Consider the following 72,089-nt stretch of genomic DNA (forward strand, 5'->3'; position numbering starts at 1 on the left):
GTCTTTTACCTGAGGCCCTGGTCAGAGGTGTTTCCAGGTACCTTTGCTCTGGTCTCCTTACTGGCAGGGCTAGGGGCTAAGGGGAGCCTTGAAAACTTTTCCTCACTCTGACTCAGTCCACTCCTAGCCTTCTGCCTCTCCACCTCACCCCACCTCAGAACCCATAACACTGCTGGAGACTTTTGTCCAGGGCTACATCCATAGTGAGACCTGTCCCATGCCTGTGCTAATCTAGCTGACCCTTTACCTTCCATGGGAGAAAATGGAAAAGAGGTTCAGCACTTTCTCTGGTTTTAGACTCTTGCTTACAGAGACTGTCTCACTTAAGTGATTAAAGTCTTCACTGATTCTTTCATTTTGGCTTATTGTTGCTTGAATCAGCTACTCCAACACCTGACAGTTTCTCTTGTTCTTGTTCTCTCTCCCTCTCTCTCCTACTAGCTCAATGAGCTCTTGACACTCAATAGAAAAATAAAAATGCAATAGGAAAGTATACTTAAAAACTTTTGTTAAGAGAATGGAAAGACAAGCCACATCCTGGGGGAAGATATTTCCGGAACAAATATCTGATGGAGGAATGCTATCCAAAATATACAGAGAATTTTTAAAATGCAGCACTAAGACTACAAACAACTCCATTTTAAAAAATGAGCAAAAAACCTGAACATACATTTCATCAGAGAAGATATACAGATAGCAAATACACAAATGAAAAAATGTCCCATATCATGTCAACAAGGAAATGTAAATTAAAACAACGAGGCACCACCACACACCTATTAGAATGTCCAAAATCAAGAACACTGACAATAGCAAATGCTGGCAGGATATGGACCAAAAAGAGCTCTTATTCATTGCCGCTGGGAATGCAAAATGATATAGTCTTTTTGGAAACCAGTTTGGTAGTTTTTAACAAACTAAGCATATTCTTACCATGTGACCAGTAAACACACTTCTAGGCATTTACCAAAATGAGTTTAAAACTTATGTTCACACAAACATCAGCATGCAAAAGTTTGTGTTTTATGGACGATTGCCAAAACTTGAAAACAGCAAGATGTCCTAAGATAGGTGAATGTGTGAACAAATGGTGGTACATCTGGACAGTGGAACATGATTCAGTGCTAAAAAGAAATGAGCTCTCAAGCCATGAAAAGACATGGAGGAACTTGAAACGCATACTGCTAAGCCAATCTTAAAAATTTACATACTGTGTGATTTCATCCATATGACATTCTAGGAAAAAAAAACTACAGAGACAATGAAAGATCAGTGGTTGCCACGGGTTCAGGGGCAGTGGGGAGGGAGGGGAGGACAGGGAGCACAGGGAATTACTGGCTTATCAAGCATACAAAGGCACCACGCCAATGCAAAATGTTAATAACAGGGAAATTACTGAGAGATTGCATGGGAATACTGAAATACTGAAATACTCTTTGTATTTCAGATCAATTCTTCCATAACCCTGAAACTGCTCAGAAAACAAAAGTCCGATAAAAAAAAAGAGTATTTGATTAACCAAAATAAAACAAGAAAAGAGAAGAAAGACAAGCACACAGTACAAGAGGCAGAAAACAAATAACAAAAATGAGAGGCCTCAACTTGATAAATTCTGATTCCATCAATATGAGTTTCTAGAACAGGCAAAATGAACCCGCTGTGGTAGAAAGCAAAAGGGTGTTTGTCTCTGGGGTAAGAACTGACTGGAAGGGAGTCCAGGAATCGTGCCACATGGTGGCATGTTCTGTGTCTTGAGTGGAAAGGCAGTTATGCTGTATATACGTTTTTCAAGACTCATCAGATTGTATCATTGGCATTGGTACATTGCTCTGTATATAATTTTTTAATTCAATGTGTTTTTTTTAAATTTTTATTTATTTACTTGACAAACAGAGATCACAAATAGGCAGAGAGAGAGAGGAGGAAGCAGTCTCCCTACTGAGCAGAGAGCCCAATGTGGGGCTCAATCTCAGGACCCTGGGATCATGACCTGAGCCAAAGGCAGAGGCTTTAACCCACTGAGCAACCCAGGCACCCCTTAATTCAATGTTTTAAAACAGAAAATAAAAAGGACTGCCGTAGTGGGCCATGCCATACCCATAAGGATGAAACCCACAGGCTGGTGATGAAGGCCCAAAAAGATAGAAAGCCCCTGAGAGCACATTCAGGAGCCCCAGAACCCCCACCTTTGAACTCTGGTGATTGAGAGAAATAAGCATCATGTTAACTAGGCTTTATAACATTCAGGCAAATTCACGGCTAAATATTACAAGTTTCCCTCACATACAAGAAGAACCAGCATCACATGCCCAGAACAGATGTTGATTTGCATTCATGTAAGAATTACTTATATATCGTATCTGTTTTACAAAAATACATATATAAATTGAGATGAGTGCCCCAGGAGATGAATTTTTAGCTGGCTACAGCTGGGAACCTCTCATGAACCTCATTTCTCCAGCAAACCTTTATTTATTTGTTTGTTTGTTTGTTTGTTTTTGGTTTGTTTTCTTGTTTGTTCAGCTAACCCATGAGTTGATTCCAGACCTTGTGATTCTGATTTTGAAAAAACATGGCCTAAATGAATCATCTTTTCCTATGCTCAAAAAAGATAAATGCCTCATGTTGAAGACCTTCAACATGCAGCTGAAGTTACCAAATAACATTTCATTTCAACCACAAACCATTAAACATCAAATCCAGTCTCTGTATTAAAGAAGTCATTCTGGGCATCTGGTCTCCTCTGCAATGGAAAAAGCCTCTTAATGAAAAGCCATGACTTTATTGCTGACACTGGTTTCACTCTCAACTTGGCATCTGCAGTAACTAAGAGATTTTCTAAAGTTGTTTTTATTTGTGAATTTTAATAACATGAAAGGTTGTTCCCTAAAAGTACATGGTTTAAATCAAAAGGGTAGAGTTTGACTTGATGTTGAAGAAGGAAATGTAGTTAGATGTTTTTCAGGAAGATAAGGGGTGGTAAAAGAAATAATCCAACAATGTGAGTTGTAAAAGTCCATACTCTGTGTGAGGGAGAGTCAGGAAACAGACAGGGAGCCCCTTTCTTCATGGTGCTATTGACTATTTGATGGAGATCAGCAAAATGAAGGGGATTAGTAATGCCTGTGCTGCCTTGGAGGAAGATAGAGAGAGGATTGGTTGCCCAAGAGATTCACTCCTTGGCGGAGCAAGAAGATACAGAAAATGGACAAAATTCGCACATTACAAGGCTAACTTCAGTCATTCACTCTTCATTACCTCTGAAATAACGAAGTCCGACTCAGTCATGGTTCCCTGTTCCATAAAAAATACAGATCACAGCTTGTAAACCTTTATTTCATCTATAACATCACTAAGCAAGAGTTTAAAATCAACCTAATGGTGGTTTCCAGAGGGGAAGGGTGGGAATGGATGAAATAGGTGAAGGGGATTAAGAGTACACTTAGCATGATGAGCACTGAGTCATGTCTAGAATTGATGAATCACTATATTGTACACCTGAGATGAATGTAACACTGTGTGTTAACCATATTGGAATTAAAATTTTAAAAATAAATATAAAATACAAAATAAAATCAATTTAATGAGGTGTCATTTACATACAATAAAATGTATCCATTTTATATGTATGGTTTGATGAGTTTTGACAAATATCAACACTCAGTAACCATCACCCAATCAAGACAATTCTTCTCCACAAGGGTCCCTCAAGGTCCTTTGCGGTAAAACCTCACCCCCACTCTCATATAACCATTATTCTACTTTCTCGGACAATAGAATAGTGTTACCCAGTCTAGAATTGTACTCTTATGTGTCTGGTTTACTTTGCAAAACACAATACTTTTGAAATTCACTCATGTCATTGTGTATATCAAAAGATGTCTTAGTCCTCTCCTTTTCTCAAGAAGGCATATTCCACCGGATGGGTAAACCTCAATCTTTACCCATTCACCTGCTGAAGAATATCTGGTTGACACACAAACATGACATCTTGCTCAAGACGGAATAGGGATGACCACTCTGAGTCAATGAGGATGTGATTGTGGGATTTACAGGTGGGGTGCGAATGCCAGTCTCTCTGGGGATGGCAGGCAGCTTTTGAGCAGTTCCAGCCCTAGAACGTGTGTGTGTGTGTGTGTGTGTGTGTGTGTGTATTAGGGGTGTCCATAAGCTTGAGTATGTTCATTTGGACATGAGAAAATATTAAAACCACCCACCATTGCAGAGTGCTCCACCTTCCCTATCTTGAACAGGCTGAGAGGAAAACCAGTCTAACTTGTTGCTGGTTGGCACTATTAGAAATGCACCTCCCTTTCACTTTAATAGGAGTCAGGGAAACCCAGTGATTAAGACTGACACAGCAAGATCCCACCCGTACTTCATCAGCTGGCAGCCATGTGACCATGGGCAAGTTTGTCAACTTCCTTACCTATAAAGTGAGAATATTAATAGTGCCTATTTCTCAATAAATACTACTTCTATATCAGGTAAGTAGTAGAGGTTAAATGATTGGTTTCCCGTATGTGGTTTTAATAACATGTCATATGAAACAACATATTCAGTTGGTCTTTATTTTAAAAAATATTTGCAACTTGGGGCACCTGGGTGGCTTAGTCGGTTAAGTATCCGCATTTGATTTTGACTCAGGTCATGATCTCAAGGTCGTAAGATTGAGCTCCATGTCGGGCTCCTTGCTCAGCAGGGAGTCTGCTGGAGATTCTCTCTCTCCCTCCCCCTCTGCCCCTCCTCTCACATGTACTCTCTCTCTCTCTCTAAAAATAAAATCTATTAAAAATATATTTGCTATTCAGCTATGTGCAAAGCACTGTGTGATGCATGATACAGATTCAGTGCTTGCCCTCCAGCACCTTATCATCTCTTAGGAATACACAGGCATGTGGCCTCTGAGCCAGCACTCAAGAAACTAAGTGATTTGGATTATAGCAATTCAAAAAGAAAAGCCCTTCCTTGGGCCCAGCTTCCTCCTGGGGAAATCGGGCCATGAGCTATAGAGGAAGGAAGGAGTGCCTCGACTTCCTGTAGGGACAGATGAGGATGCTGTTAGTGCTCAATCCACAGCCCTTAGCCTTTTCACCATGGGCAGGGTCAAATTCTACCCACCTGTGTCCTTGTCCCTGTACCTGATGGTTTCCCCAACCCCTCTGCCCACAGGCTGGGTTGTCTGGAAGTGCCAGGAATTACTCATTACCAACGTTGGGAATAGCCCTTAACCAGTTATAGATGGGAGTTGTATAAATATCCTGGTTCCCTTGTCCTGCAGGTGGAATGACTCTGCTGTGTTTTATAACATTTCCTAGAGTTTCCATGGTTACAAGACTCTATCACAATTTCTTGTACTTCTCAATAAAGTATTTGCTTTGAAATCCTTGTCTCCAGCTATGCTTCTGGGAGTTAGAGTGGAAAGAGCTTGGAAGCCAAGCAGACATGATGGTGGCAGTCCAGGGTTGCCATAGTGAAGGCCTGAGTATGGACAGCACCTGAGCCAGACAGGGTCAGGGTGAGCAGACTGTGTGTGTGTGTGGGGGGGGCAGTTGTTGGTCTGTGGCTACTAGGAAAGAGAAGTCACGGACATCAAGGGTGTAAACATGACCACCCAGGGGTGGCGTTGGCTCAACTTGCGTATTATATTGCTGCAATACCTCTGGCCGCCCATGTGCTCAACATTTGTTGAACACCACTGTATGCCAGGCCCTGGTCTAGATGCCTGGGTCATAGCAAAGACCGCTGCCCTTGTGGAGCTTGCATATATAAAGAGACTATAAGTAATGCATCATAATTGTGAAACGAAGTTATAAACTATGCTAGAAGGTACCCAGTGCTTTGGGAAAAAAAGAAAGCAAGGCAGAGCCAGTGTCCCTGGGAGGCTAGAGAGAAGAAAGAGTTCTATAACCCAGTGGAGGAAAAGAATACCATCACAAAATCATTTCCAGAGCAAGAGAATCAACTGAATGGACGAGAGGGAATACTCACAATAGTAAGAGAAGAAAATTACCCAAAACCGAATAAAGCAGAGGTTCTCCAAGCTTGGGTGAGGGGTGGGGGGGATGCAGGTCTCTAGGCTGGTGACAGCAGCAGCTTTACCTGGAAACCCATGGGAAATGTAACTTCTTGGGCTTTATCACAAACTCACTGACTCAGAAACTCTGGGCTGAGGCCCAGCTCTCTGGGTTCCAGCATGCCCTGAGGGGATTCCAGGGGATCCCAACACACACACACACACGTACACACACGTGTGTGTGCATGCATGGACACCAGAATAAAGCACCTTCCTGAGATGGGAGTCACTGCCTACTGCAGGCAGGATGTGAAGAAGGACCACATTGGCACACCTGAAGTGAGAGAAGCATCAGGGAAAGAACAAGAAAGAAAACAAATTGCTTGTGAAGGAAAGTAACTGCTTGGCCATAGTCTTTGCATCCGGAACAGCCCCCGAGAGAAAGCAAGGGCTCCACATCTCGAGCGTTCTGAAGGACAATAGTTTACAGGCAGCCCCCGACTTACCATCATTCAACTTGGGTTTTGGACTTCTTGGCAGTCTGAAAGCAACATGCCCTCAGTGGAAACCACACTCTGAGTTTTGATCTTCTCGCAGGCTAGGGATATGTGGGACGATCCTCTGTCATGATGCTGAGCAGAGGCAGCTCCCAGTCAGCCAAGCCATCACAGGGGCCAACAAATGGTGCGCTAGCGACTCTTCTGTTTTTCACGTTTAGTGCAGGATTCCATTAATCACATGAGATAGTTAACACTATCTCTATTTATAACACTTTATAAAATAAACTTGGAGTCAGATGATTTTGCCCAACTGTAGGCTAATGCCCAAGCATGTTTATGGCAGGCTAGGCTAAGCTGTGTTTAAGGGGTTAAGTGTATTTAATGGATTTTTAACTTAGAGTATTTTCAACTTACAATAGCTTTTGTGGGATGCTACCCCATTGTAAATCAAGAAAGGTCTATATATTACAGAAATCATTATCCAGGTAAACCATCATTCGACAGGGAAAAGAACTATTTCCAATCATGCAAGGATGCAGCAAAAATGTACTCTTTGATGGCACCCGCAGAAAAAGACAAAAGCTAAACAACCAAAACACTTGGTAGTTAACTCCACTCTCATGAAATGCAAGAGTGCTGGGAATTAGGGGAGAGGGAACAGAGAAAAGGATCATGTAAAATTCATAGTATCTAAACAGGCATTGATAAAAAAATAAAAAGTGTAGAAATCGAGCACTAAAATTCAGATGCAATTAAAGTGAGTGATGGTGTTAGGGGTTCGTGTCGTTTGAGAAGAGAAAAGAAATCACAGATTGCTATGGTTCTTATTTTTTTTCGGGGAGAAGGGCATAATTATGAGTTAACATTAGATATTGATGAAGAAGGACAGGTTTGAAGATGGGAGGCAAAAATTAAAATGAAGTGCTTGAAGAATACAAGCAATTCTTACAGAGTTCCATAGTATTAAAGGGAAAAGTAGACAAAGAGGGGCGCCTGGGTGGCTCAGTGGGTTAAAGCCTCTACCTACGGCTCAGGTCATGATCCCAGGGTCTGGGACGGAGGCCTACATCAGGCTTTCTGCTCAGCAGGGGGCCTGCTTCCTCCTCTCTCTCTGCCTACATCTGTGACTATTTGTGATCTCTGTCTGTCAAATAAATAAATAAAATCTTAAAAAAAGAGAGAGAGAAGTAGACAAAGAAATGTCAAGCAAGCCGATAACTGATAGAGAAGAGAAGCACCAAGAAAACATGATAAATAGAATGTACAAAATAAGTCACTGCAAATTCACTAGTCATCTCAGTAATTGTGAATAGGTTAGATCTCCCATTAAAAGACAGACTTTTGATTGAATAAACAATTGGGCGGGGTGATGGGGGGGAAGATAGTGAAATCCAGCTTTGTTTTTGCAAGAGAAAAGCGAGGAGGCACGAGGAAGCTGAAACGTTTTAAATGTTTAAAAATGAAAAAGTATTCATCAAATGCAACTAATAATCAGGTATATCAGTTGTAATAGACAAAATAGGATATGAAACATGTTCAGAAACATGTTCATGTTCACATTCATGCTCAGGTTCAGGTTCATGTTCAGAAAGTTTCATGTTTGTAAAGAATCTGCCAAATACACATCAGTCCCTTAACCATACAATTTTATGTAGAAAACAAAAGCAATAGAAATGTGAGGAGGTCAGCAAAGCCATATCACCGTGAGGTGGGCTAGGATACCTGGGGGTCAGCTCCTGGGGGTGCAGATGACTATTTTGACAAGGAAGTGAAACACCTGATTTGTGATATAATCTTTTGGGGGAAGGAAGACCCTGGGGAAAGAAGGGAAAAGGCACAATTATTTGCTTCTACCTCACATATTTCAGTATTTCCGTGGGATATTTGAATGTAGAAGGATCTCTACAGCACAGAAGACATCGACCCAGTTTAAGACGTTATGCTATGAATTATGTGGACAGGCATAAAACATGAAGAGGAAGAGATAAGCGGTGCTTTGCAGGAAGAGGTGGCAAGAACATGATACAGAGGGTGTCGGTCCTCAGCCAAGCTCAGTGGAAATAGAGCCCTGTCTTCTGCCAAGTGTGGTCCAGGAAGTTAGAGATGGCCCTGAGGACAAGAGGTCCCCGAGCATCTCAGACTAAAGCTGAGATGTATGAATGGTGACCCAGTGACCCAGGCCACATCAGAGTCATCCTCCTCGCCCTCTTTTCTCTCTCTCCTTTCCTTCCTTTGTCTCCTTCTGCTTTTTCTCTTGGTGTTTTTTTCCATTCCTTCTTTCCTTTCTTCCATTCTTCTCTCTCTCTCTCTCTCTCCCTCTCTCCCTCTCTGCCTCTCTTTCCTTCCTGCTTCCCTTCCCTCCTTCCTACCATAGAGTTGAGTTCTGTGGACCAGTTTCAACCACAGGAGAAGATCGACATCCAAGTCAATGGATGGCTTTTCACAGAAGAGCCCAGCACAAAGATTTCAGGGAGGGGAAGTGGCTCACAGTGCGGCAGTTTGGGTGCTGGGAGGCTCAGGTGAGGACCTGTGGTTGTGTGGCCTCGTGAAGAACATTCTGTCGAGTCAGGCTAGTTGCCAGCCTCCTGGGTTATCCTGCTGTTTCGTTTCTTTGCTGCACTTTGCCACCTTTGCACTGCTTACCTGTCGGTTATTTCCTCCACAAAGGATGACATGGGGGTTCTCTGGAAGCTGCGAAGTGTTCATTGAGGCTTTGAGTTTGCGGGTTTATTGTCTGTACCCTGTCTCCTCTTACTGAGTAAATTTAGTCAGCTGAGAACTTGATATGTTCCTTTGGTTCGTGTTAAACTCCACGGCATGCAAGTCTCGCGTTTGAATCTACATGCCATCTCTTGCAAATGGACTTTGTATTGTGCAATAAATAGAACTGTGTATGTATTGAATTTCTTTGTACAAGATTCATATTTGAAAGATGTATCTAATAGTTGTTATTTTAGTTAACAGATAGCAAAAGTCACAAAGAGGAATTTAAATTTGTCATTTTTGTTCATGGGCTTTTCCTGAATTAGGGAACACTGGCCTCAGGTTTTTCAGTATGAAAGAGAAGGATGTAAACATTGTGGTGTGTGTGTGTGGTGGGGAGGTGGGTTGGGGCCGGCCGTGGTTGTTCATATTAAGACAGAATTTCCAAATGTATCTCATTAGTGATCAGACTGCTGAAAGGATCAGCTTTATTTAACCTTAAGCAATGAATGGTTATCAGAAGTGTCTTGTCCCTTAGCATGGCAGCAGAGCACTGTGTCCTACCCAGGCCCTGTTCTCACCAGGCACGCAGTCTGAGAGGCAGGCAGACTCAGATCTGACCACCTGCTGCCCCAACTCTCAGGCACAGTGAGACTCCGCAGCCAAGCAGGAAGGGATCTGGTTTGCCTGTGCAATTAGCTAAACAAACGGAAAAGGCTTTGCTGACAAAGTGGTGGCAAATGCTCCTGTGATAATTACAGAATGGTGTTTCCACATCACATCAACTGGGCATGTTTAATCCCGCACCAGGTGTCCCCCATGCAATTAAAATGATGCAGGAAACTAAACGGGCAGAGAGGCACGAGGGAGTAGACTCGGATCAGAAGACAAACTCTGGAACCATCGAGGCCAGCCTGGCTGGGTTCAGCAGCCAAGACACAGTACACAGTGCAGCCCAGTCTCTCTGAACATCCTTGTCCCTCGCCCCACGCTAGGTGCCCCAGAGTTAGTTTTCATGACCCGTAGGTAAAGATGCAGAAGTGGGGCAGGCAAGGTACTTTTTTAAAGCGACTCTTGAGGAGAGAAACGGATATGTTTAATGACCATGAATTCAAGTTCTGCCATGTAGTTCGAGTTGTTATGAAATGTATTAAAACAAGTTGACAACAAATGCATTCCAGAGTTTATTAGGTTATGCATGTGACATAAAACACAAAGGACAACAAGCAGGCTACTCATTGAGGCGGACCCGAGATGCCCCTGGTTTCTCAGAGTTCTAAGACCGACGCAGCGGCCAAACCTGTCCTCCCCACCCTGGGAAACAGTCGCACCCAGGGCAGAAAGAAGCCCCACAGAAGAAATCCCACAGTGGCAGAATTAGTGCACCGCATTTCGAATACACAGATTTAAAAATACAAACATCTCATCTAGCGTTTGTGCAGCGATGACTGACATTTGCGATCACATCAAGTATCACAGAACAAGGCCTTGTGAACGACGTAATTCAAGCTTCAGCCAAATATGCATGTAAAGAACCCAGCCCAGAAGAACAGAGGGCAAAATCTGTAGAAAGGAAATGCTTGCCCCCTTGCAGATAAGAGGAACAATGTAAGAAAGAATTTACAGTTTCTTCCTAAAATAGATGGGCATGATCAAAACACAATTCTTTTTATTTTATTTTATTTTATTTTTAAAGCACTTCAGCAAGTATTAGTTTCGGGAATCTGGAACGGAATATGGTATTTGATTACAGAACACATGGAGAATTTTGATTATCAGCCTTTTTTTTTTTTTTTTGGTTGACAACCGCCACAAACCCTACAGACATAAGCGGTAGCTTTTGCAGCCAGACAGAAACAGATGTTTTTAGGGATCATATCTCAGATTCCCATGCTAAATCTATTGTTTAAGGTGATGGAAATATGGAGGGGACATTACACCATTTTGCAGCTGCTAGAAAGCCATGCTTTCCTGTTTTCCTGATTCAGACAATGGAGAAGGTAAGGAGAAAAATAATAGGAAAAGGCTGCCCTATATTTGCTTTTAAAAACTGCATTATTTTGAATGTAGTATTTTTGGGGGGGTCAAATCTCACCTCTGTTCTCTTAGTTTTCATAAGAATATCTGTGGGAAATAGGGTTGAAATAAAATGAGCTAATGATCACATCCATATTCTCCAAAAGTTGTTTGGCGATAAAACCCCAGATCCTATCAGGATGTATTCAGACTGGGGCTCCTGAGTGGCATGTAAGAATAGCAACAAGCACGTGTGTGTTTCAGGGAGAAGGTTTATTTCCAACTTAGTTTTTCCTGTACCATCTACATAAACACACCCGCATACGTGTTTAACTTTTGATTCTACCTTTTTGCCTAATCACAGGGAAGATGTTAGCCTGCACCCCTCCTGTCCTTAAGACAGAAGCCTCTTGAGTCACCCACTTTATGCTGCCGGGAAAACACCGTGGGGCTATGCAGTGCCAGATGTCAAGGTTGTGATAATCAGGCATGTGGATGAACCAAAGGGACACCAGCCTCGAGGTCACAATGCTGAGCAGCGGTGGGTGCCCCCTACAAAAGACCCCACCAGGTCCACCATTTCCTAAGGCTTTTTTTTTTTTAAGATTTTATTTATTTATTTGACAGAGAGAGATCACAAGTAGGCAGAGAGGCAGGCAGAGAGAGAGAGAGGAGGAAGCAGGCTCCCTGCTGAGCAGAGAGCCTGATGCGGGACTCGATCCCAGGACCCTGAGATCATGACCTGAGCCGAAGGCAGTGGCTTAACCCACTGAGCCACCCAGGCGCCCTCCCAAGGCTTTTTCAGATAGTTTTCCCACCTTTGCTTTATATAGTCCTCAGATGGAGCTTGTCCTGTACCACATGTGCACAAGGGAAAAAAAAAGAAAAAAGAGGAGGGAGCATCCCTGAAATTCAGGAAGGAACCTAGTGGCCTGCATGTTTAGGGGACCTCCTCCCTTAAATGATCTGCCTTGGGAGACAGAGTGAGGGGAAGGGGTGGGTTTGTTCTGAATATAGTTTCTCCAAGAGCATCCTAGAATTATTGAAGTATGGGGAATTCTATTTGGACAAAAGTCTCCACTATCTTTGAGCTTGTTGCCAAGTAAAGCCATCTCCCTTTTCCCAGTGCCCTGGCCTTTCTGCTGCTCAACAGCTCAGGGACAGAACCGTGCTCCTGCCCAGCCTGGGGACACAGTCGGAGGAGTCTGCACCTGACATAACCTAACTTTCCCATGCTCCATCCTTTCCATTTCTTATTTTTCGTCATGGCCCAGGCACCTGGGAGCTTCTGGATAAAAAGACTGTTAGCCAATGACCAGTAAGTTAATGGCCACATGGACAGTGGGCATTTGTTTATCCACTGCTGTGGGCCCCCACCTCCCCAAGCAGGGATTCACAGCCCTCAGACAAAATGACAGAGGTATCAAATAGGACAAGAGCATTTGTTTGAGGCCATCGGTTTTCATCAGATTCACTGCCTAAGCCCATCTAGTTCCAAGATCTTAGCCACTGGTAGGAGTGGCCAGGAGACAAGGCAGGGCACATCTACAGAGGAAGGGGCAGATTCTGCTGGAGAGGATATTGAGAAATTATTTACCAGCCCATTTCCTCCCTTGCGTGTTTCACGGTGGGGATCTGTGGTCTCCATGTTGTCGGGAATAGATTTTCTTACCCATAGAGGGATTTGAACCTGGAAATCAGAATTGGGGCTGCACCGGAGAAGAAATCCAACTCTAAAAACGAGAGGGGGCAGTTGGGGACCTCAGCCAGTAATTTCCCACAGGTCCAGAAGGGGCTTAGGAGAAGCCTAGAATAGGAATGCCTCCTTCCTTCTAGTGATAAGGTAAAATTGTAAAAGCCTGGAGGTAAAGTTGTTGAATTTGCATTTATTTCACGTAAGTGCAGATATTGTCAGTAACACATCCAGCTAACTCTTTAAAATCATCTGAATAGTGGCATAATTCGTTCCCAAACAGGGTCCTGCGCTCAGTGGATTACAACCTTGGTCTCCTTGGGTGTTAAGCATCAATATTTCAACTGAAATCTAAATAATACTAGATGTCTTTAAAAAGCACAAGTTCCAAATACCTTGTTAAGTCCTCCAAAAGCTTCATCTTTCCTTACACCTACTCCTTTACTTATCCATTTTCTCAAAACAACAACAAAACAAAAAAAAACAAAAATCCTGAAATATAGCACCTACATTTCAAAATTAGCTAAAGGATGTTTTCTCTATTCTGAGGGTCATGCACCTGGCAGCTCTTCCTGCCCCAGGTGTCCGCCTCTGGGACAGATGTGTTTTTAAGGCAAAAATAGAAACAATAGAGCACCCTGGTTCTTAGAGGCAGATTTTGAAATCCCTAGAAGGAAACACAGTCCCGTTCTGCTCTACAAGGCAACAGCAACAAGCCTGCAGGCCACCTGAGGTCTCCCAGTGCTAATCAGGCAGGTTTTAAGAGCTCTGACCACTGGTGAATCCCTGAGGAGCTTTCCAGTGACCCAGGCAAAGCTGCGTGGGGAGGAATTACTCTCCACCACTACACTGGGAAGGGAAATCTTTGCAAGCAAGCATTTAAAAATAAATTAAAACTGGTTTGAGTGGTTTCTGTGGTTGCAAATTTTGAGCTATTCTCTTTTCCTCTATCCCTCCCATCTCCCCTGCTTTTTTAAGAAATAGAGAAAAATGTGTCAGACTTTCTTCAAGCAGAAAGAAGACAGTGTCCTGCCTGCCCAGTCCCTGACATGTAAACTACAGCCACAAGTCAGGATCATGTTCTCAAGAAGCAATACCAGCTGTGAGCTATGTTAAAATGCCTTAAGATGCCACCATTCAAAGCTCAGCATCTCATCCCCCTCACACAGTCTTAGTAATCAGAATGAGAGGCTTCTCAGGGTTTCATCCATCTATGATCAAAGCATTTAAATCCAGAGCAGCATTCAGGGAAGGCAGGTGGCCTGGGAGGTGTCTCGGGGCTACACTGGCCCAGAGACAAGACGTCTCCAGCTTTTCCCCTTGTGCGTAGTCACTTCATCAACGGTAAGTGTGTGTTAGCACAAGTGCATTTAAATGGATTGATTCAAGTACTTGTGAAACAAACCCAGGCTTCTCTCTCAGGCGCTTCGGAGTACTTGCTCTCGAAAACATTTCATACTCCTCGCACACTTTCCAGACTTCACTTGCAAATAAACCCAAGACTATTAGAGACACTAAGAACTAGGAAATACAATTTCAAAACCCTCAGCGTTCTTGCTACCTAAGCAGATCAGTGTACTCTGGTCATTCTGTGGGACTCCAACTATAAAACTCCGCAGGGCTTGTGATAGGAAAATGCATGAACTCAACTGTAAAGAAATGTTTCCAGTTCTGAATATGTTCCTTTTGACAAAAACAAAACAAAACAAAAACAAAAACAAAAAAATACTTCTTATGTACTATGTAATTAAACAATCGATTTAGTTTCTGTTCTACCAAGAAGAACAAATCATTCCAATCCTAATTAGCATTAGCAGACCACCTTTTCTTCTTAGATGATTCCAATGAGCAGAAAAGCAGTTCCAAAGGAGCCCCATTAGCACCTGACTTGTAAACCCCTGATCCAGAATCAGTGGGAGCCATGCCATCAGTCACATTTGAATTTGACAAGATAAGTGAGTAAGAATTGTTAATATTCACAAAATTCCCAAAATGACATCCTAACCCAGTGGTCCCACTTTGGGAACACCACACACATGTAGAAAATACCTGCATATTCCAAGCGGTCAGGCTTTTAAGAATGTTTACAACCGTTTGCTAAGACTCCAGTCCAGTCTTTTGGAAGGATGTGGGTCCCCCACTTCTGACGGGGTGTGTAAAGGTCAGAGGATGGTGGTGGCTGATTGTCAGTGTCTCTGGGGCCATCTCACCTTCAGCAGTCTGTCCCTGGCGTCGGACTACAGAAAACAACCACGACAGCATTGGAAGCTGCTGTGACCTGCCGAGCACATCTAGACCCTGGGAGAGACCCCATACTCCACACCCCAGGCAGGCAACAGCCCTTCAGGATCGCCTCTGGGCCGACAGCCTGGACAATGCCTGTCCCTTGTACTCTGCCTGCTTTCTGTGCCAGTCCTTGCCCGCCCACCTACCCGCACCTGCCCACCCTCCCGCCCCCTCTGGGTGACCTGTGGCCTCCTTTACCTGTACTGATTCTCCAAAGCCCTGCTCTCAGCTCGCTCTGGAGCCCAGGAGTAGCTGTCAGCTGCATTCTGGGGCTTTTTCTCCTTCTCCTCCTCCCTCTTTGCTCTCCGCTTGCGATAGACCAGTAGCCCTAGAGCCAGAGCCAGTAAGAGTAGGATGGCCACCACCGTGCCCAGTATGTAGAACAGCAGCAGCTTTTGTCCGTCCGTGCCCTCTTCGCTTTGTTCTGCCATGAAATCCTCATTTGTATTCTCCCCAAGGCCAGTGGTGGCCATGGGGTGATGGGTGCTGGGCTCCATCCAGACAGCAGGGGGCCTACTGGGAGCCAGCATGTCAGGTGCAGTTGGGGTGACAAAGGTGTTGCGTGGAAGGGAGGGTCCCTTTGTGGTGGGTGCCTCCTTGGAAGTGCCCTCAGGGCCCCCGATGGGCCCGGACATTGTGGGAGAATACACAACTCTCCCCTCTCTATCTCCTGCATCCTCTCCCTGGGGAGGCCCAGGCATTGGTGCCAGGGAGGTGGGTCCCAGCATGCAGGAGACCCCATCAGGGCCCAGCTCCCAGCCTGGCAGGCAGCCGCAGCGGAAAGATCCCTGTGTGTTGAGGCACAAGCTGTCACAGAGGCCATTCTCCGTGTCCGCACACTCATCCACGTCCTGGCACTGGGTGCCATCCTCCCCAGACAGAACATAACCCTTCTTGCAGGAGCAGTAGAAGGAGCCGTCTGTGTTGGTGCAGTGCTGGGCGCAGGGCGTGTGGCCGGTGGCACACTCGTCCACGTCCTGACATCCTGACTCACTGGGCTCATAGCCCACCCAGCACTCACAGCGGAAGCTCCCAGGGGCATTGACACACTCCTGAGGGCAGGGTGAGTCCTGGCACTCGTCCAGGTCCACGCAGTCCCGCTGACTTGAATCCAGCTGGTAGCCTAGGGGGCAGCGGCAGGTGTAGTTCTCCCCTTGGGATGCCGGCACACAGGTGGCTGAGCCTCTGCATGGGTTGGAGCTGCAAGGGTTCCGGGAGGTACAGGTCACCAGGTCGTCGAGCAGCCGGAAGCCCGGCCGGCAGCCGCAGCGGAAGGAGCCGTCGCCCCCCTCGAAGCAGTCCTGCTGGCAGCCCCCGTTGTTGAAGCTGCAGCCATACTGGGTGCTGATGCAGAGGGGGCCCGAGCTGCCCCAGTCAAACACATCAGGGGCCTTCTCCCTGCACACGAAGTAATCCTCCTGACCGTGTTCCCCGGCCCCGCAGACCACGGTAGCTGCGGAGCCAAAGGGCACAGCCTCCAGGGAAGAGCTGGTGGCCTTGAATGGGGTCGTGTAGTCCACCCGGCCTGGACCCCCCAGAGCCAGAGGCTGGCACATGCCTTTGAAACTGAACTTGCACACGAAGCCCTCGACGCTGCTTCCTGGAGAGTTCGGGCTCCCGCAGGGGCCCTCGGACCACTTGGAGAGATGACTGGCATGAGATGGCTGGGACAGTTGCAGCAGCAGGGACACACAGCGCTTGGAAATGCAAGAGCTCCTGACCTCCTTGTTCCAGTTGGTGTAAGACGTGTCCTCCCCGCCACCGAGCCAGCTGAAGCCTTTAAGCGGCAGGCTGGGGTCTAAGCACTTGCCTTTCTCACGCTGGAGCCCTATCCAGAACTTGCCGATCCTAGCTGCCAGGATCGCCTCCGACTCCAGGAGCTGGGTGAGGGCGCGCTGGATGTGCCGGGCCTCCTCCTCACTCCTCACCGTGGCCAGGTTGCCCCCGTTCTTACTGCAGTGAAGCTGGGCCTCCGCTGCACTCAGCTTGCCCCAGTGGGCCGTGTAACAGGCATTCCCCGCACACACCACGGCTTCCCCGGGAGCCTGGGCCCCTGCCTGGGGCTGGCCCAGAAGCAGGAGCAGTGGCAGCAGCAGCAGCAGCGGTGGCAGCCTGGCGGAGGTAGCCATCATGGCCCTGGGTCCCTCTTGGCAGGACGCTGGTGGCCCTGCAGTGACAGCAGCAGGCGCAGCTGAGCTCCAAGGAGAACTGAGGGCTTGGGCGCAGACGCTCTGGCACAGGGAAGAACACAAAGACTGAGGGCTTTTCACATTCCCCTGACCCAAGGCGCATCCTGTACTGTTGTACTTCTTATTTCTTACCGGATACTGGGGCTTCCTGCAGTGAATAGTTTTCTGACTCCTGTTGCCTTCATCACGGTTTTGTTGTTCATAGAAGAGGTCAGACGGCTGCATTGGGTCTCTGGCTAGTCGCTGGGGAAATGCGGCAGTGTCGGGGGAGGGGGGGGCAGGAGGTTCCAGCTCAGGGACGCCTGCTGCTTTATTTGGGCTCCCTTGTCGTTCCCGTCTGCAGGAAGAACTTAAATGGCATGCTACAGAGTGAGTGGAGACTTTTGGAAACTAGGAAGTTGAAAAAGCTCACTTAGTAACCCATAATAAAATTCCACTTTGGTTTGCAAACAACCAGAAGAGAAAAAAAAAAAAAATCTCAGACTTAAGACATGAGGCCATGGATGGTTATAATTTTCAGCCTTTTTTAGAAGCAAACTGGATTTTTCTTCTGCCTATCTCATGTTCCCTTTGGCTTTGGAAGTCTTTTTTCTTTTATCCCCTCATCATGAACTTTAAATAGATGGGCAGTTTTTAAATAGGAACCGGGCCGTGGGAATGACTGATTGTCTCACACAATGCCAAGCTCCTAAAGAACATTAACCCAAATGGGATGAAATTTGGCAGTTTTCAGGGTTTCATAGTGCAAATACTGTGTTGTGAGGTGGCAGTGTCACAAAAAGCAACAGAAAAGCAAGAGGAAAATGTTTCTGGCCTCGTGGCCCTGGACTTGCTTTCCTGCCTCCCCCGGCTCAGGGTTAGTAGGAAGGGCCAGAGTTCTGAGAATCCCGGCCACAGCAGGCCCCTTCCTCCCAGCAGCTTATCAAAGGCCCTTGAAGCAGTTTTCAGGGTTTCATAGTGCAAATACTGTGTTGTGAGGTGGCAGTGTCACAAAAAGCAACAGAAAAGCAAGAGGAAAATGTTTCTGGCCTCGTGGCCCTGGACTTGCTTTCCTGCCTCCCCCGGCTCAGGGTTAGTAGGAAGGGCCAGAGTTCTGAGAATCCCGGCCACAGCAGGCCCCTTCCTCCCAGCAGCTTATCAAAGGCCCTTGAAGCAAAATGTGCTTTTCCTGAAGTCACAGATGTGTTACTCATCGGGGCTGTCTTCCTCCCAGAAGTAGACCCTGAGACAAAGATTTGGGACACGTCATTTATCTGAAAGGAGAAGTCAGACAGGAATGGGGGGTGGGGGAAAGAGAGGATGCCTGAGCATGCAGATGATACTGGGTCTCCTGGAGCATGGTACCTGGGAGCCCCCAGTGACCTCATCAGTTTTCTGAGCCAAGGAGATGGGGCTGTGGCAGCTCTGTTCCAGGTCCCCTCCTCATTGGAAGCAAAAAATTCTTGGCACTCTGGATTGATAGTGAGAACCTCATTCACTAGAAGGAGCACTCAGGAGGGGAATGGCTGGAAGCTACCGAGATGCTCTGGGCACCACACACATGTCAGGGTGTGGTGAGATTTGAGTTAGGGTGTCATGGGGGTTATGAACTCACGGGCTTTCGGCCTCACCAAAGCATAAGGTGCCCATCTCAGACTCTAGTTGGAGACCCTTCAGAGGTGTCCCTTATTTTTTTATTTTAATAAGATATTTGAAATAGTCCAGGAATCCTGTCTCAGACCCTTAGGATCCCCCTGTGTTCTTTGGTGTCATCTATCCACCCACTTACCTAACCATCCATACCTGTATCCATCCATCCATCCATCCATCCATCCATCCATCCACCCATCCGTCTACCCATCGACCCATCCATCTAACCACTCACCTATCCACCCACTCACCTATCTATCCATGCATTTATCCATCCACCCATTCATCCAACCAGTCAATCAGCCAGCCAGCCAGCCAACCAGCCAGCCAACCAGTCAATGTTATTTAAGCCACCACCATTCACTGGGCTAGGCATTGGGATTAAAGGAGGGACTCCTGCTTTCATGACCCTTGAAGTCTGTTAGAGTGGACAGATTTGAACATGTTGGACAGCTGTAGCTATCCAACAAGGAGAAGTTGAAAGTGTCAGCAGAGGTACTGCCCTGTTTGGGATGTAAGCAGTAGGACTGGCTCCTCTGATGGAGAAGGCCAATGAAGTTGGGATCTAAAGGAGGAATAGTTAAGAAGGGGAATGATTTCCATATGCGGGAATAGCACAGACAGAGGCCCTGTCGTGTGAGGGTTGTGACATTTACAAACATATGAAGGATGGGCCATGAGACTGGAACCTGAAAAATGGGAAGGAGCACCCAGGGAAAGAGGAACTCTGTGAGTCCAAACAATGAAGATTTGAGGTTTTGTTCTGAAATCCATGGGGAACACCCAGAGACCAACCTGCTGAGACTGCATGTAGAGAATTGGAAAGTAAGCTAACGGATCCCAGTGGTATGGGGGAGCCACTCAGCAGGCAACTGCAGACTTGCAGGCACAAATGACAGTGACTTGAGCTGGGCTGAACCCCTGGATTAGGGACAGCAGATTCAGGAAATGATACAGGTCCAGAACAGGCTGTTCTCGGCATTGGTGGAGTATGAGCAGAGGACATGGGAAGTATCCAGAAGGACTTCATCGCTCTTTGCTGGTACTACCAAGGGTTGCAGATCCTGGAAGGCTGTGTCTACTGGAGGTGGAGAAATGGGGCCTGGATCAGAGAACAATTGGAGGGAGTCTGCCACTTGGGACCCAGGATCCCCCTGCTTCCTTAGGACTCTGAATTTACCACCTTGGGAAACTTGGGAAGTAGCTAGGTTTAAGGGGGCATGGAAAGGCTGGGTGCAGGCCACTGTAGCTTGGTGAATATTTAGTCTTGGCGAAAGGGTCAGTGTTGACTTCTTCCTGGGCAAAGAAGCTATGTTTCTAAAGTTTTAGTTATAGGCAGGCAACTTCTTATCATTTTATAAAATCAGTCGGATGATGATTGAAGCTTGAGTTGCACTACAGCCTGGCATGCGCTCATAGCAGACTCTTCCTCCTGATTTAGAGTCCTGTCTGTGTAATTCCTCGATTAACTGCTGTGATCGTGCAGGATTCACCCAGCATCCTGCTTGGTTGGTGCTTAATGACATGGGCTGAATGAGTGATTTACAGCTTATGAACCAGTCTGACCCCCAGATCTTTGTCCAGGTATTCTTTCTTTGGCAGTTCTTCATCTTTCACATGGGAACTTCTGAATCAATTCTTCTTCACTTGGCCAAGTGTTGATATCATAAAGAAGAAAGTGAAGCAAGGACATGTGCTCAGTTTATTCATTCATTAACCCAGGGAATATTGTAAAACACTGGCTGTGAGACAGACCACGTACAGTGCAAGAAGCTCCCAGCTCTTAAATTTGTGAGCTCTTAAATTTCCACTCCCTTATCTCTAGTAACCCGGTTAGCTAAGCCTTGCTCTTGCTCCCCCTCATCTGTAAAGAAGGAATGGGAACCAGAGCCTCTGGATGCCTTTCTTAATCTAGTGTCAATAACAGAGAACTCATGTAATTACATATCCTTCTCTCTTCTGAAACTGGGAAGAAGGAGATCAGAGAGAAAGCAGGAACAGAGACCACTGCTGCCCTCACTGTGTGGTACAAGGAACCAAATCATCTGTTTAAACCGCATGGGTGCAGTTGGCCTCATACTGATGCAATGACTGTTAAATACAGTGCAGTGATTATCTCCCCTCCCTTTGTGTCTCACAACTTTTGACTTCCACTCTAATCCTTGATCTTTCAGTTACCGCCTGCTGAGCTTGGCTGAGTTAACTCTCCTGAGACCCCACCGCCAGAGGTCTCTAGCTCCAAGTGTCCTGCTGTCCTCCTTCACCTGTAAGGAAGTGGCACAAGCATTTGGGGGGGAGTGGGGGGGGGTGGAAGCCCGATGCCTTGTGAGCTCAGCAGAAGAAGGAGAGCTTACTTTTACCAGGTGGGATTTAGCTGAGTTCACAAAGTATTGAGGATTGTCTGGATGCTGACTTGAAGAAAATTCTGAGCCTTATGTCCTGAATTCTTCCACAGATGACAAGTTACCACCTTTTACTTAGAATGTAGGTTTTATCGGGACACCTGGGTGGCTCAGTGGGTTAAGCCTCTGCCTTCAGCTCAGATGATGATCTCAGGGTCCTGGGATCGAGCCCCACATCGGGCTTTCTGCTCATCGGGGAGCCTGCTTCCCCCTCCCTCTCTGCCTGTCTATCTGTCTACTTGTGATCTCTGTCTGTCAAATAACTAAATAAAAGTCTTTAAAAAAGAACATAGATTTTTACCAAACCCCTTTGAAGATTGATAGTTAAAAAATAGGAATCTGTAGTGGGGATACCAGAGAGCTTTCCTTGGCAGATTTTTGAGTGCAAGCCACATTAAATGTTCTAGAACAATCATAATCCTATTAGCATGGTGTAGACCCCAAACTGTCTACTTTTATTCTGTACTCATTTATCAATGAGTACTGCGCTCTTTTTAAATTTTCTAAAAACTTACTTCATACAAAAGGACAAATATTGTTAAAATATCTGTACTGCACGAAGCAATCTACACATCTGATATAATCCCTATCAAAATAACACCAGCATTCTTCCCAGAGCTAAAATTTTTATGGAATCGGAAGACATTTCAAATAGGCAAAATAATGTTGAACAAGGAAAGCAAAGTGGAAAGCATCACAATTTCAGACTTCAAGTCATATTATGAAGCTGTAATTGTCAAGACAGTATGGTACTGGCCCAAAAAGAGACACATAGATCAGTGGAACAGAATAGAGAACCTAGAAATGGACCCTCAGCTCTATGATCAATTAATCATCCAAAAAGCAGGATAAAAGAGCTAATGGAAAAAGATAATCTCTTCAACAAATGGTGCTGGGAAAATGACAGCCACATGCAGAAGAATGAAAACAGACCACTTTCTTACACTATACACAAAAGCAAATTCAAAATGGGTGAAAGACCTAAATGTAAGACAGGAATCCATCAAGATGCTGGAGGAGAACTTAGGCAACAGTCTCTTGACTTCAGCCCTAGCAAATTCTTACTAGACATGTCACCAGAGGCAAGGGAAACAAAAGCAAAAATGAACTATTGGAACTTCATCAAGGTAAAAAGCTTCTGCACAGCAAAGGAAACAGCCAACAAACCAAAAATGTAGTCTATGGAATGGGAGAAGGTATTCACAAATGTCTCATCAGATAAAGGGTTAATATCCAAAATCTGTAAATAACTTAACAAACTTGGGCGCCTGGGTGGCTCAGGGGGTTAAGCCGCTGTCTTCGGCTATGGTCATGATCTCAGGGTCCTGGGATCGAGTCCCGCATCGGGCTCTCTGCTCAGTAGGGAGCCTGCTTCCCTTCCTCTCTCTCTGACTGCCTCTCTGCCTACTTGTGATCTCTCTCTGTCAAATAAATAAATAAACTCTTTAAAAAAAAAAAAAAAGAAGAACTTAACACCCAAAAAACAAAACAAAACAAAAAATCCAGTCAAGAAATGGGCAAAAGTCATGAATAGAAGTTTTTCCAAAGAAAACATCCAAATGGCCAACAGACACATGAAAAAATGCTGAACATTGCTTGGTATTAGGAAAATACAAATAAAAACCACAGTGAGAAACCACCCTATCAGAATGGCTAAAATTAACAAGTCAGGAAACAACAGATGTTGGTGAGGATACCGAGAAAGGGGAACCTTCCTACAGTGTTGGTAGAAATGCAAACTGCTGCAGCCACTCTGGAAGACAGCATGGAGATTCCTCAAAAAGTTGAAAATAGAGCTACCCTACAATTCAGCATGCTGCTGCCCCTCAGAACAATTGGTTGCTTAAACTGTAACCCCTGGAGGATTTTACTAGTTGCCAAGCACATTTAGAGATGGCCTTAAAAAATACTGATACTGACAACAGGTCTTTGGGGAGAAGGACGATGTACGACCGTGAAGCTGGGCAGCTGGGGATGCCCGGCTCGCTCAGGGTGGAATGCGGCCCCTTCACAGAAGCTGGGCAGCTGGGGATGCCTGGCCCACCCAGGGCGGAATGCCGCCTGCTTCAGGGAAGCCGAGCACCCGGGAACGCCCGGGTCAGCTCAGGGTGGAACGAAAATCCGCCTGCTTCCCCTTTCCATTATCACTCCTTTCTCTTCCCAGAAGTGCTCGTTGTTAGTTAGATGAGTCCTTTGAATGTGCTTGGTTAACTATAAACCGTACCCTCCTCCTTGCTTGTACGCAAGACAGGATTAACACTTGACCTTCATCAGTCCTTCTGTTGGCTATTGTTTTCTATCTAATAAAAGTGAGACTGTGGAGTTGCTCCTGGCAGCAGTCCTTTTCGACTGTTGTCCCCTGCTCCCAGTCTTTTGCAGCTGACTTGTTTGTGCCTAATTCTTCTCTCGTCGCTGACTAGAAGGGACACAGCAACTGCACTAGTAGGTATTAGTCTAATGGGTACAAAAATGTTGATTCCAAGGGTCACATGCAACCCAATGTTTAAAGCAGCACTATCAATAATAGTCACATTATGCAAAGAGCCCAAATGTCCATCGACTAATAAATGGATAAAGAAGATGTGGTATATACATATATACAATGGCATACTCCTCAATAATCAAAAAGAATGGGGCCACTTGAGTAACTCAGTGGGTTAAGCCTCTGCCTTCGGCTCAGGTCATGATCTCAGGGTCCTGGGATCAAGCCCCACATCAGGCTCTCTGTTCAGCTGGAGCCTGCTTCGGAGCCTACCACTCTCTCTCTGCCTGCCTGTCTGCCTACTTGTGATCTTTCTCCCCTGCCCCCCATGTCAAATAAATAAGTACAAATAAATAAATAAAAATTTTAAAAAGGAATGAAATCTTGCCATTTGCAACAATGTGGGTGGAGTTAAAGTATATTATGCTAAGCAAAGAGAAAGACAAATGCCGTGTGATTTTACTCTTATGTGGGATCTAAGAAACAAAACAGAAGAACATTGGGGAAGGGAAGGGAAGGAAAAATAAGATAAAAACAGAGAGAGAGGCAAACCATAACAGAATCTTCATTAACTGTAGGAAACAAACTGAGGGTTACTGGAGGGGAGGTGGGTGGGGGGATGGGATAACTGGATGATAGGCATTAAGAAGAGCACTTGTTGAGATGAGCAAGGGGGCGGCTTATAGATCATCCAACTTTTTTTGCTTTGAAGAGATAGCACACTTCCACCCTCCGTTCAAATCCCACTCTCACTTAGTAGCTGTGTGACCTTATGCAAGCTGCTGAATCACTCTGTTCCTCATTGTGTAGCAAAAAATCTGTGACTCTTTCCTCAATTGCAGTGGGAGACAAGGCAACTTCTGGTCCCAGGGGGCTTTGTGGAGATGCAGTGAGTTCTTACCTCTAGCAGAGAACAGCGCCTGGCAGGAAGTGAACTACCATCATACTGGGAAGCTGAGGAGCTGAGAAGACCCAGACTCTCCCGCTCTAGCTGGAGTCTAGCTCTGTTTGGGCATTTGCTGGTTTGGGGATTGGATGCACCTAACGTCCAGAGATGTTGGTTTGCTCATCTGTGAAATGGGGAAAATAAGAGTCACAATGCCATCACGTTGTGAGCGTTAAATTTAAGGAGACAATAGCTGTATGCACTTCCTTTGGGGTCTGAGGCAGAGCAGACCCTCAAGAGGTTAAAGTCCCTGTTACTGGAATTGCAAGGAAACAGAAAAGTCAGGCACCACACCTCCACACCCAACCCCACTGAAGAAAAGCTGAAAAGGACAAAAACACCCAATTGCATTTGGCGGAGACTTGGAGATTTTCTTTTTCAAAGACTCCCCTGCCTTCAAGACTTGTTTTGCTCCTTGGCTGATTAAACATTCTTCTTTAGAGCATTATTGATTTTTCCACACTTTGTAAATAGTCTCCTAACGTAATTTATCATGCACAATATTTATAGAAAACTTGACTGGGCTGCATGTTGTTTTTAAGGTTAACTGGTGTTTACCTCCTGGCAACTAGCTTTGAGAAGCAAAGGCCGCTTGTCAGCATTTGGAAAAAGATAAATCACAAAGAGGAATAGTGCTTTTCGGCAGGGTCTTTCTTACATTTTTCATCTCTAGCAACAGCTCTGTGCATGAAATAGAAGGTTGTAAATCATGCTTCCGTGGCTGAGTTGGGTGATTTGCGGGGTCCATTTGGTATTTGCAGCATTCTCGGTGGTTCCAGTAAGCTGTCAGAACAATTTGGCCCTATTTAGACAATACGATTTTATGGAAATACAGATGATCTATTTGGCCTTACTTGCCAAGTTTTGATTCTCCATGAAATGAGAACAGTAACACAACGGTTGTTTGAAAGGAGGTCATGTAGGTTGAATAGATAGAATTTTATTGCCTTCAGGAAGCTGAGTGGGGAATCTTGGGGGTTTCCTAGAAGGACAGACTAGATCTAGAAAAGCAAATGACTCAAGCATCCATTGAGAACTGGACAGGTACCAGGGAGGTCCAGGCCCATGCCCAGGACCTGGCAGATGGGTGCTAGACTGTCCTCTGCAGCTGGGAGCCTGGGCTGCAGAGGAACTGTCTGCCCTGTTCAGGGGGAGAACAAAAAAGTGGGACCCCATCTTCCTAGGTCAGAGCTGCTGCCTGGTTGCCACTGGCATCTTCAAACTCAAGCGATTTAGCACAACTGAGAATAATAATTTCCACCTTTTATCGCTGTGATTGCTAGCAAATGTGACACTTCCTGGATATATGACTTTGCAAGTATCTGTCCTCCCTGGGCCTCGGTTTCCTAATGTGAAAGCATGTGCATTAAATGAGATAATGTAGTAAAGCTTTTGGCAGTCAGTGCTTCAACAACAGTTGCCATTATCAGACATGTGGCTAGCGGCTCCCATTCCCCATGTGACAGGTTTAGGATTATCTCTACTCTAGTTGGTTCTGGGAGTAGCCTCCACACACACGCCAGCGGTAGCGCCGTGCTCCATAGCACCGCACCGGACCCAGAGAAGGCCCCCCGGGGGTGGGGCAGGAGGGGAGCTGCCCCAAGCAGAGATGGTGGAGGGGTGGCTAGAGGTGTCCCTAACCCGGGAACCCGGGGGATGCATGTAGGGCACTGGGGCAGTGTGTGTGCTTCCAAAGGCAGCCCTGTGACCTGAGATCCCAGCGTGTGTCCTGCAGCTCTCCCTTCCTGCCGTGGGATGGCGGCGTCCAGAGGTTTCCGCCCTGCATGATCCAGCAGCGGCGCGCCCTCCACCAATCAATCCATTGTCACCCCTGCCACTGGGATCACAAGCTGCTGTGGGCCCCTGGGCCCTGCCGCCTCCCTAAGTGTGCTGAGGGCTTCTTCTGTGCAATGGCACTCTGGCTTCAAAGGCTCGGGCCCTGCCTGCTGGGGTGGAGAGAGAGGAGGCGGCAGGGGCGCTCTGACGTAGGGGCACTTCGGCATACCGCCCCTCCGCACCCTGGCTTCCGGAGCCAGGAGTAATAATAATTCCTGCACCTCTCTCGGGTAGATGAGCCGGGAGCCTCCCGCCGGCTGTGCTGCATTCAGATCCGCCAGTCTAGCACTGTGTGTTGGACTCTTCAGCCAGGTTTGATGGGGCTCCCTGAACGCCCTGGGGACTTCCTAGAATTTGGTCTTCCCGACTAAATCAGACTATTTCATGGAAGTGTGGTCTCCTCCCCGTCCTTCTCAAGTATGAGGGGAAAGGTCAGAGCCCCATTCTAGTAAAGGTACCTTGTGAATTCTCCTCTGCTGCCTGGTGCAAACTCTGTGACTTCAGGAGACCGACTCAACTCTCCTGTGCCATTAATTTTCCATCTATGCAAAGTCACTCTGCATGACACTCTGACCCTTTCCCACACTGTGGGAGGAGGTGAGGGCAAGAGAGGGCAGACCAGGAGGAGGCAAAGAAGACGTGCCCAACAACTGGTTGACACTTGTCACCTCTGACATGGCATTTACTGGGCAAACAGATGGAGAAGTCTCCTGTTTTCACATCTCATAAAAAACAGCTGAGTGGACTTAGTTCTATTAAGTCATTCCAAAAATAAACCAGAGTTGTTTTTGTTTTTAATATCTCTTTTTAAAAAACATAACAGAAAACTGACCTTTTAACAAACTGCTTTGTTTCCCTCAGTGTCTGCTTGGGAAGGGGATGGGTGTAGGGAGAGGAAAACAGGGAGAACAGGACAGGGTAGTGACATGGCGGTCCTATGGCCCCAGTGGCCAGGGGTTGCCTCCAGGTAACACAGGAAGGTGCTGGTCACTGCAGTTGGTGACATGGTGAGGCTGTGGGTGCCTGTGGGCACCCAGGGCACGATGACAGAGAAAAGTCCCTATTAATCAGGCATTCCATTCATGACTGCGTTGTCCTGGACAAGAAGGCCTGATTGATACCCCAATACCAGCACCAAATCCTGTTAAAACTGACAGGGGTCAAAGTAGAGATGGCCCACAGTGTGCAGAGAGCTCCAGCGTGGCTGCTCATAAAGTAGTAAACCGCCCATGCTTGTGCTCATCTGTCTAATGTCATTTCACTGGTGGCGAAGTTTCATCACCTTGTTGCTTTTCCCATAAATGTTCTGGATTGTGTCTAGTTTCCATCTGAAACTATGAATCACATGGCCCACGCCCTACCTTTCTCCAACACGGCAAGGGTAACTTTCCTGTTGGCAGGCCCCATTGCAGCCTGTTTCCGATGAGCATCCTGGTGTATCGCATCTCCTTTTCCCAGTTCTTTCTAGAAGATAAAAGTTGGGAAGTGGCCGGATCCGCAGGCCCGGGAGAATGTAACAGTGCTGCGCTACTCAGTGTCAGTCATGTCAAAGCTTCATGACAACCTCCGTAGGTGAGCCTCTACCAGAATGAGAACTGTGGGTCCCATGCTAGGTCCAGCTCTCCGACATTTTTTATTACAGCCACAAAGTGTTTTTAAAATTTTGATTTAATGCTCAATATTTAAGAATTGTATGATTTTGCATAAAGATTTGTATTTCTGGCTGCTCCAAAAATATCAAGGTGTGTGGCAATGTCGGCCTCCTGCCGACAGGGCAGTCAGCGGCCACACCAGGCTCACAGATGCTGCTGTGTTGGTTCCGATAGTCCTGGGACCTCAGCTCCACTAAGTACCACCCTGGCAGCCCACCTGCCTTCCACCTAAACCCGGGATCATTCTTCAGCTGAAATTACCTGGGTTCTATTCAGAATTTTGTGTGTCCTTCTCGCTCTGTGGGAAGGCCTTCTACTCATCATATGACTCCTTGATCCCTCTCTAACAGATGTTCTCTCCTACATTAACAGAGAGGAACTCAGTTGTGTATGTTTTGGCAGGAAGCTTCAGAAGATGCTAGGGGATTCCTCTGTCTAGTGAGTAAACCTGGACAGGTCCAAGCTGATGGTGACATGCCCATCCCCCTGTCCAACAAAATCCAGGCAGACATGTGACACGGGCTGCCTGTGCAGTGTGGGGAGCGTTCCAGAAGCTTGCCTCAAACAGAGATGTGAAAACAGTTATCCTGTCCTCTTGAATGATTGTCTCAGTGCTGGTTTACAAAGCTCCTGAGGTTAGAACAAGCAGGCATGCTTAGGAAAGTGGAAAACAAGATACCTCAAAGCCATCACTGAATTGCTGCATGAGCCAACCCTGAAATCACCCCACCTGAGACTTCTTAAATGGAATGATTACCATTTTCGATTGTTTGAACGAATTCTAGATTTTTGAGTCCTAAGGATTTTAGCCTGTGGGACAAGAGCTGACCCGGAAGACTTTCAAGTTCTTCCTGGGTCTGTTTGCCACAGCACATCCCCACACAACAGTTCAAGGGGTCAGGCTATTTCCCCCACCCACACTGGAAGAGAGAAAAGTCTTCTCACTAGGCTATTTCTCAGGGAAAGTAGGCCCTCCCTTGCCAGGGGTGAACAAGGAAGGCGGTGACTATACCCGTAGATAATCCGAATGGTGGCATGGAACTACCAGCAAGGACACGTTTGGAAAGACCGGCTGTGATCTGGTTGTCCATGCTCCAACAGTCTGCCTGTATCTTGGGGTCCAGCGACAACGGGGAGCAGTGGATGGCACAGAGGGGCATGGCACACAGGCCTGAGCTGGCCGGAGTCCTGGTGCCCGTACCTGCTATCACTTTCCGGTTTCACAGGGGAATGAAGTGGGTGGCCGGAGGAAGGTGAGACACCAGGCTGCTGCGGGTTCCAACATGCAGAAGCCGCAGGATTGGAGCCTGTTTGAGATGAAAGAGGATGATGTGACATCACACAAAGCCGGGCCAGTACCTCCTGATTTCCTTAAAAAGTTAAGTCTGGAATGCCTAGGGGCTGCCAGCTCCTCACCTGAGGGGGAATTCAGCAAGTGTGTGCCCTTTCTTTTAGCTCTTGTATTGAAAAAGCAGAAGTGACTTTGGTGTGTTAGCAATTCATCTCGGAAGCCCCCAGACAAATGATAATTTTCAGTGGTGACTGCTTTGCAGGAGTTCAGTTGTCGCATTACAAAACCAACTGCTTCCATAGAATTCAATTAAAAAAAAATGTATTTCCATTCAACTCAACTTTTTTTTTTTTCAAGTTAGGGGTAGTAGGGGTGCAGAATGACGTAATTTGCTTTACTAAGAAACTGCATTATTCAAGAGATCAATGGAGGGTCATAAAGGATGTGGGTAACCTGCTCTGATTGAGGTTGACTATTGATTTCTTCTCCCTGTAATGCTGCAAACTGATTCGTAAAAGCACAGAGCGGTAGCAGACGTCTTAGCTCCACAGAACGCCCTGCTCTGGCTGAAGGCTGAGTCAGCAGCAGTCAAGGCTTGTTTCACCAGGTCCTTGCACCTGCCTGGGACTCGCTGTGAGAATGTGCCTGCAGGACAGGACATCCCCACCCTAGCCAATGCCATTCTTGCCTCCGTCCCCCGCCATGCTCCTCACAGTGGTGCATGTCACCTCTGCCTTCCCACCTCTCTCAGTTCTCTCTGTTCCGCCTCTTTGATGTCCTGAAGTTGCTCTCACAAAGGTCGGGCCTCTGTGGGTGACCACAAACCCATGTCAATCCTCAGTGACTCGACCTTCTGACTCTCTTTCTGGAATCCTCTTGTTGAGGACCCCAGGTAGTCCACATCCCGTAAGATTCTTCCCCTGGTGGTTGTCTTCCTGCGTCCCTATACCTCCCTCTTTCACTGTACCCTACATGACCTCAACCTACCCCAAACATCCCCATTACTAACCCAGCTACCTACTTCTCACCTGGACTGCTCCAAGGCACCAAGACCAGAGTCATGTTCACTTTCTGCCTGTCCCAATACAAGACATGCAGGGAGCATCCTTAACTCCCACCTCCCCCAACTTCTTACAGATGTCATCAAGCCCAAATTGGCCTTCTTCTCCCTGCCCATTCCCTTCCTGTGCTACAGATCCACCACCACTCATGGGGACCTATGCACTGGGTTCCTGGTGGGATGCTGGTTTGGCTCCTGCCTCCCACTCTCATACTAGAAGGTGAAATCACTTTAAAATGTAAACCTGGTCCTTTCTTCCCCTGCCACACAGATATGCCGGAACAAAATGCTGCCCAGGTGTCCCACTGATTTGGGGAGAAAAACCAAACTCCCAACATGGCCTGGTTAGTTCTGATACTTTTCTCCTTTCTGTTCCCATCTCTGCATTTTCTAGATGCAGCCCTATGGGCTGCAGGGTCCTCCTGCAGGGCATTTGCAAGCTGTGTGCACTGACCTGTGTACACACACACACACACACACACCCCTATACATGCTTACACACACACACACACTCTCTCTCTCTCATACATGCACACATACCTATACATACTTAAACACACACACCCTTGTGCACACATATATACATATGCCTGTTCACAATACATGCATGTCTATAAACAAATATGCACACACACTCCTATACACATATATGTACTCTGATACACACACATAATAAAAGTTAACCCTTTTAACCTCTTTAGGTATTGGCGAAGCTGTGCCCATCTTTCCAGAGTAGATCCAAACTCCTTGTTATTTGCTCTTAGTGCAAGCCTCCCCACACTGCACCTCTTCTGAAACTTTGTACATTTGTAGTTTCATGAAGGCATGTGGGACACAGTGCCTCCCTCCAGTATCTATGGACCCGTAAGAGCTGGAAACTTGTCCTTCTTGTCATCACTGGTTCCTGGTGCCTGCTACAAGGAGTAGGTGGTCAGTGACTATTTGCTGAATGAACTGACGAATCCCCAGGGTGAGCATGGAGGGCCTGTTCAGTTGGGAAATCCAATGGACATTTAGGATGCACACGCCAACTTGTCTGAGATAGTTACAGTTCAGAAAGAGGTATGTTCAAATTTAAAAACAAAGGAGGAGGAATTGCTGGGCTGGCCCCTGGTCCCTGCTGCTTGCTTCCTCTGCTCATGAAAAGCAATGGAAGAGAATTCATGCCTGCTTTACAATGGTCTTCCCCATTGTTCATCAAGTCCCTTCTGTTTGTGTCAAGCCCCTTTCTCCATCTCCACCATCCTGTGGGCATGGGCCTGTGAATCCCAGAGGACACACCAAGGATCCCACTGTGCTTTCCTTCTCTTGTTCACAACAGGGTTCTTAGATTTCTCAAGTAGGGTTGACATTGAGATATTAATTTCAAGGCCCTCCACTCAAACTTCCTTCTCTTTTGTGTCTTTGTGTAAAACATTAAACTCCCCTGTCTGAAACACACTATGAAGTGATTTTAAAGGCATAACATCAACACAAAGGTGATGATTAGAACAGGTGCAGAAGAGGGAACAGCAAGAAGAAAGCAATCTGGTCATGCTCAGTTTTCATCATCCTTTAAGCATCCTCATTTGGACCAAAGTCTCTCTGATGTGAAGTGTCCAGCTTGAATATTCTTACCATCAAGAATATTCTTACCATCGATATTCTTACCAATATTCTTACCATCAAGGGCAGGGCAAAAACGAAGTGCATCCCTAAGGTTGCCAGTGAACCTGCACCAGGAGGAAGACCAGGTACTGGAACAGCCAAGCACCACCTCTCCTGGCCCCTATGGGGATACTAGGCACGATGCTCATTTTCAGTGACACATGAGAATCACTGTGGGAGTGTGACAAACTGCAGTGCTAAGCCCCAGGCTGGGCCAAGTAAATCAGACTCACTGGGTGAGGCCTGGGCTGGGAGTTCTCACTCTCTCTCCTTCTTCCTCTCTCTCTCTCCCTTTCACATGCACACACACACGCACACACATACACACACACAGCATTGAGAAACACAAGGCTGGCAGAGTCCAAGTATTCAACAGACATTCACTGAACAGAGCTGTGGTCTCCCCTTCAGAAAAGAAACATAACTGCACTCCAGTGGAAATGTCCTTACTACCAGCTAACATATACCTGGATACGTGTGTGTACACTGGCATGCACAGAGCCTTTAGGCTGAGCCACAAGAAATCTGAGCAGAGCACACACCTATGATAACTGGGAGTTCAAAGGGCTTTCTTATACTTTGTCTCACTAACCCTCTTACTCACCTGCAAGGGAGGTCCTCTCAAGATCACATGTCGAGATGAGTAATAGTGCTCCTCTCTGAGCTGGAATGCTGCACCCAAGACCAACTTGGAGGAGTGATGGAGGGGCCAGGAGTAATGATGGAGGAGCCAGAAACAATGGAGGATCCAAGACTGATGAAGGAGCTAAAAGTGATGACACAGCCAGGTTGTGATGGTGCATCCAAGAGTAACCAAGGAGCCAGGACTGATGGCAGAATCAAAAGTGATAGAGGAACTAAGAATGACAAAGGACCCAGGAATGATGATGGGAGCAGGAGTGATGGTGAGACAGGGGTGATGATGGGACAAGGAGTGATAATGGGATCTGGGGTGATGATGTACCCAGAAATGAAGAAGACCTGGAAGTGATAGTGAGGCCATGAGTCACGGTGGGAGCACAGTTGATTATGAGATGAGGAGTGATGATATGTCCAGAAGTAATGGTGGACTAGGACCTATGATGAATCCAGGAGTGAAAGTGGGACCAAGAGTGATGGTGTGATCAAGGGTAATAGTCCCAAACCAGTAAGAGCCCAAATGTCCTTTGACTAGTACATGGTTAAATAAATCGTGGTCCATCAGTACCATGATACAGCTCATCAATAACAAGGTAAGAACTACTGGCACACATGTCAACTTCTAGAGAATAATGCTGATGGAGAAAAGCCACAAGGTCACATGGAGTATAGCTCCATATATAATAATTTTGAAATGATAAAATTGTAGCAACAAGAGACAAAATTTTGGTTGCCAGGGTTGAGGGAGGGTTGGTGTGGGAGGCAAATGGATATGGTTATAAAAGGACAGGGAGGTGTCTTTGTGGTCATGGAAAAGCTCTGTGTCTTGACTACATCGCTATCAGTTTCCCAGTTGTGATATTGCATTATAGTTCTCCAAGATGTTTCTGTTGGGAAGACTGAGTAAAAAGAACATGGGGCCTCTCCATGCTATTTCTTGCAAACTGTATGTCAATACACAGGGATCTCAAAATAAAATTTTTTTTTTGTTTTTTTGTTTTTTTTTTTTAAGGAGAGGGTCTTGGTCACCAGTTTCTTCACACACGCATAAAACCTGGAGGGTGCAGGGAAGACAAACCCATTCACATAGGCCTATTTGCATCCACCCCTGTCTCTGAAACAAGGCCAGAGTTAGTCCCCTGGTGCCCCAGAGCTACAGGCCTTGGGAAGGAAGGGGACCAGCCCCATGCATGGGAAGTGCAGGAAGCCATCAAACTTGTCTGCGAGGGCCACTGAAGGACCAGTGAGCAATGTCACCTCCATTATTCAACGAGGATGACCCAACTGTCTGCCCAATAGCCACAACTCTGCAGCCATTATCTCCATGAGGTTCTGTTAAAATGTTAACACAAGGGGCGCCTGGTGGCTCAGTCAATAAGGATCTGCCTTCTGCTCAGGTTATGATCCCAGGGTTCTGGGATCAAGCCTCATGTCTGGCTTCCTGCTCAGTGGGAAGACTGTTCTCTCTCCCCCACTCCTCCTGCTTGCATTCCCGCTCTTGCTATCTCTTTCTGTGTCAAATAAATAAATAAAATCTTAAAAAAAATGTTAATACAGAGACAAATAATTCAGCTATCATCATAATACCAGGGGTCAACAATGTTTCTTATAAAAGGCCAGATAATGAAAATGTTTAGCTTTGCAGGCTATGCGGACTCTGTTATAACTGCTTAGCAAATGGGCATGACTGTGTTCCAATAAAACTTTATGAAAACAGGCAGTGGGCAGGATTTGGCCCACAGGCCATGGTTTGCTGACCAGCACCATACCGACCTCTTACGTCTATAGGACATTTTTGCAATTCACAGCAACGTATCCATCACCAGTGGGGGCATGGGTAACTCTTAACAAGCTCAGGAGTGGACCTCTCTTACAGGAGGGTAAGTAAGTCTGGGATGGTAGATGGCCAGACAAGGGTCAGGGGACCAGGGAAAGGAAACTGAGAGTCAGCTTGGACATCCTGCACTGTCAGGAATGCTTAGAATAGGGTGGGGAAAAGCCAGGAATGCAGTGTGTTGTTTCATCCATCAGCAAACAATGGTAAAGGAGAAACTGTCTCATTTTCTCCATTATGCCAGCTCATGAAATTTTTTTAATTGGGCCAGAGGGTATATTCATTCATGCTGACTCTTGTCCAGGCTGATACTGGGATTGTGGATCAGGAAAGGAAGACACCACTGGGGCAAGAAACCCAGGACTCCTTCCAGGTCCAGCCTTCGCCGGCTGTGGGAGCTCCAAACACTCATGTCTCCCTCGGGATTATTGGAAACTGGGGGACAGATTGAAAGTGCCTTCTCTGAATCACAGGATCCTTCATGTCATGAAAAGTAAGCTTTCCTCTCTCCACAGCATGATTCTTTGTATCAGGAGATTCAGTGAAGCGGATCGTACATAGAATTCTGCCCTGCAGCAAGCTCCATTTGTTGATTTCCTACCTGTTTTTTCCCCAAACTCATGCCTATATCTGGGTAGAAGGCCCCTGGAGAAACAAAGTGTAGAACTTACAATCCATCTTGGGTATTAAGTTCCTTATCTGAAGCAGACAAAAACCTTGGGAAATGACTCAAATGCCAGGAAGGAAGTTAAAAAAAAAAAAGAGCTCATTTAAAGCAAGAACAAAAAATAATGAAAGGCGAGCTAAAATAACAAGGAAAGCCTATGACATCAGCACCGTTTTTCCTATCCACGGTGCCAGCCCCCACTCAGAGGAGTTCTGGGTGAATTTTGCAGTGGTGGGTGGGGGATGAAATGGGTGAGATGCTTCCTGAGAAGGTAGAATGGGTAACTTCCTTTGTACAATATCACCTCTTCTTGAAGCATAATTTACCTGTAGGAGAGAGCACATATCATATCTCAGCTGCCTTATGGGTTTTCAGCAGCTGGACTTGTTCACCAAACTCAGCCCCAGGTCAAGAAAAAGAACATCCCCATGGCCTTGGATCCCCAGCACCCTTTCAAACACTGTCATCCTCAAGGGTGATCTCTCTTGACCCTGACAGCATAGATTATCAGTTTGGTCAATTTTATCGATGGAATCACGATTGCCTGTGCTCCTCTGTCTCTGGCTTCTTTTGCCCAGCATTTTTTATGAGATTCCACCACACTGCCTGTGGTTCTTGATGGCCTGTCCTCCCAGCAGAAGGTAGAAGACAGGTAAGTGGCACACCTTCTGATTCCTTCCTCATTTTGCTAGGGACCAGCCCTGCATATACTTAAGCCTGAGCCCTATGTCTCTAAAACTCCCCAGAGGCCCTCCTCCTACCCTTGACTTCAATATAGCTAGAGTCTGGGAGAAGATAAGAAGTAGGTATGCCAAGAAAAGTCTTGGGGTCCTTAGATCTGAGCTAGGTTTTAAAGGAAAGTGTGGTTTTGACCAGGTAAAGAACTGTGCTTAGACACCTGTCTTCTTCAAGGACAAGAAACAACATCTACAGATTTGGAAGCAAGGCCCCACATTCGGAGTAAAAATGAGGGTGGAAGCAGATAGACCAACTTACATTCTTTTCACTCAGGTGCCTGACCAGGGTACTGTGCCCTCCAAGTTGTTGGGGGAAGAACAGAGTGAGGTCCTGGGGAGACACCAGACCTCAGTCCTGAGAGTGGGGCTGGTGCTCTGATGTGCAGGACACAGCCTCCTACTCAGGACGCAGCTAGCCAGCTGCCCTGTGTCCACTGTGAGTCCTTCACCTGCTAGGGGCTATTCCTGCCATGTTCTCGCCTTCCTGGAAGCTGCTTACCTGCCCAGGACCCAAAAAAGTCTGCCTTCTCACCCACAGGAAGGCTAATGCACATGGCAGGATTTCCAGAAGCCGCCCCAAGGCTGGGTCTGTGGAGAGGAACCAGTGACTTGGTTTCCTGTGAGCTTGCTCTGACGTGGCCCAGAGGACAGAGATCTGGAGAGCCCTTCCAGAGGTCCCTGCCAGCATGGCTCCAGTTTGATGGGAGAGGCTCCTTTGGCCTTACCAGGTCACACTGGGCTCCTTTGGGCACCTCCCTCTGACAGCGTGGGTCCTGTCGGCAACTTGAGGCAACTGCTGGAGGTGGCCACGTGTTTCCCACAGACTTTCTGAAAAAATTACCAAGTTTAAAAGATTGGATATGAACGTATGTATGTGATTTGAAATTCCAGCCATATTTACAAGAATACAATGAAATTAATGTCCTTCCTCTTCCAGAGCTCCAGGCTTCCTCCCAGAGACTCCCAGTAGGGAGATTTCCCAGTACATCCTTCCATGGTTTTGTCTTCAAATATAAACATAGCCATATATGTGCAGTCCTGTCATGTGCACACTTTGTCACTTAGAAATATGTCTTGGAGATTGTCCCTTATCAGTTCCTACAGCTTCAGCACTTTTTCTCAAGTCTGTGTGTTTAATAATTTCTTCATAGCTCATGCCATTAACCAGATCCTGCAAACTGCTTCCTTGGTCGGGGTGGGGAGCTTAGATGGAGGGAGTTTGTTTTCCTATTAAGATTTTGGTGAGGTTTTTTGTTTTGTTTTTTTACTGAAATGTGATATGTATCTTTAAATTTAACCCTTTGTGAGGAGTGTGTGTGTGTGTGTGTGTGTGTACATGTGTGCATTTTCTTTTTCAGTTTGCCATTTGCCTTTTGACTTCATTTGCAGTATCTTTTTTTTTTAATTTCCAGAGAACTCTATTTTTTATCTAATTAAATTTTTCACCTATGTCTTTGATGGTTTCTGAATTTGCATTTTAAGTTTCACAGAGCTTTTCCCATCCCACACCTATGAAAGAATGCTTGCCTGTTCCAGTATTAAATAGTTTGGCTTTACAGTTAACATATCTTTTTTTATCCCTCCGCATCTGAAGTATATTTTGATGGATAGGGAAGGTTATGAGATTTCATTTAATGTTATTCCAGATGGTTATCTACTTTCCTAATTTCACTTATTGACGAAATCTTTCTGCTGTATTTATTTGAAATGCCATTTTATTGTAAGTCAAGTTCTGGTATTAGCCAGATATTCCCCTCCCCTGCACTCGGTTCTCTTGACCGACTCCTGTGTCTACTCATACATCAAACCACCACTTCGTTTACACCTCTAGTCTGTGACCCTTACATGTGAATTTTATGTGCCTGAGTCTCCTCTTGATCCTTTTATTTTCCTTACTCTTCCCTTTTTGTAGGAATTCCATATAGACAAAACCCAGCTTTTCTAGTTGAAACTATTTTTCTATTTTTATTCAGATAGCCATACATATATATATAATTAATTGGAGAAGAGTCTCAAGTTGATCATATGAGAATTTTCAATCCCTGAAGAGAGAATGTCTTTCCATGTAGTCATAGCCCTATTTTTTTTTTCTGTCTCCTTGGTGTTTTAGGTTTTTGTCAAGAGGAATACTTTCTCTTCTTTGGTGTTTCTTAATTTTTTTTTTTTTTACTGTTATCATAAATGGAATTTTTTACCATTTTATTGTCTCAGTGGTTTTGGTTTTTATATAGTCATTGATTTTTGCAAATTAAATTTGTAGCCAGGCATTTGACTGAACTGCCCATTATTTAGAATAATTTTTCAGCTCTCTTTGTTCTTTCATACATAATACATTCTGTCTGCAAACATATTCATTCACCCCCTCTCATATTTTTGAATTCTCCTATGGTTAATTGCACTAAACAGCACCTCAAGAATATGTTTTATGATGGAACATTAGTTGACATTTGTTTGATACTTTTATGGGAATGTTCAGCATTGCACCATGAAGCATGCATTTTTACCACAGTTTTATCGTGTTGTGGAAGCAAATGTTTATTCCTATTCAGCTGATTTTTAAAATTAGAAATTTGTTGAATTTCATCAAATACCTTGCTGACCTCAGTGGAAATGATTGTATGTCTTTTCTCTTTTGACTGGGTAGGAGGTGCGGGTGGAGCCCTCACTTCTGAGCTCCCCAATGGAGATCTGCCTTCAAGCTGGGTATTCTCATTTGCCAGCTGATGGAGTGGTGCAAATCACCTTCCAGAACCCCCTGCGGGTCAGACCAAAGCTGAACTCAAGAGGAAACTCCTATTAACTCTGTGTCTCCCCATCTGCTCCTCCCCCTCATAGCCTCCTCCCAAGAGCTCCCCTGGTAAAGCACTTGCATAAGAACCCCCACCTCGGGCTCCAGCCGAGGCAGACACCAAGTCCTATGCCTGGTGATTGACTTCCTAACTTGGCCGAGGCTTGCATTCCACAGAAGATCCCTGCATGGTGGGGGTTTCTTGTTTCTTTAATGTATTCCTGGACTGTATCTGCTAGCATTTCACGTATGATGTTTCCATTAACAATCATAAAAAGATTAGCTTATTTGTTTATTTTTTTTTTATTTTCTAAGGAATTAGCATCATATGTGCTGAAAAAAAATTATGTGGCTTTATCTTTTTATTGATCTAGAACATTTAAAATGGCATTGGAATTATCCATTACTTCAATTTGAGGATTTCAGCATATTTTGTAAAAATTATCTGGACCTTGGTGGGGGAGGTACAGACTTTTAGTAACATTCTCAATTGTTCCATGGTAACTTGTCTATTTAAATACTCTATTTCTTCTGAAGTCATAAGCATGTTTCCTTATCTAGGAAATACTGAATGTTTCCAGGGTAACATCCATTCTGTTTTTCTTAGATGTTTTTAAACAAAATATACCCTCAAAATGACTTTATTGTCATCTGGTTTTTGTGTTAGTTCTTCATCTCATTTCTACTTCTGTAGTTTGTGCTTCCCTTTTTATTTCCGTGTTATAAAAATAGTTTTGGGGGTGCCTGGGTGGCTCAGTGGGTTAAAGCCTCTGCTTTCAGCTCAGGTCATGATCCCGGGGTCCTGGGATCAAGTCCTGCATCGGGCTCTCTGCTTCGGCAGGGAACCTGTTTCCTCTTCTCTCTCTCTGCCCGCATCTCTCCTACTTGTGATGTCTGTCTGTCAAATAAATAAATAAATAAATAAATAAATAAATAAATAATTTAAAAAATAGTTTTGTTTTTGTTTGTTTGTTTTGGTATATAAAAATTATGGATAATATTTCAAAATGAAGAATAAAGTAGTTTTTTTTTTAAAAATTAAGTAAAAATCATGCCAAGTTGCATCCCTCCGAGATGACACTATTAATCATTTGGTGGCCTCCCTTCATAATGTGTTCAGATGTCTATTCATACAGACATGTGCAGTCAGCATAAATTGGATAATTCTCATGTTATTTTAATTGTAGCCATCATTCTTTACTCAAAAAAAAAAAAATAAGTGAGTGCTTACTTCTTCTCTTTAGCATACACACTTACACACACATACCCATACGGTTTTTCACTGAATCTGATGGCTAGTGATTTAGCCTCCAACCTTGTGCTTTGGAGTTCTTTGTACTTTAATTTCTTTGAAGATGGACATTACTGATTTCATTTTTCTTATTGTTTATGGTTGGCTTTAAAGAGGGGAGCTGGACTCAGTTGCCATTATTCTGGTATCTTTAAAGACCATTGTATGAGCTCCCTATGGCTACTGTAACAAATTAGCACTAATTTAGTCGCTCAAGATAACACAGATATTTTATCTTACAGTGTTGGAGGTCAAAAGTCTGAAATGGGACTTATGAGGCTAAAATCCAGCTGTAAGCAGGGCTGTGTCTCCTAGAGCTTCCTGGGACAACCGTCTCCTTGCCTTTCTCCAGAGCCTTCCTGTATCTGTTGGTTCACGCCCCCTTCTGTGTTCCCAGCCAACACCAGAGGTTTGAGTGTTTCTCATGCTGCCTCATTCTGACCCTCCTACCCTCTTCCCTCACTTACAAGGACCTTTTTGATCACATCGGACCCTCCAGATAATCCAAAATATCTCCCCTTCTCAAGATCACCTGACCAGCAACCTTAATTAACCCCATCTGCAATCTAGTCTCCCCTCGCCATGTAGCATAAGATACTCACAGTCTGTGGGTGTTAAAATGCAGATATCTCTGATTTTGTCTATCAGGACTCCCAAATATTATTTGCCAAATATTACTACCACACCCCCCGAGACTTGGTCCTGTGATACTCATTGAATTGCATGCAGCAGAACCTTTGGAGAAGTTGGCTGGGGAGAGAGACAGTCAAGAACTGAGCTTCCTGGGCGTGAGCTTTGCACACATGGAGGCAAACCACTTCCCCAATGGAAGTTTCTCTTGGGGTCCCATTTCCTTAAACAACAACAAATGTATCACGTCATTACAGCTGACCTCTGAATAGCACAGGGATTAGGAGCAATGATGCTTTGTATAGGTGAAAAAAGTATAACTTTGGACTCCCCAAAACACAGCTGCTAATAGCCTACTGTTGACTGGAATCCTTACTGATAACACAACAATTAATACGTATTTTATATGTTGTACATATCATATATTATATTCTTACAGTAAAGTAAGCTAGAGGAAAGAAAATATTAAGAGAATTGCAAGGAAAAAAATGCATTTTCAGTATTGCACTGCTTTTATAAAAAAAAAATCCTCTTATAGATGTGTCCATTCAGTTCAAATCCATGTTGTTCAAAGGTCAACTGTATTTTCCTCCCATTCGTGACTAAGGAACTGAGATTCAGAGAAGTTCAGGGCCAGTCAGTGATAGAGTCTGAGGTTGCAGCTCACATACCCTGTATTCCCTTAGCAAGCAGGAAATACCTCAGGAACCTAAGTCAGGAAGACATTGCAGGAAAGTGCTCCTCTCTCCCCTCATCAAGCCCCTCAGGGGGCCTCTAAACATTACAGAAGGGCAGGGAAGTTGTTCCACTTACAGACGATTAGGCTAGCTGAGAATTAAAGGTATTTTCCATTACCAGACGGGAAAATTTCTTCTCAGATGGCTGGATACAGTGGAGTAGCTGACGCTACCAGTGCCCCCCCACTCACATCCCTGACTTTTCCTTACCTCACTCCATCTTGACGTCCACCCGTGTGTGCCGGGCTCTCTGTGCTCAGGGCAGGCCGGAAGTGCCAAGACATCAGCCCGTGGTAACCTCCACTCGCTTGACTCTCCACCAGAAAAGCTCTGAGATGTGTGCACCAGCCCACTCCCAGGTTCCCCAGCAGGACAAGTCTCCAGCTCCCACAGGGGTCACCTACTGGTAGCCCTTTTTGCTGCTTCCTTTCCCTAACAAATGAAGACATGCATGACTTTTCAGCGACCTGCACATGTGGCCCCATGCCTGGCGAAAGAGAAGTTTGGGAGATGTGTCTGCCTCAGCAGCCCGCCACTCCTGCCAGGTGATTGTTCCCCAGGGACCGACTCTTTCCTGAGCATTGCCCCTCTTCCCTGATGGTGACTTCACTCCCTACTTTTGTTTAAGCTACTGATGTTTCTAGCTTCAATGCCAGATATTGTGCTAAGAGTGTCTCATTATATCCTTTAGTCTGAATAATGAAAGGGAGTATTATTCGAGAAAGAAACTCAAAGAACCTTAGCACAAGAAATCGTGGAAAAGCTCCAGATCATGCAGGAATGATGGCTCTCACACCTTGGAGGCACATTGCCTCAATGAAAGGTTCTGTTCTTATTCACAAGGTTGACCTCTTCAGCCAAGCTGAGTGATGACCAGCCTGGTAGGAGCCTGTTTCCTGACTCATTTCTGAGAAGTAAGGCTCATAAGGCTCATCCTTATACCTTTATGTCCCAGGACCCACAAATTAGAGGGCTGTGCTTTGGCTCTCTCCGCAAAGAGCAAACAGTCTACAGGTAAGGGCTGCATCCACCCGGAACCTGTGAGCTCTGCCTCTAGACCACACTCTGGATACCTGACATGTCCAGTGATGGGTGGGTTCTTTCTGACTGGCCTGTTCTCTTGCGGAAGGAACAACCCTTAGTGTGTGTACCCTGACCCCAAAGGTAGCCTTGTATGTTTGTAGGGAGTTCGTGGGGTGGGTCTGCACATGTAGGCAGCTGGCATGTTCACACGAGACCCCTTGAAGTGCAGGGCAGCGAGGCAGGAGGAGCAGGGAGGTGGCCACGGCCCAAGGGCCGGGAGGAGCTTTGCCCCGAGCTGTCATGTTCCACCAGGAATGTGCAGGACTCTGAGAGCCCTAACTTTAGACTTCCAGGACTTCTAGGCCATTAGGAAGGTATATTTGTTAAGATAGCAAGATAATTTGTATTTTATTCAACAGCTGGTTGGCTTGACTTTGGAATTTTAAATATTTAAACCTGCAGTAAACAGGCTCTCTTATGCTCTTTCTTTAAGGCCCCAACATCTCAGGGGCAGACTGGGAGATGTGGGAGTGCAAACAGTAAGTACAGGGAGCACAGAGAAGCTTCCAGGGCTTTCAGAATCCCCAGTGCCCTGCCTGCCACTGTGGTCCACTCTGGCTGACTCTGTCCATGTTGGCAATGCTTTATCCACAGGTCTGTGTGACCAGCTCCGGAAGTCACATTGGCTTGTGACCTCCCCAGTGACTTCAAGACTTTCTGAGACAGCACTGCTTTGTGAATAAAAAGAATGATACCCTGAAGGGCAAGGAGAAAATTGCCCCTTGCAAATCAGCTAAAGCTACTTATTGACTGCTTGAAACAATAGCTTACCTAATCGTGATGCCAAATAAAATGATGAAGCTTTACAGACTGCTTCCAGAGGAATGATCAGACTGAGTCTGGCCCACCCCTCCACCCCGACAGAGGTTCTCAGAGTGAATCAGGCTTTGATTCCATCTGTCTGTAGTGCAACACCAGTCTTTCTCCATTGGATGGCTCATTCTGGCCTTGCTTTCTCTTTCCTAAAATGACTTCACTGGAGATTTTCTCTGCTGGTGAAATTCAGCACCCTGCCCCCCATCTTAGCAGAAAGTATGCTTTGCATCTCAGCAGAAAGTATTTCTTCTGCTTCTAGCAAGTCTTTCATTATGTGTGATAGAAGGCTCCAGGTGACAACTGATACATTCCTCCCCAAGATGTTTCATAGCAAACTAGTTCTACCACCCATGAGTTAACTTACTAAGGAAAGATTGATTAGGTAAGTATTCTACTAGGTCTAGATAAGGTCATGTCTTTTTGGTTGAGCTGAAGTTACAAATATCAACAAAACAGTCACATGTTTTTCATAGCCTCCTGCCTAACATTTTAGGAATGTTCACACTGGGGATTATTCTGTCAGAGGTTCTCAAATATCAGCGTGTATCGGAATGATGGGGTGGTTCCTGCAAGAAGAAGATGCCTGGCCTTCACCCCAGACTTACAAGGGCTGGACACTTGCCTTCTAAGCAGCACTTCAAATGATTCTAATATAATAGAAGCCGGTCACAAACCATGCCAAGGAAATGCACAGAGATAGCACTGTCTCCAGTGTCTCTCATCCAGAGAGATGTGGTGGGGCACTAGTTTCAGGGACAGGATCTGTATTTGAAGTAAGCTGAAAGGAAGAAGTTTGTACCAAGTAGCAATGATTCTTTAGTCAAGAAGTAAGCGTGGAATGAAACACCAAAAATGTTCAGGTATCTAAATTCATGATGATACTAAACACAAACTGAAAACCAAAATTATGAGACACTGGTGGGCAGACTTTAGGATGACTCCAACAGTTACCTCTCCCTGGAGCCAGGTCCTCAGTCTTCTCACCCCAGGAAATGGGTTCTGCTAACATTCTGAGTGAACTAGGAGGCAGGTACTTGCCCAGCCAAGCTTCTGATGAGGCCACAGCTCCAGCCAACACTTGACTGCAGCCTGGTGAGACCCTAAGCAGAAGACCCACTGCTCGGACATATTCTGAGTTCCTGACACACAGAAACTGGGAGGTACTAAAAGCAGGTTGCTGTGAGCTGTTAAGTTTGTGGTCATTTGTTACTCAGCAGTAGAAATGGATACTTCTACCTTTGGAGAATTCTAGAGAAATAACTCCTGAAGAAGAAGAAGGAGGAGGAGGAGGAGGAGGTAGAAGAGGAGGAAGAGGGAGGAAGGGAAGGAAGGAAGGAAGGAAGGAAGGAAGGAAGGAAGGAAAAGAAAAGAAAAGGTGAATAAAAGGACAGAAGAAAGCATTTGTCCTGCCTTTCCTAGAAGAGCTTCACCTTATGGCAACACAATAGTGATGATGCCAATTTTCTCTTTATGAAAATATTCCAGCTACTAAACTAGACAATAACAATAGAATTAAAATGCCAAGATTTGGCTGTTCTCCCCATCAAGTAATGGCAATGGTTATCAATGGTTGCTAACAGAGCAAAAAAAGAGAGACCAGGAGAAGGCTGTGCCTTCTGAGAGAAGTACTCCATACCTCTCATGACATGGCTTTGCAAATCAACCAACCAACCAACAAACCCATTCCTGAAACTGACCAAGCTTCTAGATCTAACCATCAATGTGAAGACAATACACATGATAAGAAGGACATGTTAAAAACACCATGGAGATGCAGTCAGCACAATCCAGACTATAGAAAGCTCTAAAAGACAAATAACTAGCTTCTTTAATGGCAGAAATGGAAGTAGGGGAAGAGGAGACCTATAGAGTAGAGGAGGCTTAAGAGACATATCAGCCAATTGCTATTTTGCACTTTATTTGGGTCCCGATTCAAAGAAGTCCTAGAGATAAATCATAGGACTATTAAGGTAATAGGAACCCTAATTGGATGTTTGATGATGATTATCCTTTTTTAAGGTATGTTATTGCTATTAGACTACATATTTTTAAAGTTTCTTTATCTGTTAGGGATATTTCCTGAAATATTTGTAGGCAAGCTATGGCCCCGCCTAGGAGTTGATGGGCAGAGTGCAGACGAGATGGGATTGGCCGTGCAGTTACTGAAGCTGGGTGAAGGGCACATGAAGGTCATATGCTACCAATTATTATTAAATTATTCCCTTGATTTCTATATGTGATTAAAAATGTCCAGAATAAAAAGTTAGAAGTTCAAGGGGAAAATTGGCAAAGGCACAGTCCTTTTACAGTAAGAGTTTAGGGGACTAATCATTTCCTCCCACAAAAACTCTCTCCTACATGTCAACATAGAAAATGAGTAGAGAAATCAGATTTGTTGCGAAGAGACAAATCTACGTCGTCAAAGGCGCCAGAACACGTTCATTACACAAAATGAGGAGAGACCGACTCGTGTTGGTTGTGTGGAATTACGTGATGACAGTGAAATGTTTCTTTCCCTTCCCAGCCTGCTTGGAAACCCTCGGTTTCCGAGTCATGCAGTTGTCCTGGCTGATAACGGCCGGACAGATGGCAGTGTGTCTCTGCAGACTCTCACTTCAGCACGAAGCACGTTTTTGTTGAAGTAAGAAGGCGTTTGGGAAATGTTATGTTTGCTCAGCTTTAGGAGCTGAGTGCTGATTGAAGTGCTCGATTACCTGTCAGCTCCCTACGGATAGAAATGACCAGAGGCCTAGATGGATGGCCACAGAGGCAGGCAGCTATGAGGTGAGGCCAGGGCCTAGAGCCGGGTGGAGGGCAGGGAAAGAATGCAGAATGAGGGTCTCTGGGCTGATTTGGCTCCAGAGCCCTGGAGGGGTGGAGGCTGGCTCCCGTTGGCCTGTGGCTCACAATAAGAGTGTCCATAGGACATATGGATTGACACTTTGCCCTCCCAGCTTTGTGATCAAACAAAAATTTCTACCTCTGATATTATCCAGGCCTGCTGAGGTGTACTTTGGATGTCCTCGCGGTGTGCTCTACTTGGCTAGAGCTCCAGGCTTATACACCTCCAGCATCCCAGTCACGCCCTTGGAAGCCCTGGGCCTACTCAGGATGAGGCTACACCATTGAGGGGGACCAGGGTGTCAACCCAGGGCAACTGGAAGACCAGTCATGACTACTCTGATCATCTCATTTTTACATATTTTTTGTTTCATGATAACCCTGGAAAGAGAGCCCTAAGATCGTCCCATTAACAGATGAGGAGACCAGATGCCTGCATCAAGGTTATGACTGAGGCAGACTTTAAACTCTAGACCCTTTGCCTTTTGTGCCAGCTGGCCCATGACCCCCAGAGCAGGAAGCCCAGCGACATGGGACAGGAGGCGGGGCTGTGGACAAGCGGAAGGCTCACCACACAGGTCACCACATAGGTGGAGATGGATCTACAAGTATCTTGGCCTGACCCTGCCCTCAGAGATCCCCAGCAAGTTCTCCCGAGGTAAGAGATTTCAGAGAAGGCTCAGAGGAGCTTCTCTCCAGAAAGTTGTTGGGGAATGCCTGGCCTCCAAGGGCCTAGCACTGTGCAGGGCTCTGTAAAGCATAGCAATGACCTGGGAACATCCTTGCACAGGGGTCCTGGTAAATGACTACCTACCTCCTCTCCAGGGAAACAACAACAACTTACTTGCAGCATTTGCCTCCACTGTGGCTGCTTTCTGTCTGCCAAATGACACAGAACAGAGAGCAGGGAAGGTGTGTAAGGACACACTATCGTAGAGTGTTTCCACCCCACGGGTGCTCAATAACCTGCAGAACACACATTGTTATAGAAATAACCAGACCCTGAAACAAGGGTTACCTTTGTTCCAATATAATTCATTTATTGATGCTGACATGGTTGATTTTTAATAATGGCCGTACTGAACCACCAGTTTGCACCATTTCCCCAGACTTTACCATCCACTCTCACAAGCAAGTGGGAGCTGGTGTGAGCTCTGGCTCATGGGAATGAGGCACACAGCTCTGGAAATTTAATTAGAAAGAGGACCTTTACGGGCCGAGCCTGTTCAGTGCTGGGTGGCAGGGGGTAGACACCCCTAAGTGTGGAAAGATTATATCTTCGTGCAAGGCCACCGGTGGTTCATCCCCTGCAGATCAGAGTGGGAAAGTCGGCTGTCCTTCAGCTCACAGCCTCCAGCTCAAGCCTAATATGGAAGTCTAGGGTGTTCTACTGGTACAAAGAGAAGGATTGCAGGAAGCTTGTCAGATGGCTCATTCAATTAGATTCAAGGGCCAGGAAACTGTGTGGGCCTTGCCTGTCAGTGATTATTTACAGTACACACAATACATGTCTTTCAGTTTGTCTGTGAGGGCCAGCTTGACCTTGCTGGGGTCCCTAGGGTTCTGCTGCCAGCAAACCACCTAAGAAAGCAAACAGAAAGTGTGGCACCAAGTGGGGACAGAGCTCATCAGATACACTGCAAACCACACGTGTCCTGTGGCTCAGGAAACTCATCATTGTCTCTGGAGCAGAAGCAGCTGTGTGAGCCAGGGCTGTGGGGCTCAGTGCGAATGCGGTGGCCCCCACTAGCCCCCGGGGACTGGTGCTGCTCTCAATCTCAGGGCGTTCACTCTGTATAACTGTCTTCTCATCAAACATCACTTGTTAAGAATCTGCTTTCTGTAAGATTACTGGATTGGAAAGCAGGAATGCTGGGTCATCACCAAGCTGATGGTGATTTTAAAACCTTAGGGGAGGCTCATTTGCTTTCAGAGCCTGTCTTCAGTGATACCCAGGTTAAGATGTTAGTTAGCTCTAACTCCATGACACTGTAGCAAGGTACAAATGGTAGCAAGGTACAAACAGGTTTTAAGCTGTGTTTTGTTAAGAGGGAAGGAGGTGGCCCAGGCTCTTGGTGCACAGAGCTGGTTACAGGTGGGTAGTCAGAAGAAGGCCAAGGGACTTCATGGTAGTTTGAGTCCAGAGTTTTGAGGGATTGCTCCAAATCCCTGGAGAATGGGAATCCCCAACCTTTCCTGGATATTACTAGAACGTGGACTCCCTGCCCTGTAGCAGGTCAGTGAAACTCCCTGAATTAATACAAATCCACAACCGTACACGTCTTCTACTTCAACTGTTAATTTCTCTTCCAGGTTTGAAGTGAGGCATCTGGAGAATTTTGGAGAACTCTTTCATTTCTGACCCCTTAATTCGGGATTTTGTGAAAAAATTGGGTTAAAAGAGGACAAAGCGGGGATTTAGGCAATATTGCATGATCTTCAGTCATTCCTACCCTCCCCTCCAGCAACTAGCATGCTTGCTGGAAAGCCACCACACCAGGATGGGCAGAGTCACAGATGGCAGTCATATGAGATGGTCCTCACAATCTGCCTGGGGAGGGCAGGTTGGGAAAGGCCAGAACCAGACCAAGTTGGTCTTTATGCTCAAGAGTATGTGACCGAATTGGGCTTTAGTTTGCATGCTCTTCAGTTATAATTTTAAAGTCACTGTCTTTCCCAAACCCTCATCCCTCAACACTCAATAAAGGGAACACCGGGCACTGCTTTGGGAAATCAGGAAGATGTCAACAGCAATGAGGCCACAGCAGGGAGCTCAAGCCAGTGACTGTGTCATTTTCTATCTAAAAACTAAGTTTGTGAAATCTTCATATTGACTTGACAGTACTGCATAATTGTAATTCATAAACAAATACACTGGGGGCACATGTGAAAAAAATATTTAGGATAAAAGATTCTATTCAGAAAATACTCAGAGAACATGGGTGCAGAACTTTATGTTTGTCATTAAAGTCTACCATGAAAATATCCATTCAACAATTTGTGAACAATCATTTTCACACTCCAGCTGCAAGGAACCTAGGGGTCATTTGCTCTGACCTCTCATTTCACAAAGGCAAAAAATTAGCTCCGGAAAGACTGAATCCTTTGACCAAGCTGGAACATCCAGCTAGCAGCAGAAGTCAAACTAGAAGCCAAGATGTGTGTGTGGGGCGAGGGGTGTGTCTATGTGCACATGCTTAAAATGAATTTTCTACAGACAATCAGTTTTTTGTTTGTTTGTTTGTTTTTAAGAGAGAGTTAGCATGTGCATTGCCATGAAGGGGAGGGAGGGCCTGAGGGGGAGGGAGAGGGAAAATCTCAAGCAGGGTCCATGCCCATATGAAGCCCAACGAGGTCCTCGAGCTCATGACCTGAGCTGAAATCAAGAGCCAGATCCTCAAACAACTGAGCCACCCAGGCGCCCTGAGAGATAATTCACTTTCAAGGAAATCTATCCTAAGGGAATAATCGGGATTACAAATCAGTGTGTTGCATTGATATTGTGGAATCATTATTGAAAAAAAAAATAGAGTGTTGTTTGTATTAACCCAACAATAATATTCTGGTTAAGTAAACTATCATGTAAATGCGTGATGATGTATTATGCATAAATTAAATTACGTTCACAAAGAGCTTATGCACATAGAGGGAAATGTTTATCTTTTAACATCGGAGGTTGAAGTTTCTTTGCAGAGTGACCTCAGCGTGTCTGAAATTGCACGGAAATCTACCGTCTGTGGGCAGTGAGCCTCTCAGGGTGGTGGCATATGGATGACATTTTTGTCCCAAGTTCTTCTCTGCCTTTTCCAACTTTCTGTGGTAAGCATTAGCATACATTTCTAAACTGGAAAGAAATGAGACTTGGTAACTGGAGATCTGTCTTGCTTCCTCTAGACCCGGAGCAGTTCAGGGCAACAGGGCCTGCGTTGCAGCTTCTTGTCATTGTTGCGGGCCCTCCTAGGTGCACAGAGGCAGAAAGGGGGGCGCCCACCTAACTTGGGCTTTTTGCTTAGAAAGCCCTCAGTGTTTGTTCTGCACCTCACACAAGCCTGGAGTACAAGGGTGGTTCTGGGAGCCAAGACCCCATTTTTCTGCAGTTGGAAATCCCGTTTTTCGGGGTGCCTGGGTGGCTCAGTGGGTTAAAGCCTCTGCCTTCGGCTCAGGTCATGGTCCCAGGGTCCTGGGATGGAGCCCCGCATCGGGCTCTCTGCTCGGCAGGGGTCTGCTTCCTCCTCTCTCTCTGCCTGCCTCTCTGCCTGCTTGTGATCTCTGTCTGTCAAATAAATAAATAAAATCTTTAAAAAAAAAAAAAAAGAAAGAAAGAAAAAGAAAATCCCATTTTTCTGACTTCCTTGGTGGGTTCTCCCTGTCACAGCTCAGTGACCACGTGTGACCGTGGTCGCAGTCCTCAGGCAAATATCCACCCATGCCTCAGGAGCAGACAGGGCTGCCTGAGATATCTGACCTTGAATTCCTCTTTGTTTATTTCCCTAGAGCACCTCAAGATTTCACAAGTGTCGTGACACTCACTGTGACCTCAGTGGTCTTTGGAATTTCAGCTTGCAGAAGAAGCGAGGCCGAAGCAGGGCTGACTCAGGTGGTCACCACCCTCCCCTCCCTTGGCCTCAGGCATTCAAGGGAAACAGGATTTTCTTCCTGCCCCCACCACATACACGATTTTTCCCTTTAGGGCACATGGGTTTGACATGGAAAGCAGCCAGTTCAGACTCCATGGCTACCTGCTAAGTAAAAACTGTGTCCTTTCCTGAGGTCTGGGTGAGCCAGGGAAGCTGAGTGAATCCGCAGTCTCTGCTCTCCACATTTGTTCCTTGGAGGAACTTGCTTGGGGCACGCAATAGGCCTGTCACTTAGTCATCATGGCATGTCCTCTGGTGGGTCCAGGCTGGCTGCTGGAAAGCAAGCTCAGATGCTCTTCTCTGCTAAACCAACAGCACTGCCCAAGACCTAGGTCTCTGCAGTAATAACCAGCCCTCACAGTGCAGACGGAGGGGGAAGACAGCAAAGGAGTTCATTTAAATGCCACAGAAGCTATTTAAAACAACCTTGACCCAAATTACTCTGAAATACTCTGGGAAAATGTGCCTGCTGTGTGCTGTGGAAAATATACCCTGGGTAGACACAGACAGCTGGACGACTCTAGATGCACAGTCCTTGAAGTGCTCTCCTGGTGCTTCTAGAAACACTGGCAAGTTTCCATGATGCGCCAGGAGCTCCACCAGGGAAATGGGCTCCAACTAGATTCTGGATGGATGGGGAGGTAGATGTGCAGAGGGTAAGACTGGCGGGCGTGGCAGTGGCGTGCTCTGCAGGTTCAGCGCAGCATGGACCATGGACTCTACGGTGAGAGAGGTTACAGGCATGCTGTTCCAGCAGCATGGGAACTGTGCTGGATTTCAAAGTGAAGTTGGAGTGTTCCACTTCACAGCCAGGCTGTCAGATCTCAAGGCAAACCAAGGGATCAGAGCAGAGACTCATACCACCTGCCCCTATATGTTACTGGAAACCTAAAAGAGACTCCCTAGCTCTAAAACCTGCATCAATTATTGTCCTGTGCTTTACATATGTTTGTTCCCAAGCTTAGGCATGATCTGAGCCCCACCATCTCTTGGACCTTCTTAGCCCCTTTGGCTTCCTGGCTTTTCTTAGAATATATCAAGCACATGCCCCCTCAGGGCCTTTGCACCTGCTATCACTCTGCCTGGGATGTTCTTTCTCCAGGTATCCTCATAGCTAACACCACCAGCTCCTGTAGACATTTACTCCCTTCACCTATGGAGAGGGAACATAGGAACCCTGAGACCCCATACTCCTGCTCATAGTTTACTGCTCTTTCTCCATAGCACTTATCACTATATCGAGTCCCCAGGATGGGGGCTTGTCTACAGGAGTTTGGTAAGTGTCGACTGATGAACTGGCCACCTTAACGTCCAGATTCTGCAAAAAATATGAATAATTCCAGTTGAGGTAGACAGTAAAATCTCTTGGTTAAATTTCCTCTACCAGCTGGTGACTGGAATGCTGTCACTGTTTGAAGGGCTTGAACACATGGCTTCCAAGATCCCCGAGAGAAGCAGGACCTGGCCTGCAGCCAGGCCAGAGGAATATCCCAGAAAAGAGCCAGGATTGAGACTGTGGAATCATTTTCTCAGGGAGCTGTGTTAGGCTGTGAAAGCGAAGCACCCTTGCAATGTTTTCAGAAAAACCGTGCCTGGGTGTTGCAGCCTGCAGGGGGCTTCCAGTTTTTAAAAATCCAGAATGGTTGTAGTTGGACATCTCACAGAGCACTTCATGTTCCTCCTACCTCAACCTCCTTCCACCACTTCTGTCCTAATGACATCAGAGTACTTGCAAGCAGGGGACACCACGAAGAGGATACACGGTTCCCAGAGTTCAGGGTGGAGCCTCAGGTTGTGCAGAGCCAGTGGGTCCCACTGCACACCAGCAGATCAGGACCAGGGGACCAAATGGCATTTGCTGAACACCTACTCTGTTCCACGTGCCACACCCCACTTACATCTGCGGTGGCACTGCTTCCTTCCAACAAGCTGAGCAGTGAGCTTTTGTCATGTATAAATCCCCATGGCAAAAATGAAACAACTAAGACTCGCTCTGGGAAAGAAACTTCCTCATCCACATTCACAGTCAGTGAGCAGTAGAGCTTCCTCCAGCTCCAAATCAGGATCCTTCCTCACTCCCCTCTGCCATTCCAGAAGCTATTCTGGAAGCCACTTACTACCATTTTTGCTTTGGAGCAGATGTGCCAAGGTCTACACCTTCTCTCTGGTTCCTGGGTTGAGGAGAGCCTCCATGTCTCCTGGTCTCAAGTACTGGAAGGAGGGAAGGGAGCTCCCTTGTGTGGCACTGCCTCTCATCCTTTCCCACCTGCCAAGAGCACCTCCTGCCATGTTCCTGCAGTGAGGACCCTTCCCCAGTGCCAGTGGATGGCTCCCATGCTGGGTCTTTCAATCTTCAAACCAAGAACACTTATTCTCTTTCTCCTTCCCCTTCCCCTCCTGTTTCCCCTTCCCCTTTCCCTTCCCCTCCTCCTCCTCCTTCTTCTAATCTGAGAGGCCATGCTCTTTTTGAGCCACTAAAATATGCACCATAATATGTGACTCTGGGTCATATTTCCCACCACATGCTTAAATAAGCACTTCCACCATCACTGTATGCTTTAATTATCATCTAACTATCAAACCAAAACATTTATAAGTAAGCTACAAGCAAGACTCAAAAGCCAAAATAGTTTGATTTAATGACATTGATTTAGGCCACCAGAGGAACTGTCACTTGCTAAAATTTAATCTCAACTAGCAGCATGCCTACAGAGGACTCCCAGGGCAAGTTCTCGTGAATCTGGGGATTCTCCTCTCTCCTACTTGAATCCCTGGGAGCCTCCAATCTGCCAACAGCGGCCGCAGCTCCACACAGCCCTCGCTTGGCAAGAAAGCATCACATAACCTGAAGGAACGCCTCTGGTTTCTCTGCCCCCAAGAAAGCAGTCTTGTGTGAGCCCCACCAAGGAAATGCAGCTCCAAGGGGCCTTAACAGTTCTGCCCTGCATTGAAGCCTCCAGACTTCAGAATTTAAAAAACAAACAAACAAACAAATAAAAAAAACCCACAACTTTATTTGAGGGAGAGAGAGAGAATGAGCAGAGGGAGGGGCAGAGGAAGAGGGAGAAGAAGACTCCCCACTGAGCAGGGAGCCCAACTCAGGGATCAACCCCAGGACCCCAGGATCATGACCTGACCCAAAAGCAGATGCTTAACCGGCTGAGCCACCCAGGCACGTCCAGACCAAACAGACTTGACTCCTATTCCTACTTCTCCCTTTTCACTAAAAGCCAGCCCGAGGCAGAAACGTTCTTGCAGAAAACAGAACCCAAGACTGAAGTGTCTATGACATTGATCTAGACTTTTAGATTTCTTAGTATTTTTGAAGTTTTAACCTCAAGCTTTCCCCCACATACCTGTTATGTCACTTCAGGAACATTATATTTAATGCGGGGGGGGGGAATCCAGACCAAAAATATCAACTTACCTCTGCTAATTTCCAAACAAAAATAAAGGTCATCCAAATCAAATAATTCTTCAATAGGTCACTTATATCAATATTATAAATTTGACTAGAAAACTCAGTTTTCTTTGAAAAATGACTATATCTTTGCTGTTGTATGAGAGGAATTTCTGGTCATTTCTCCAAAAAAGTTTCCTTTCAGAGTAAATCTCCAAAACCCAAACTGGGTGAAGGTTCTGAGTTCCCTGAGGTGGTGACATTGGCTATGGGATAATTTATAGTCAGGCCCACAGCATTTCTTTGTACCCACATAAATACTGCAGCTTTAAATCCAGGAGAGACTCTTCCATGAAGCACTCCTGGATTTCTTTGACTTCTGATAATGCTTGAAGGTGACTGTATAGTTGACAAAGCAGTGAAGGTTCAGCATGGTCAAGCAAGCCCCTCAAGGTCACACAGCAAATGGATAGTGTGGGTCAGGATCCAGCTCCAGTCTCCTGATTCCAATGTAATCCTTTTGCCTAAGCTAATCGAGAAGCCAGAGTTTACAGAAACAAGGGGTTTCTTGCACAAACAGCTGCCATCATTTCCAAAATCCTGCCATGCTACTGGGTCATCTGGCCATGCACAGGAAAGGTCAGCTGGTGGCTCAGTTGCACACCCTCACAGTGGCCAGCTCTGTACCTGGGTCCCATGCACACCTGCCTTCTCTGGCACAGTGAGTCTTTAGCAGCTTTCTCTATTTGTATACATGTGCATTCCAGGAAAATGGTTTCTCTGGAATTGCAAACAGTGTGGGCTCCGTGGCTCAACGATCTGCTTCAAACCCTAGCTTCCCCTCTTGATAGCTACCTGACATGGGGCAAGTGACTCATAATGAAGAGGAAAGCATCGGGGGCCACGCTGACCCCAGCCATGGGGTCCTCAGCCTTGCTTGGGATGGAAATGGCTTGGGTTCACTTGTCCCTGTTGTGGATTCCGGTGCCTGTGGGTTAGGTGGACGTGACCCCAGGAAGCAGTGTGAGGGGGCATGAAGAAGTGAGGTAGGCAAGGGACGAGTCAACAGAGATGACTGCCTCCAGGCAGGGTGTGGAACACGCCTGGGAGTTTTCTGGTGAGCCAGACCACTGCAAGTTTCCTTGCTCTTGTTTAGCCATAACTCATTTATTGGCCGCAAGTCTCCTGCTCCGGCTTGGGCGTTGACCTTGTGAGTCTTTGTCTAGTCATCCCTCCTGCCTGGGCCAAGGACTCAAACAAGGGATTCTGGGTTTGGTGACTTTGAACTGGTAACTTGACCTCTCTGGAGCTAGTTTTCCCACTTGGAAAATAAGGGAGCAGACTCAGATGATCCTCTGATTCCTAAAACTGCAAAGATCCCCTTTCCACTTATGTTCTGTAGCTTTGCTGATGTGCTCTGATAGCCCTTCTCTCCCCAGCAGTGGGGAGCCACAGCCGATTTTGAACACCCTGCATGCCAGTGGTGGGGTGAACTTGGCTTAGGTTTATGTGAGCATATTACATTTGGGCTGGTCGGTAGACATGTAAGTCCATGGGGGCGCCTGCCCTGGGGACATGCACAATTGAATTGAGTGGGCCAGTGTCCACAGGCAGGCATGACTTTCATGTTCTCAATCATGTTGCTACAGGCATTTTCCTGTTTGAGTTTGGCCTTCCTTTCCATGTCCCTAGGAGGTAAGGGGGGAAAAATAACTGCATTATGTATTGGCTTTTGAAAGGAACAGTATTATTTTAATGGCGGTCCTAGGGAATATTGCAGAAACCATAACTAAAGGCTTGCAATGCCTTCACTACCTGAGCTGGGTTGGCAGGCTGCTGTGAGTCCAGGGGACTTACCACTGGGGAATCTGGTATTTTGTGGTCATACCCTTGCTGATATCCAGGAGTCCATATGAAAAATAATCACCTGTTGGCCAGGAGCGTCATCCCAGGAGCAAGGTCTGGAACAAGGTCTGAGTCCTTACTGGGCTGAAGAGAGCCGTGGGGAGAAGGGAGGGGAGGCAGAGATCAGGGGACTTTCCCATCAGTGTGGCAGCCTCGATGCCTTCCTTCCAGCCACACCTCAGTTGGGCTTTCACCACAGGCTGTAGCCCATGGCTTCCAACTAGAACCTTCGAACCATGTCTAAGCCTTGCTCAGATTGCAATTTTAAGAATATTCTCTCACAGCACCTGTGTCCCATTGTGTTGTGTCCTAACACCACCAACATGGTGGAGTAGAAGCAGGTTTTGCCTTGGCTCGGGGCCTGCCTGTTTGGGAGCAGACGCTCACCTTCTGGTGGGGTCATGGGCTGAGGACAGAGCAGGCAGCAAAGAGCTTGGAGCAGACCTATACCTAGCACCCTGAGGCCACATTAAGTAGGAAAGTTGGTGGGGCAGGTGAATACAGAGCGTGCGGTGAATGGCAGCTTAGTTGAGAAATCAGAAGCAGGTCTGAAGCAAATATATTGCCAGTTTAAGGGAAGAGCAAAGAAGAGACTCTCATATGGGAGCAGACCCATGGGAAAAGGTGAGCAGGAAGAGAGAGAACAGGGTCCCCAGGAAGGGTGATCTCTGAGCCTGCTAGGTGTGAAGCTTTTTCAGAAAAGCTGTGGCTTGACCCTGGGCAACAGGGAGCCCCAGATGGCACTGAGTGGACGTAGACAGCCAGGGAGGCTGAGTGAAGGTTTCAGAGCAGCTCTCCCATCAAAGAAGGCCCCAGCTTTGAAGAAACCAGGGATATTCTCTGGACCAGCCTAGGAAAGGCAAAAGCAATATTTAGGTCTTTCACACTATCCTTGAGCTCCCCTAGCACTGCATACAACTCCAGACTCCTCAAGCACTTTTCCAGGCACCCACAGCCTCTGCTTCAGAAAGATCATCTCCAGACTCAGTTATGCTGAAGTATAAATGACTTGCTATAGTTTTGGTGAACTGGGGCCAGAATAAGACAAAATGCCCCAGCCTGGTGACTAAAACTCTGTAACTTATAATAAATGCATCAACAAAGGCAGATAGAGATAATATTTTGATGCCAGAGACTTCCCCATCGTCCCTGAAATCATGCATCATGCTATTATGTATAAATTTGGCTTTAGGAAGAAACATTCTATATTGGCACATTAGAAACCCATTCACAATTGTGTCTCTGGAAGTCTTTTTTTTTCCCCCCAGTGAGATATTTTTGCCAACAAACCTCCCCAAGTCCAATATATAAACAACTAATTCACTTCATTCAGGTATAAAGTCTGGGCACTCAGTGGGGACCTCTGGTTTGTTCCACTGGGCTATGGTGGGGGCTGGGCCGCAGGCATCGTCCACCAGTGCCCAGGCTAGGCTGGGGGAGCTGTATGAACACAGACTCCTTGGACATCCCTCCCTGTGGTCTCTGGAGCTTGAGTGTGGCAGACTTCCTACTGTCCCCCATGGCTGTCACTCAAGGTTGCCACCCAAGGCATGTGACCCTACAGGTACAGACAGAATTTTCATGCCCTTTCACAACCTAGTCTTGGAAGTCTTGCAACATCACTTCATTCTGCCACATTTTTTTCACTGAGGTGGGCACAAAGGCCCCCTTGTGGGGCAAGAAGGGACATGGGCTCTGGCTTATAATGGACAGTGATAGGACGAGTCCCTGGAGGAACACATGGGACCAGAAATGTTGCTGGAATCAGTTTTTGGAAAATACCATCAACCTTGCTTGCAGTCAGATTACCTGGCCCAACCCCTCGGGGAGACCCTCCTAGACCACAGAGCTTGGATCTACACAGGCTGAAATGCAACACAATGACCTCCATCAGAAGCTTTCTCTCCTTAACTTCTGGATGCTGGAACAATCTCTGGAACGCTGAAGCTAATTAGCAGTAACTATGGAGATAATAAGCCAAAATTCTCAAAATAGCACTTTCAGTATGTGCCAGGGCCTGTCTTCTAGTTCCATTCCATGGATTTGAACATCCAACCTCCCTCCACCAATGGAGGGAACTGCAGACTTTGATGACCCAAGTGAGAATCCTAGCTTCAAATGTAACGTGACAGACACTTGGATGAGACCCCAGGACGCAGGGTGGGAAGCCAGACAACATCTCCTCCTGCTATTTATTCCCATTCTCTTCCAATTTACTCTCCATAGCCCTGCCAAGCATCAGTTCCTTATGGTTCTTGCCTTATGGATTCAAGAGCAAGCCAAGCTGCTCAAATAAGACTCACAAGGCCAGCGTGTCCAACTGAATGAATGTCCATTGCTCTCCCACACAATAGTGTAGGCCAGCAGGCCAGGCAGCACTGATCCATGGGGTCATCTGGGGTCCCAGTCTCCAGGATCCAGGGGCCCTGGGATTCCTCTGGACATCCAGGTGCATCTATCTGAATATAGGTATGTCCTTCCTCACCTCTTCCATCTGCTGATCTCAGTGCTTCCTACTTATCACCACATGCTGGAATCTCTTTCCCTCCCTTTGTGTCCTGGCTAGCTGTGGTGATTGGCTTGGCCAAGAGAATGGCTGAGTTGATGTTAGGGGACTTCCAAGGTGAGGTCCAAGGAAGATGGTGGCTTTGCCTGAGCTTCCTAGGACACTGGATTTCAGACCTCTGAGCAACTGTAGAAATAGGCTACCTGAGATGGCAGCCCCAGGGGGAAACCTCATCTAGGCGCTCAGGTCACCAGTCACCCCCCTCACGAGCCCATGCCATCCAGCAAAACACACTGAAGTGCCCTAAGCTTGCATGAGCTAACCTGGTTCCAGGAACACCATGGAATACCTCCAATAGCACCCTGAGGAACAGAAGACTCACCCAGAAGAGCTCAGTAGCTTCCTGACCGACACACAGGCAGTACCTATAATGAAATGAAATGGCAGCTATGCGGAGCCATTGTGTTTCAGTGTGGTTTACTATATGAGAAAATTGAATGGACCATGAGGCTACTCTGGAGAAATAATTCTGGAATTCATGAATTATTATAAAATCAGATTCTGGAATTGATGAATTATTGTAAAGTTGGATTTCAGTTCCTCAGGACCAAGATCAGGAAAGGTTGTCCATGAGCCTCACTTGAGACCCACGAGGACCTGCCCCAGGTGAGCCCCACACTGCTGCACCCACATCCTGGTGGTCTGGTCAGGTGGCAGCACCACAAGGATAGCCAGCCCACAGGGCCCGCTCTAGTTGGTGGGTACTGTGAAAACTAAGAGAAGGTAGGCAGCAGGGGCTGGGCTCACATGTATAGTGGACAATAAAGAGGGACTGCATGGGGACACAGAAGCTGGGCTACCAGCGCGATAACAAGTCTGAGCGAGGTGCAAACAGGCATTGGATGAGCAGGTGTAGCGGTCACAAGGGGGTGGCTGGCTGGGGTAGAGATGCAGGAGGGAGGATGCCTCTATGTCAAGGAGGAGAACAGGTGAGACTGTGGGCTCCCTTGTGCCCAGGTGAGGAGATGAGACTACTTCCTTACACACTGGGGACATTGGAGGTGGCTGAGCAGGGTGGGGACCCAGCCATAAGATCATGCTGCCCCTAGGCAGGAGACATGCCCTTGGCTGCCTCCTTGTCATAGCATGGCAGAGGCACATTGGGGTGTTTGGGGGAATTGGTCCCTTGGATTTCCTGCCATGGAAGCCTGCCAGACCCACGGCTTAGCTGCTGCCCTCTGGACCCACCTCAGGTCTGAGCTGAGGTCATGCTTCCCAAGCATTGGTCCCAGCCAACGATTGGGCGTTCCACTCACGTCTGGGCATACCTCTAATGAGGCCTTCAGAACCACCACCATGGGGTCTGAGGCCCTTCCTTCCCACTCTGTGGCCTTCACAGGGTCAGACCCTGTCACTCACCCTGCTGCTCTGCTTCCTCCTCTGTACTCCTTGTAGTCCTCTCTCTGGATAAATGTCTTGCATCTGCATTGGGCTGCTGAGGAATGACACAGCAAAGTAGTACAGGCGGACAGCTTATGCAATAGATGTTTACTTGCTCACAGCTCCAGAGTCTGGAAGACTGAGGTCAATATGTTGGCAGGAGGGGCTCATCCCAAGGACTATGACAGGAGTACCAGTCCCCAGCCTCTCTCCTTGGCTTGAGGTGGCCACTGTCCCTCTGTGTCTTCATACCATTTCCCTCTGTGCACGTCAGTCTCTGGGTCCAAATTTCCCCTTTTTATAAAGCTACTAGTCATATTGGATTCGGGGCTACCCCAAAGACCTCCTTTTAATTTAATACCTCTTTAGAAACCCTACTCCATTTTGAGGTACTAGAAGGTAGGACTCCAACATGTGAATTTTCATGGGGTGGGGGGACACCGTTGAACCTATAACTGTGTAAATCCCGTCTTGATGTCTGCTCCTCAGAAGAACAGGCCCCTGTCAGTTGATTAAACTTCAAGTGAAACCAACTTCTGCACAGTCTTGGCCAAAAGGAGCTCTGTGAGGCAGGAGGGGACAAGGTGGGTGTCAGCAGGCAGGCTCCTTGGTAAGATCACACCCCTTCCTTCCTGTGCCTGAAACAATAAAGCTGTCTCCATGCTGGGTATGCAATCCCAGAAGGCCCATCTGCCAAAGTGCTGAGTTCCACAAACTGTGAACATGTCAGGAGAGAGGGTGTCACCCAGCACGATGGTGTCTTGGCATCTGCCCATTGCCCCCACCACCACCCAGAGCTGAAGCTGTGCTTGCATGCACACTTGGTGACCCAGTGGCCAGCCACCTGCTCACCGTGACCCCCTCAACACACTCATGTGGGACAAAGCAGTTCTGGCTTCCCCCTCTATACCACATGCAGTCCCACCTCCCCAGGGTCATATTCAGCTTTTGCTTTGCCAGCCCACCCAGGGCTGCTCTCTCTGGCGTGCCCATTCACCAAACTGCCTAGTTCCTCCACTCTGTATGTCCACTCCTCTCCCCCAGCCCTGCTCCCGCCCTGCCCAGGCCACCTCCCACACTGGCCAAGATGGCAGCAATGGACACCTAATGGGTCCCCCCACTCCCCGTTGCCCTGTGGCTTGTGTCCCAGTAACATACAGAAGTGGTCCTTCCAAAGTACACCTCAGATAGTGACACAGCCTTGTGCTAAAACTCCCCAGCTTCTCTCACACTTAGAGCTGAATCCCCAGTCTTTCTGACAGCCTCCCTTGGCCACCCCAAGTCCCTTTACTACCTCACCTGCCCTCCACTCCAACAACACACAAGGTCTCCTCATCGTTTCTAGAACTCTTACGGCCTTGCCTCACCACCTTCTGACACAGCCTGGCTCGCTACCTCCCCAGAGGAGCCCATCTCCTGCCCCTACTCTCTTTTGCTATCCTATGTAGGCCTTATTTTCTCTGCTTGCTGTTTGTTGCCATCCTAGAATGAAGACGTCTCAAACGACAGGACCCACAGGCAGAAAGAGTTGTACCAGAACTCTAAGGAATGACTGGTTGCTTACTTTTTCATTAGTGGGGGTTACAGATAGCACATTTGGAAGCAAGGCTTTCTCAGGACTTTGAGGGGTTAGCTACCATTAAGATAAGTTATTTCAGTCTTTAATAAAACGTAAGCATTAAGGCACTGAGGCAGACATGAGTTCCTTGAGGAAGGTTGTGCTCTGCACATTTCAGGCATCTGTCAGTTATCTGTAAGCTGTAAGGAGATTTAATTTAAGCTACATTTCTCTTGCCTTTGTTTCTCTCCTCACACCCAGTGAGAGTTTGTCCACCAGCCCCTGGGATGGAGGCAGGAGCCAACCTCCTCTGAGCCCCTCTGTTTGGGGCTTTGCTCAGTCCCCCAGACAGCACTCAAACAAGGGCCTGGGATCAGTGGAGACTTCCCCATCACTGAGATGACCCTGAGATGCCTCCAACCCAGTTCCATGGAGGGACCTGTGGCATCCAGTGCAGGAGTAACCTGATCATTGACACATCTTCACCACCTCCTCCCTCCCAGACTGGCTTCCCTCACCTGTGCAACCAGAGACCCTCTCCCAAATAAGCTACCTGCCCCCAAGCCCTTGTGCTAGGACTGGTTTGTGAAGAGTTGTGCTGATGGGGGCTGACTGAGAGAAGTCCTTGGCACTGGGGTATGCCCAGAGACCCCAGGGTTCCCTGTGGTCTCAGGGTTCCTGGAAGGTCCAATGTGAGCCACTTGTGGGCAGAATTCAGTTGTTTCGACATCGCCTCTCTTAGGAGGGTCCCTGCCATGCTGCCATGCTTTGTGACTGCTTATGGAAGGAAGAGATTCCCAGAGGCTCTGCCAGCACCTCCCATGAAACAGGGAGAAGTAAGCATGCAGGAATGACCAAACTCAACGGCACATTTTCAGTGTGTGTCCCTGGGCTCAGGACACATTTGTGACTTGAATATACGAGTCCCATCACCTGGAACCACGGCAGGCCACCTTCTGGCATGTTCTATACATACTGTTCCTAATTCTTCCCTTCTCTTCTCAACACCCCCAAACCCTGCCACTTCTTTCTGATCTCACCCAAGCCAGTTAGAGCTCTGTGCCCTCTCACTCCATGTCCTAGTGTGAACCACTGAGACCTCCCCCTCCTCCCCAGAAGGCTATCTTCTCTCAGCTTCCTGGACCTGCTCCTGATTTCCCCCTAATTCCTTGGAGCCCCTTCTCATCTGTCAAGGGGATGGGAGGACCAGCTGTTGGAGAAACACAAGAGCAGATTTCCCCAAATCCCAGAAGCCAAACTTTCCTGCAGGAAGCAAGGGTCTGTTTATGAGGGAAGTCAGCAGGGAGGGGGTCAGCTTAGCATGGGTGGTGGTGCTGGATGTCAGTGTCAGTGGCCCTGGATGCTACCCTGCAGTCAGGGCTTGGAAGGGCTGCACTCAGAGACTGTGAGAGGTAAAAACTCCCACTCCCTCGTGGCTCCTCTGTTTCCTCTCGGCTGAGCAAACAAGTGCCCCAGCCATGTGCTTGCAGAATGGATGTCATCCCTGTCCTGCTCCCCACCATGACCTCTCCTCCATGCCCTCAAGGGCAACTCCAGACATCCTTCCTCCATGATTTCTAAACTCAATGGTAAGTATGTTCCACTTTAGAAACTCAGGACCCTGCTCATTTTCTCCCTCATAATATGGCTGTGCATGGCAATGTCTTATACCCCTATTGTATCAGTCAGCAATTTCTGTGTAACAAACCCTCCCAAGACTCCAACAGCACTCATATATTATTATAACTTGAATGTCTGAGGGTCAGGGGGCATTAGCCAATATCAGCTGGGCTCATGTATTTTGACAGGGTCAAGGGCTCTGCTCCAAGCTGGCTGGCAGAGGCCAAACCCAAGGCACTTGTCCATCCTGTGCTGTCTGTCACATCATGTTCATGAACATGTCTCTGGTAAAGTGAATCTCATGGCCATGCCAGAGGTCAGAAGTCAAGGCAGTCACTGCCCAGGGTGGGAAGGTCCAGCAAAGTCACCTGGCAGAGGGGGTCCAGGGAAGAGTGTAGAATTTGGCCAGAAATGCACCCACCACATCCAGGAACCTCTGGTTCCTTGATGGGGGGAGACAGTACAGCTGACCAGTACACAGTTTTCTATAATTCACACTGGGTATTCACAAGCCTTCTGGTAAGGTAAGATTTCTTGTGTCACCTTACCATTTTATAGATGAAGCCACTTAGAGCCAGACAGAGAAGTTGTCTTGGCCAAGGTCTGCAGCAAGGAGGTGAGAGGGCCCTGGAGTTGGGGCAGGAGCTCAACCTCTCCCTGGATCTCAGGAGCATGCGATGTGTTCTAATATGCCTCGGTAGCTTGCCAGACATCACAGTGTGATCCTTAGACGAGTCACCCACAGTGACCTCAGTGTTGGGAATTCATTGCCAATTATAAATTACGAGCAAGACTTTTTGACATTGTAGGCTACAGTGGGGAAAACTCATCTGTGTTTCTGTGATAGATTCCAAAGATTTGAATGTTATCTAATTTGATTTGTGTTAACTTTATCTTCAGAACTGGTCTTTAGTGATAAAGCTGTGGAAAATTGGATGGGGTTGTGGTGGACTGGAATATTTATAGACAGCCGATGTGCTTGATTTCAGTTGTACATCTTGTGTGTAGCCCTACAAGGAAATAATGCATAACGTGGTTCCCTTGGTAAGTTTCAGGATCTGGCATGCATAGGCCAGGGGCCACTGTTGTGCACTGCCCACACAGCACCCTGCTGGGCATGTGGCCAAAGCATCCTAAAGACCAGGCAAGGGCTGTGCTATGGCAGGAGCTGTGTGGATGCTGGAGATGCATGTGGTTAGTTTCACAAGAAAAACTAGATAACATCAGTTGTGTGCATCATAAAGTCAGGAACTCATCCATTTCCGCAGCTTTCTGAGTGGCTTTGGCTGGGGTGGAAAGTGTATGTGTCACTCCCAAATGGTGTTCCAGAGTCGCTGGACATCTGTCTGTACATCCAGCACAGCCATGGAGGAGAGAGACCTGCTCCCTGGTCTTAGCAGCACTTGGGATGGACAATCTGTCAGTCTGAGCCATGCTGATGGGTATGGTGCTATCTCGCTGTGTCTTCCAGTTTGTACTTGGGAATAACAATGTACAAACCACTTATCTTTAACAAACTTGAATATTCAACCCCAATTGTAAAAAAAAAAAAAAAAAAAAAAAACTTGCATAATCTGTTAATAAAAAAAATACAATCGAGTAATAAAAAAAATTAAAAAAAAACAAACTTCAGTCCATTAGGGCTACTCTAGCAAAATTCCAGACTTGGGTGGAGGGAGGATTACAAAGAGAAGAAGCTTATTTCTCATAGTGCCAGAGGCTGGAAGTCTGAGGTCAAGTTGCCAGCATGTCCGGGGGGAGGGTCCTCTTCCAGGTCACAGGCTTCTCCTTGTACCCCTTGAGGTGGAAGGGGCTAGGAATCCCTCTGGAATTCCTCTTTTGCAAGGCAATAAGGGGGTTCAAATATCAGGGCTCCACCTCATGACCGAAGCACTTCCCAAAGGTCCACTTTCCAAAACTGTCACCCTGGGTGTTGAGATTTTGACATGTGAATGGGGTGGGGAGGGAGAGGGACATTTAGTCCATAGCACCACTGACCCACACAACAGCACTTTGGGTCTCAAAATCATACACAGAGTGAAGAAGGTCAGAGCAGAAGTGCCTATGTGATTCATTTACATAGAATGAAGACTAATCTCAAAGGCCTAAATGCTGCTCAGGGGCCATCTGTGTCTGGGAGTGACAGGGTCTGGTCTCCAAAGGGGCACAGAGATCTTCTGCAGTTGATGAAAATGTTCAGTATCCTGATGGGGCTGGTGGTACCACAGGTGTGTATGGTCACCTGAGTTCCCTGAATGCTACATTTGAAATGTATACTTCAAGTAGATGTAATTTATTGGCTGTAAATTATTTCTCCATAAAGTTCACAAAAAAATAAAAAATAAATGAAAGACTCTTCTCTAGACACAGAAAGAGCAGTTCCCACATTCCTATGACAGATATTAGTGGTTAGAATAGTGATGATAGTACTAATGGCGAAAAGCTAACTAGTGCTTACTTTGCGCCAGGCACTGAGTATATCTTATACATGTCACCTCCAGTTCTCCTAGCAACCCACAAGGAAGCCTCTGTTACCAGTCTTGTTGTACAGACTCAATAAGTAAGTAAGTAAGGCACAGAGACATCAAGTGACTTACCGAGATCATACAGCTAATTAGCGCCAGAGCCAGGATTCAAACACCAGCAGCCAAGCTTTTGAATTGGCTCAATAAGGACGCACGGGATGAGCATTTGACTGCAGAGACTCAGAAGCCCAGGTGGACCCCACCTTTAGATGTACTTCTCTATGTTGGTCCCATCGATTAAGGCTACTGCCTGGGATGCATTTCCTCTTCAGAAAAGAACACTGGGGCTCCTTTCTCCTCTCTTCTCTCAGTGAGCTGGTCAGGACAGGAGGACAGATGGAAGAACACTCACCCAGCACCATCTGGCCGACCGGCTGTCTCTCTCACTTGCAGGGGAAGGGTGGGGTTCATCGAGGATGCTAGGGTGGCTGCCCTTTCCCATGTAATGACCTTGATGGGAATCTGAAAGCTGAGGATGCGGAGTGCCCTTGCCTAACACTTGCTGCAGAGAAGGACCCCAGTGAGATCCCACTCTGTGCTGGGTGCTGGCCCAGGGAGAGTGGCAGTAAGCATGAGGACTGGAGACCTCCTTGTAGCACTGATTAGCACTAAGTTTCAGGGAACAGGCCCACAAACAAGCATCCAGTATCCATGGAGGACCCTCTCTGTCCCAGGAGCCCACTGCCTGCCCCTGCCTAGGACATGTCCCTGAAGGTGATGAGTCTGTCCTTGGAGGACAGAGCGGGGCTTGAAAAATGGAGGTAAGGGTAAGGAAGGAGAAGAGGTCCTTCTAGGGCCCTTCACGGAGACCAAGCACCATGGCTTGTGGTCACCCTGCAAGCACAGGGTTCCCATTATTATGCCATCCAAAGAAGACACAGTCAGCATGTCCCCTGACTACAGAGAAGCCACCGACGGGCCACAATCTCCTTACCCCTTTCAATTGTCTCTATGCACTGAGCTCCTACAGAGATATTTCCATTCTCTACTTTTATAAAACACATCCAGGAGGTCAGAGAGAGGGGTTCCCAAAGAGTAGTTTGCCTCACAATGGACACAGTCTCCAGTTAAAATCCCAGATTCCTGCATTCCATCCCTGCCCCCATACCCCATCTGATTTGAAGGTAAATTGGGGCAACCAGAAAGGGGTCTTTGTAATCTACTTCAGGGGATTCCTCTGCACGTGACCTTACACCACACCTCAGGAACCAGACTTAGACCATTAGGTGGGGGGTCCCGGGGTCTCCAGCTGTGCTGGTCAGACCCCTGCAGGGCCCACGCTGGGAACAGGGTTGGGGGGGGTGAACAACGCCAAGGCCCCCTTCTCAACCCAGCCAGATCATATTATGTTTATGTGTTTTAACACTGGACTTCTGCAAATAGTAAGGTAAAGAAGTATAAGATTAATGATTAAATAATAATAAAAAAGGGGGGGGGGAACTGATCCCACCCAACATTGTCACTCTGCAGACAAGTCACCAAAGTTGCAATGGTGAGGCCAGTGGCCTGGTGGTGAGATATCAGGCACTGTGGGTCACTCTGTGGCCTGGGTAGATGGGGCTCACCTGGGAGCCAGAACCTTGGCCCCTGAAGGGCAGTTAACATCTCCTGCCTTGGTGTCAGGGGACAGGTGCCACACTCTGTGTGGCAGGCCTCCACAGACTACACTCCTGGCCTCCTGAGGAATCTGGAGGTAGCCACTCCCCCCGTTTCTCAGCCCGAGACACAGGCCACTGAGCACAGCCGGAAGCAGAAGGAGGCTGAGATCCAGTCCACCCCGGAGACACTTTTGCATAACTCAGAGTCCAACATGCTGCCTGGCCCTTCTCTAGGCCCCTCTGTGGCTGGAGGGCTGCTGAGGGTGGGGCAGTGGGCAGGATTTTTGAGAAAGCACAGTCTTTCTGAGCAGGGCAAGGTCTTGGGGATGGATTGGGGAAGCAAGTGGGGTACAGAGCGTGGGGCTCAGAAGCTCTGGGTCAGAGGACTTTGGATGCCATTAAGCTTCTCAGCCCGTGTTTTAGGTGACACTGAAGCTGCACAGGGTCCCAGTGGCAGAGGGACCTGTGATCAAGAAGCTCTGACCTAAAAATGGTGGAGATGATGAGTGTCACCTCCCTGTCCTGGGCCCCCTCTGCAGTCCCTCAGCACTCCTTACACGGAGAGCCCTGGGCTCCCTGAGGAGCCCATCTCTCCCAGGAGGCTAACATCCCAGGCAGGAGACCTGAGCCAGGGAGAGATGAAGGCCTGGGGACAAATATCTCAACTTTGTCACTGCAACAGCACTGATGTCCAACAGGACAGAGCCCCAGGGGTGTTTTGCTCATGGAAGCATGTCTGAACTCTCTTATGTCCCCAACTCATCCCTGCGCTTCCCAAGGAAACATCCCTGCTCCCCAGGGCTCAACTCCCAAGCAAGCTTATCTCAGGGGCAGATTAGGGGGTCCCAGCCTGAGACACAGGTCCTCTGTGAGTCAAGCTCACCGCTAAACTTGCACCAGGCCTAGAGGATGGAATAGGTGCTGCTGTGGGATCCAGCGGCTCACTCTTCAGGGAAGGAGGCCCTCTAGCTTGCATGCAGGGAGGGGCAAATGTTGTTATCAGCAGAAGTAAAAATAACTAGAAAGGCAAAATGGCTTGCCAAAACTTCCACACAGCTTATCAGGTCCTTTTGCTTCTTCAGTGTTTTCATCTTTCTGTGAGACTCTTTCCCCACAGCCCCAGAAGAACAGCAGCGTGGGGGACAAAATTCAGAGGGCCATCATCAGGTGGCCCAACATTCCAGGCTTCCTACATCATAAGCTTGGAAAATGTAGGCCAAGCTCTGTTTTCTGAGCAACATGTGACTGGGTTAGAGAAGTCAGAAGATCTGGACCCTGATAGAATTTCTTTTGGCTGCATTTTCTTGACAAGGGTTTAAAGACAACAAAATAAATGAGTCTATCAACAGTACAACTAAGTATGAAATACTTACTTAGAAAGAAAAATTTTTCACTTTTCCAGCAGGATTGGGCAAGACGTTGTCCTTGAATCATGTATTTCCCACAGAAAGTCAATAGAAAGCCCATTAAAAAAAAAAATAAAGTTTCAGTGTTTTTCAAATAAATTTGCACGTAGTTCTATGCTCAACGGGCTGATTAAACACAGATTATCCTATTAAAGTCACCAACAATCCCTAAATCAAGACAACTGTTTCACATTAAAGTAGTGTTTTCCAAAGTCAATGGACCGTGGAACCATTTCCTTCTTTAAAATAATGCTTTTTTAAAACTGAAGTGTAATTGACCCATAATATTATATTAATTTAAGGTATACAACACAATGATTCAGTATTTGTATACATTGTTCAGTGATCATCTTGCTGATGAAGTTTTAATATATAAGTGAGGTTCGGTGGGGTGAAGTCTGGAGTCGATGACCAAGAAAGAATTCTTGAGACATCTTTGGTGCAAAATGGTGGTTTATTAAAGCACAGGGACAGGACCCATGGGCAGAAAGAGCTGCTGCCCCTCGGGGCTATGAGGAGTGGTCCATTATATACTTGCAAGTTGGGAGGGAGTCAGGGATGGCATACGTCTCTTAGGAATTTTAGAAGCAAGGTTTCCAGGACCTTAAGGGGCTAGCTATTGTTGGGAAAAAGGTTATTTATTACCAGTAGTAAAACCTTTGTCATGAAACCCTTCAGATATATATTAGTGGGCCATATGCTTGGGAATGATGGTCAGCACATATCTTGGAGTGTTTAGAAATAAAGGAATTTTCCAAAGGAATTTTTATATCTTAAAGTAGACTTACAGGATCCTCATTGGGGGCAGGGGTCAGTCAGTCAGGCTAGGATTGCCTTCTGCCCTTAGCAAAGTGTTAAGGTGGAAGCATTTGAGTCCCTAGAAGAATGTCACTCTGCCTGTTTCAAGGGCTTGTCAGTGGGCTCTAGATAGTAAGGAAATTTAATAAGTTTCTTCTGCCTCTGTTTCCCACATCATAGCTAAATCTAGTTATACCATCATCCTCCTAAAAACTTATATTTTTTTCACTTACAATGAAAACTTACAAGGAAGTCACACTGTTAATGTCCTATAGGAGCCTGGTGTTCCAAGAAATGCAGTTTGGGGAGCCCCGGACTTCATGGGTCTTGCTGTTGAGTCAATCAACAGATGGTGTGTTGTGTGCCCAATGTGGTGTATGCCTGGGGCTCCACTCACTGGTGGGTGCTCCGACCAATTCCCCCAGTCTGAATCCAGATGTTTGGCAACGTGACCAGCATGGAGAGGCAAGAGCATCCAGTGTTCATGCTATTGCAGCGCGGTACAGTGATCTCTTTTAGGCATTCTTAAAACACGCTAGAGAATAGCCCAATTTTCTACTTCTCTGCAAGTTGGTAATTTCTTCCACAATTGAAAGATTCAGCCACAGAAGCACTTGTTTGTGTCTGCTACAGGGCACAGTTGTCATAGTCATCAGAACAACATGGCGTCCTTGAGCTTAAATTGACCTTAACCCTCAGGAGCCTTCTGATAATCTGAGAATCTCAACACAGCCAACAATTCCTTCAACACATGAAAGGACTAGTCAGGCCTCCAGAGAATCACCAGCAGCTGACAAGTACCCGACTGCCCTCTTCGGCAAGCACAGATAATGCTACTGTGGCCCTTTCCTTTTCTTGGTAAGTCCCTGCTTCTTGTCATTATATTGTCAGCACAATGGGTGTTTATTTTCTCATTGTGTGGATCATGCACTATTTAATTTCCTGGCTCTTATCTTCTTTGTCCACACCCAAGAGAAACAGCCCATACATCAATTTAGCCTCAGTTCAGAAGGGATTGATTCTGCCTGGAACATGGTTCCCAGGGAAACTCATACAGAGCTCAGGCACGATGTGTGTCCTGCCCCGGCATCATGTGACTGAGTCTAGCCTGAGATGTAGTCCTCCCATTCATCCCTCAGGGAGCTGCTTGGCCCCCAGCTGTCTCCCAAGGAAGGAACAGGCCTGGAGTCAGTTGGTGCATCATTCCTCCAGCAATAGCAGAAACAGAGCTCTGGACAGAGATGCAGGGCTAAGGCCACAGTTCATCCTTCCTGCCCTCATTTGCACTTTGCCTTGGGGACGGCACTTACCAACGACCCACCACGCACTTCCAGGAAAGGAAAGCCTAATCCCCACTTGGGTACTTCCTAACCCATTTTCCAAGAGGATCATAAAATTTTTCTTTCTAAGCATGACTTTCCATCAGCTCTGAGACTCTGGGGAGCTGTACCTATGCTTTGAGCCTGGACCCGGTCTGAAACCCTCTGGAGGGAGGGTTCCAGGGAGAAGCTGGGGCGGGACCCCTGAGGAGAGCCGGCTGCAGGTTCACTAACAGGGAGCCTCAGAACTGGCACACATTAGAGGACCAGCTGAACATGCAGCTGCCTTGTCCCTCAGTTTCTCATCTGTAAAATGAGAGTCATAGGAATAGCAATCTCATAGACATCATAATAATTCAGGAAGACCATTGAATGTTGTCCTTTGCACAATGTCAGGCACATAGTGAGAGCTGAAAGGTGCTGGCTTTAAATATATCCTTTATCCTTCCTTCCTTCCTCCTTCCTTTCATCTGAAAAGTTGGGTAGGTTTTCTAATGAAGCATATAGGTCCTCACCCTAAAGGTTCCTCTTTGGAAGGCTGGGGGTCAAGAGCATGATGACTGTCTATATCAGCAGGACCTGTGCTTGCTTCCACATTCTGGAAATCACAACCAGCAGAAAAAGACAGAACCTAGGGCCCCTCCCCACAGGTCCCTGTGAGTGGCAGGGATCTGGGGTCACAGAGCCCCGCACTCAAGCCAGAACTCTCCCTTTTCTCAATTCATAGCAGTAGCACCAAGGGACCCAGCTGTCCTCAGATTTCCATGGGGACTTTCCTGACAATTCCAGGAAGTGGGAAGGTCATGGGTGGAGCCGGGTCACTGGCCTAGGTCCAGAAGTGTGGTCACAGATAAGGCCTCTGGAGGCTGGGACACACCAGGCTGCATGCCCACGTAGGTTACCCTTGGAGGCTTCTTTGTGAGGCTGCGAAGTTTAAAGAAGGAGGAACATGACAATAGAGAGTGG

At 46.8% G+C, this 72,089-nt stretch overlaps 1 protein-coding gene across 1 annotated transcript; it reads right to left on the bottom strand.

The window, feature by feature from the left end:
* Window positions 1-10,390: 10,390 nt before the first annotated feature.
* Window positions 10,391-17,736, bottom strand: CD93 (CD93 molecule). The gene is made up of 2 exons (XM_004754114.3): window positions 15,413-17,736; window positions 10,391-15,165 (listed from the first exon to the last, which is right to left on the bottom strand). Exons 1-2 carry the CDS (start codon window positions 17,626-17,628, stop codon window positions 15,141-15,143), a joined length of 2,241 nt encoding a protein of 746 aa, XP_004754171.1. The 5' UTR covers window positions 17,629-17,736; the 3' UTR covers window positions 10,391-15,140.
* Window positions 17,737-72,089: the final 54,353 nt, after the last annotated feature.

This window comes from Mustela putorius, unplaced genomic scaffold (genome assembly GCF_011764305.1).
Source record: "Mustela putorius furo isolate JIRA1106 unplaced genomic scaffold, ASM1176430v1.1 tig00000253_pilon_pilon_pilon, whole genome shotgun sequence".
Taxonomy (NCBI): domain Eukaryota; kingdom Metazoa; phylum Chordata; class Mammalia; order Carnivora; family Mustelidae; genus Mustela; species Mustela putorius.

Bases quoted from the DNA above. Each gene is read 5' to 3' on its own strand.
- CD93 (XM_004754114.3), bottom strand. From the start codon at position 17,628: ATGCAGCCGTCTGACCTCTTCTATGAACAACAAAACCGTGATGAAGGC. The intron at 15,166-15,412 runs GTAAAGGAGGCC...TGTTTTCTGTAG, and splicing joins GCTTTGGAGAATCAGTACAG to TCCGACGCCAGGGACAGACT.